The sequence below is a fragment of the Urocitellus parryii genome, chromosome 7 (assembly GCF_045843805.1).
Source record: "Urocitellus parryii isolate mUroPar1 chromosome 7, mUroPar1.hap1, whole genome shotgun sequence".
In the NCBI taxonomy this organism is placed as follows: Eukaryota; Metazoa; Chordata; class Mammalia; order Rodentia; family Sciuridae; genus Urocitellus; species Urocitellus parryii.
This window is the reverse complement of record NC_135537.1, coordinates 17,147,910-17,219,998: the sequence shown is the minus strand read 5'-3', so window position 1 is coordinate 17,219,998 and position 72,089 is coordinate 17,147,910. Positions and strand designations below refer to the sequence as shown.

General features: G+C 39.2%; 2 protein-coding genes across 6 annotated transcripts in view; one reads left to right on the top strand and one right to left on the bottom strand.

Annotated features, from left to right (window-relative positions):
• Positions 1 to 1,101, bottom strand: part of Derl1 (derlin 1) — a 24,318-nt gene extending 23,217 nt beyond the window's left edge. Inside the window, exon 1 of the mRNA XM_026406677.2 lies at positions 722 to 1,101. Within this exon, the coding sequence (XP_026262462.1) occupies positions 722 to 874 (153 nt within the window). The 5' untranslated portion in view covers positions 875 to 1,101. The remainder of the gene's footprint in view (positions 1 to 721) is intronic.
• A 26,807-nt stretch (positions 1,102 to 27,908) lies between these two features.
• On the top strand, positions 27,909 to 71,588 carry LOC144255674 (uncharacterized). Of its 5 annotated transcripts, XR_013343868.1 has the most exons (6): positions 27,909 to 28,172; positions 34,014 to 34,160; positions 40,315 to 40,430; positions 42,686 to 42,864; positions 46,268 to 46,392; positions 46,509 to 46,787. XR_013343868.1 is itself a non-coding variant. In XM_077800367.1 (4 exons), the coding sequence occupies exons 3-4, from the start codon at positions 36,008 to 36,010 to the stop codon at positions 71,586 to 71,588; spliced, it is 3,009 nt and encodes a 1,002-aa protein (XP_077656493.1). In that variant the 5' UTR covers positions 27,909 to 28,172; positions 34,014 to 34,160; positions 35,972 to 36,007. The 5 variants fall into 5 exon arrangements, 1 of the variants encoding a protein (XP_077656493.1); XR_013343869.1 differs by lacking the exons at positions 46,268 to 46,392; positions 46,509 to 46,787 and adding an exon at positions 50,418 to 50,824; XR_013343871.1 differs by lacking the exon at positions 40,315 to 40,430.
• Positions 71,589 to 72,089: the final 501 nt, after the last annotated feature.

Here is a 72,089-nt window from a genome sequence, read left to right as displayed (position 1 = left end):
TTTTCTCTGAATCACTTCTATAAAAGCTCCGTATTCCTGCGGATGGGCAGAATCAGTCTTTAGGGCAGGAGTCCCTCTGTTTCTCCTTTACTAGCAAAGCAATAAACCTTTTTCCTTTTTCTCAAAACCGTGATCTCGTTAGTGGACTGGCACTGGGGACAAGGACCGAGCTTTAGCAACACACTGATTTACTGCATGTAACATTCTAAGTTTGAACCAGGGGGAAATGCAGATAAATAAACTCATTGTCTCTAACCTTAGCTCATTTCTATGGAGAGGAAAGAAAATCAATGACAACAACTCAGCTAGAAGTTGGTCCAGAGAACACTACAGATTAAGTGACACCACGTGGGTGACAGAAGTAGGTCAGAGGGTACTGCACCAGGTGAACCCAGTCTGATAATCAGCCATCCAAGAGACTGACAACTATCATTGACTTGACTTTGCCTCCTTCACTGAACGCGGAGAGCGGGAAGCGCTAGCTTACTCAACAGGTGAAGGTAGTCCTTTTCCACCAGGTCAAACCCTGTCTCCAACTATCCAAGCCCTAGCTCTGGCCCCAGGGCCTCCCGGGGCCCACAAGACTCCACCCTAAACCGCTGGAGTCGGACGCACTACAAATCCCACCAGGCCCGGCGCGCGCACACACACGCCGCCGCCCGCCCCGCCACCGCGGGGCTGTCTGGGGCCTGTAGTCTCCATTCCCCAAGCCAGCCAGTACCTGGAAGCGATAGAGGAAAGCTTCGGGCCAGAGGAAGAAGTAGGCTGGGCTGATGAGGCCGAGTTTGCCGACCAAAGGGACCGCGACGGTGGCAGCGAACCAGTAGCGCGTGATGATCGGGATGCTCCTGAACCAGTCCCCGATGTCCGACATCTTGGCCTCTCAAGTCGCCAGGATGCGCACAGCCGCGGGTTTGTCCGTGCGGGCACCCTCACTACGAGGCCGGCTCAGCGAGTGGAAGGTGTCGAGGCGGAAGCCGCTGAAGCCGCGGTGCAGAAGGCGGAGACCGGCAGACGTGGCGCCACCGAATTCGGACGAGCGAGGCAGCGTTCTGAAACGAAACTTCCCCTTCCGGCGCCGCGAATCACGTGACCCGACGTCCCGCGGCTTAAAGGGCAAGCGCTGATATTACTGCAGGCCCGGGGCTCGGCGTTCCGGGGCGGAGCCAGACGACCACACGCCTGGGAGAAAACTAGTTGCCAGAAGCAACAGCAAATGCTCCAACCAATGGCGAGGCCGAAGGCTCTTAACCTAGTTCTTGCCCCCAGTAGTAATCCTAAATCGGTGCGCCTGGAGGATATTTAAAGGGGCAGGGGAAAAAAAACGTGACCAGGTCCTCATTTGTTCACTCACTGGACACTTATTTCAGGCAGGGTTCTAGACATTGGGGATGCTGTGGCTGTCAGCCCTGTCGTGGTGTCGTTTCTTCTGGAGCTTACATTTTTGTGAGCATAAATAATAAATGAATAATGGAATAAGATCATTTCACAGCAGAATAAGGAAAATAAAATAAGATGATGACGTAGAGTGACAGGGTGAGGTGGAGGCTTGTGAGGAGCGATGGCTACTTTATAGGAGAATGACCAGGTCCCAGGAGGTGGCCTTTAAGCAGCACCAACAAGGTAAAGATCTGAAGAAAGGGATTTACACGTATATACACACATATATACACTATATATATATATATATATATATATATATATATATATATATATATATATTCCACTCACTGAAATAATTTCAAACAGCAAAATTTCCAACATTCTGTTATTTTTTAAAAAATTAGCATCCTGGGGGCTGGGATTGTGGCTCAGCTGTAGAACACTCGCCTAGCACAGGCAGGACCGATCCTCAGCACCACATAAAAATAAAGGCATTGTGTTGTGTCCATCTACACCTAAAAAAATAAATATTTTTTTTAAAATTAACATCCTGTTTTTTATGCTAATTAGTAAACCTGTTTTTATAGAATAGAAAGAAACATTCCACAGTTTAATAAAAGCATACAACTTACGGGGACCTAAGGTTATCAAGCATATGAATATGTGAAAAATTTCTCATTCATGCACAGCTTCTGGGACTATAAATTGGTACAACTTTATACTACCTTTATTATTTGGTATAAAGTGAAAGCTAGAGAGTTGTATAAATAATAGATAATACTTGGAGATATTGCCTGAGGTTCCTTCTCTGCATCTCCCCATCACCACCTCAACTACCCATTTTACCTGACATATAATGAGAAAAATGGGTTAACTAGCTTAGGCTGAGAGCTAAGTAAAGTTCCTCTGATGAATTCATAAGTCCATGTGCATGAGAAAACGATGAGAACAAGAACAACATGCAGCCAGTGTCTGGTAGGTTCATTTCTAGGCTATGCTGTCGAATGCTCTGGAATTCAGCTTCAGAAACACTGAAATTTATGTTGCAGCACCACCATTTATTAGCAAAACATGCTGTAAATTTACTAAGCCTCTTGATCGTCAGTTTATTTATCTGTAAATGGTGGTAGGTAATACTAGCATGGGACTCATATAGCTATTATGATAATTTAAATGAGAAAACTTTATCCTCAGCACTTGAGGCAGTATTAATGTTATTATTATTCTCTTTTTTGCTTAGTTGTCTTTTTAAAATGTTTTACAATAAAAATGTATTATTTTGTACTTTTTAAAGTTAATTAGAAAGTGTATTTATCTGCTCACAAATTATCATACCCCAAGGATAGAGCATTGGTTGCCCAGTGAAGGGTCAAGGATGAGAACAGGCTTATCACTCAAGGACTTCAAGTTTTATAAATCTGGGATGGGCCTGATAATCTGCATTTTCAAAAGTCCTCCCTGTCCCTTCCCCATCATGTGATTCTGATGTAGGTAATCTGCAGGTGACACTTTAAGAAACCTCACACTAGATCTAATAACTATAACATCATTTTTCTCTTTATAAAATCACAATATATTGCAATGAACTATTCTGAGCATAAAACACAAAAAGTGGATCATTTTGATTTTTCTTAAATAGAGAACTTCCCCAATCTTCCCAGATAGTTTGACCTAATGTTGAGGGCTGCAATCAAGTCAAGATGGCACCTGGCAGTTTGCCAAGAGGAGTGGTTTGTGAGGCAACACCACACAGCCATTAAGATGGTGGAGATTCCTTATTGGCTGATTGCTGTATCTGGATGATGCTAATTGAGTCAAGCTATGTGTAGTCAGTTAGGTATATATACCGCTGTTGTTCTGAAATAAAGCAGTTCCCGCTTCAACCTTCAAGTTGCTTGACACCTCTCCGGTATTTGGCCCAGCCGGACTGTGGCACCTATAATTTAATCACCTTATAAGGAAGTTCCTTTGTTTCCTTCATCAATCCAAGCCATCATTTAAAAGCACATAGGTAAATGATACCAGACTAGATACTAGAAACAAAAAATGTGGAAAGGTAGGGCAAATGAGCAGTCTCATAAGTAATTGTTGAGACTCCATTGGTATGACCTCTACAGCAAATATTTAAACACGCATTTAAGAATTCAAACTTTAGATGCCAACGTTTTTTTACTGTACAAGGTTAGTCATTGCTGTACTTTCTTGAAAAGAGCGAAAGTTTGGAAACAACTGGATCTGCTAATAAGGAACTGATTAAATAAACTAAGAGTCATATAACCAAATACTATGCAACATTTACTAGAATAAAATAACTTTGTACAACCCAAAGTGGAATGATTTCAAAGACATAATATTAAGAGAAGGTTGTAGTACAAGGTATGTATGCAGTGTGCAATTTTCTGCTGCATAGCGCACTCACAAATATGCTTGCAGTATTTACTTAAATCGATGATTAGCTCTGGGAAGAACTCAGAAACAAAATGTTAAATTGCCCTAAAATTTAATCAATTACCTTATAAGAGGTATTATTGCATATCCTTTTGTACCTTTTAAATTTTGTTCCATATATACTGTGTTTTAAGAAATTAATTATAAAAAATATAGAAAAAAAATCATTCAGGAAGAAACATCTTTGATGTCAGAAACTCCAGAGAGGTGGAGATGTAGAAAGGCTGACCTTTACTATATCTTTCCCGCTACAGTTGAAATATATGTTTGTCTCCAAAATAGAGCTTAGAAAAAACTGGAGGAAGACCAGCAACTAAGAGCACAATATTTCCAATCTTCAAGAACTGGAGAGGCACTGCACAGTTCAGCGATGGCCACAGACTGAGGGCTGATGGCTCAAATATTCTGTCCCAACAGTTGTAATAGGAACACCTTCCCTGTGGGATACCTGCCACCTTCAAGAAGTTCAAAGCATATTGCAAATGTGTAATTAATCCTTATGCTAGGCCTCCGGTGGTTAGCTCCACCTTGCAGATGAGGGGCCTATAGCAAGACTAATAACTTATCACTAAGCTCCGGCAGCATCGCGCCCGCAGAAGACTTCACTGCTGGGGCCGCATTCTGGTGAGCTCAGCCCACTTCAGCCCACTTCAGTCCCCTTCAAGCCACAGCCGGGGCTTCTCCGAACCTGCGCTCCTCAACGCCGACGCACCCCGGGGACCCTATCGCGACTCCATCGCACCATATCGCGACACCATCGTGCCCTGTCAAGACTCCATTTTGTCACAGCCCTTTTCAATACATATCTTGTTTTAATTTTCCCCATCATCTTTGGGGGCTGTCCCCATATAAATAAATAAATAAATAACTTATTACTGTCATGCCCAGCAAAATCAGTCCTGTATTTTTAGTCACAACTTGAGAAATTTTTCATATATATTTAGATTTTTGTTTTCAAAATTTTCATTTACATGAAAAATTTCCCAAGCTGTGACTAAAAAATACTGCAGTGCTGGGGATCAAACCCATAGCCTTGTGTATTCTAGGCAAGCAATCTATCACTGAGCCACACCCCCAGCTCATTTTTTCCAATTTTGACACAGGCTTGGGAGACAACAGGGTTACTAAAAAGCATATAAAGAATTTGTCGTGTGTTATTCTTTTTTATTGATTAATTAATTGACTTTTAATTAGGTATATATGACAGCAGAATGCATTTTGATCCGTTATACACAATTGCAGCACAACTTGTCATTTCTCTGGTTGTACACGATGTATCATTGGACCATATGTGCAGTCACATGTGTACCTAGGGTAATGATGTCCATCTCATTCCATCATCTTTCCTTCCCCCACACCCCCCTCTCATTTGTTATTCTCGATGCCTCTGTGTGTGTGTGTGTGTGTGTGTGTGTGTGTGTGTGTCTATGTACTAAACACTCAATCTATAAAGGAATCAATCTGGATTCCAATTTTCCTCTGATCTTTCTTGATTGTGTGACCATGGACAATTCACTAATCTCTTAATTGGCTTGTCTAAATGGAAAAATAGTGTTATCTGCTGCCTATATCAAGGTTGCTTGTTTTAAATGAAAGCCTCCTGTTTCAAGCTTTGCACTCATACTTTGCATACCTCATCTCACTTAACATTCACATTAATCCCCATAGGTAGGTATTCTTATTAAGCAAGGTGAAGGACAGATTTATTTCTCCAAGATCACATAACTAGTAAGTTGCAATTCAAATCCAGATACATCTGACATTAGAGCCCATCTTTGAACTAATCTACCTCTGTAACAAATATAAAAGGTCTTTGTAAACTCCAAAAAATCCAGTAGGTACTACTTTTATTCAGGCAACCAACATCAGAACTGAAAACACGAGAGGCCCATAGTGTTTCAAAAATGAATGAAAAAGACCGACTGGACCAAAGAGTTTATATAAGAAAATAATTTAATATCCAACTTCTCTTAATTAGGAAATCTGTGAATCAAGATAATCATAATAACAAAAGTCTGAGCAATAATTATTGATATTCATAACATCTTCACCAACTCATAGTTAATACTCATAATCAGCATAATAGTTAATAATAGGGCTGGGGATGTGGCTCAAGCGGTATCGAGATCGCCTGGCATGCGTGCGGCCCGGGTTCGATCCTCAGCACCACATACAAACAAAGATGTTGCGTCCGCCGAGAACTAAAAAATAAATATTAAAAAATACTCTCTCTCTCTCTCTCTCTCTGTGTGTTTAAAAAAAATAGTTAATGATATTCACTCAAGGAAGGTATGCCTTGAGTAAGGCCTGTAAGTATCTAAAGAAAAATCAAAGGGAATTTGTTTAAGTTAATGTCAGTGTTTTAAGGTCAGGTGTATTTACATGCAGGACTCTTTTAAGAGTTGGACTTGGATCCAAATCATCACCCATGGGGTGGACATTCCTCTAAAATTAAGGTATAGGTAAAATTCTCAAAAGGTCTTCAGCTGCTGACACAGCTGAAGAAAAGCACATTAACCAGGCAGAACCCCACAAAGACATGAGGCCTATTTACATTGTCAGAAGACAGCTGCTAATCAAAATGTAAAAGTGAGTTTGGGGATTCAAAACTTTAGGGGCAGAGTATTAGAGGAGGATCTAGGGGCAAAGCGATACTTATCAAAAAAACAGAGTTTTTTTTTTTTTAATTTTGCTATCTCAAAATAGAGTTTTTTTTTTCATTGTGCTATCTCCTAGTGTTTGTCCCTATACATAACTATTGTCTGATCTTTTCATTTAACTTTACATAAAAAAGACATTCTCTGTTTCTACAACAAAGGTCATTATGCACACATGCTTTTGTTACTAATAAATCTTATTTTCCAAATAGCTAACATTTGTTGCGTGTTTACAGTTTGGCACTGAGCTATTCCATGGTTTTACAACAATGTGGTACTTTTATTTCATTCACAAAGGAAGATTCAACTTCAGGATAGTTAAGTCATTTACCACTTATTAGCCAGAACACATGAGACTTAAACCTAAGTCAATCTGTTGTGGTTCAGACAGGAGATGTACCCCAGAACCTCGTGTTTAAGACAATGCAAGCTAGTTCAGAGGTGATAGGATTAGATTATAGGAGCGGTAATCTAATCAGAGGACTAATCTACTTGAATGGATTAACTAGTGATAGCTGTAGGCAGGTAGCTTGTGGCTGGGAGAACTAGGTCACTGGGGGCATACCTTTAGGGGTCATATTTTAGCATTCTCTCTGCTTCCTGGTTGCCAAGTCCTGAGCTGCATTCTTTCTCCATGCCCTTCCGCCATGATATTCTGCCTCACCTTGGGCTCAGAGCTATGGAGTTGACCAAAAATGGACTGAACTTCTGAAACCTTGAGCCCCAACTTTTCCTGTTCTGAGTTGTTCTTGTTGGGTATATTGGACACAGAACACAAAGCTGACTAAAACACTAAAGCCAAAGTGATGCTCTTTCATTCAGTCAACAGAAAACACTGTAGCAGACACTCTGCTAGAAAGAAAATCAAATTAACTGTATTTTTGTCCTCTCTGTGCTCACCCTCTAGAAGAGGCAGAAAGAAATTGGAATAGGGTAAAAAGTAAGATGTATGGTGATAAACACTGAGCAAATAAGAGGATGTGGTTTGGGCTGTTAGGGAAGACCTCTGTGTGAATCCATTTTTTATCACTGTGACAAAATTCCTGAGAAAACAACTTAAAGGGTAATTTTGGCTCATGGTTTTAGTGGAGTCCAAGATCAGCTGGTTCCAAGGCAGAAACATCATGGAAGGATGTGATGGAGGAAAGCTTCTTTACTCGTGGGAGCCATGAAGCAGAGAGAGAAAGAGGAAAAGATTGGGGACAACATATAATCCCCAAGGGCATACTCCACCAAGAACCCCTTCATTCATAATTAATTCACTGATGAGATTAGCACCATCATGATCCAATCACTTCCCAAAGCCTCACCTGTGAACATGATTGCATTGGGGAGCAAGCTTTCAGCACCTGAGCCTTGGGGGACACTCCACATCCAAACCATAAGAGCCTCCCTACAATCTCAGGAGATACTGGAACCAAGACCTCAAGGGGGTGAAAAAGCAGGCAATGTGGCTTTCTGGGAGGAGAGCAGTTCAGCAAGACGGCAGAGAAAAAGCCATGAAGTGGCAGGGTGCTCACATGAAGGCCACCAGCATGAAGACCAGTGTGGCTAAGAAGAGAGTGGAGAAAAGGGTCAAGAGTGGGGACAAGGAGAAGGTGACCTGGAATCCTGGAGGACATCGCAGATGATTAAAAGGACCTCACATTTTATCTATGCCTGCCCTCTAGATCACACGGCCTCTTAATAATTCTGATTGAACTGATTTCTAGGAATCGGATTTAAAAATTAAGATATATGAACAGCCTAATGACTGATACTCCCAGACAGTTTCTTTGAACCCAATCCAATTTAGGTTATGGGGCCCCTAACCTAAATTCGAATAGGCACTGCCACGACTCTAGGCATTCCATGTATTCATGATTTTTTTCTTTTTATTATTACCAAATATTTATTATCTCACTAAGTACTGTAAATGCAAACTGCCTCATAACACAAGGAGATTAATGAAAAGTAAGAGGCGTTTTGTTGTCATGATTCAATAAAAACCCAAGAGAGTGAAGAAAACAAGCTACACCCAAATTAGGCATATGCCACAGTGAGATGTCAGTGTGGGATTGCCTTCCTTCCTGGAAAGGCCTTCTATTCACTTTAGGGCAGCTGGCCTGGGGTTCACAGAAAGAAGACCTCTACCCAGAGAACACAGAATTGAGTACAATTAGCTCCCTAGCTAGTCTAGTCACCCAGTCTCTACCTCATCCTCATAGATTGCATCTCCCTCTAGTCTTTTGCAAGATAATCCTAGCAACTGTGTCAATAAACAACATACATAGAGCATAGGTTTTGCAACACTGGAAGAAATAAAATGGGAAGCCTTCTTTCAACCAGCCTGCATTCATCCAATGATCATTCATCCATGATCATTTCTGTAATACTGTCATCCTTTACACATGGTAGGAAATTCAAGGTTTTTTGTTGCCTCAGGCTTCCCGGCCCCGGGCCGAGCGGGCTGGCTGAGCTCCGCTCCTGCCGCTGCGCTGCTGTCACCGAGCACTGCCTGCCGCACCCCTGCTGAGCGCTTCCCTGCTGGGCTGTCAGTGCACGCCGGCTTGCAATCTTGCAACCCGGTTGGGCACAAAAACACAAGCCAGTCAAACTGAGACAAAGTTTTATTTTGTGAGAGGCCGTGTGCGTCCCCTAACAAGTGGGTCCACCACGTGTGTTCTACCTGAGGGGGGGGGGGCTCCACTTCCCCCGGAACACCCTCCTACCATCCTTTCCCAACCAATGGGAACTCTCCCATTACAAGAGTGACATGAGTAACCTGAGTCCCGAAACGGGCCCAGGTAAACAGCAGGAGACAATTAGCATATGAATGTAACTTAACATAATCATAATTTGAATGGCTGGCTGGCAGTCACTAAACCCAAAGGTGCCTGTATCAATATTTTTGCTGTGGCTCCTAGCATTTGGTAACTCTTGATCTCCTGCATAGATGTGCCCATTCCCTAGGCAATCTTTTTGATTGACTTATCATCTCAACCCAAGTGGTTCCAGTTAAAATTCAACATGATTGCTGTATCCCAGAAGAGTGGTACTCAACTCTATCAAATATATATATATTTTTTTAAAGAGAGAGGTTTTTTTTTTTTTTTAGAGGGAGAGAGAGAGAATTTTTAACATTTATTCTTTAGTTATCGGCGGACACAACATCGTTGTTTGTATGTGGTGCTGAGGATTGAACCCGGGCCACACGCATGCCAGGCGAGCGCGCTACAGCTTGAGCAACATCCCCAGCCCCTCTATCAAATATTTTTAAAACAAATACTTGCTATTCCAAAATGGAAAACAGGTGATGAATCACAATTCCCCCCAAATAAATAGAATGCTCCTGTAAGGGGGGGTCCGGCGAAACGTCGGAGGGAGAGACCGCCCAAGAGACTGACTCCATGCAATTGGCAAAAGGGGATTTATTGAGGATCCATTCCAGTTCGCTGGGACTCTGTGCTCACTCAAGGAGGGAGAGCAGCCCAGAGCCCCGAACAGAGGTCAGGTGGAGCTTAAGCACACTTTGTGGAGAGGGCGATGGGCTTTGCATACATCAGAACAAATTATCAGGAGGCACGGGAAAATTGAACAACAACCCTGAGTCAGGATTAGTGCATACATTGGCGGGAACAGATTGGACAGGGGGGATTGGTGCTCCTAAGTGGGGTACACATTCAAACTGATTGGTTTAGGTCCTGCAATGCCTACGTGCCATGCTACCTAGAGCCCTTAGCTATTAAACAACCAGGGAATCAATGGAGATATTTACTAGGCAGTTCCAGCATTGTCCTAACAACTTTACAGAGATTACAGGTTCCGGGGGTAGCAGAGGAATTTTAACAATACCTAGTCTTTACTTTTTAGCCCAGGCCTTGCCATTTAGAAGCTTTACAATGCCCGGTCTTTTACACTTTAACTCAGACTTTTGCAGCTTAGAATCAGCTTAGAAATTTTACCTTTACACTCCAATTGCCATAGAAGCAGGAAATTACAGAATATTTATTTTTTACTATATGTTTTATGTTAATGCCCAGGCACAACTATTAGCTGATGTAGTGAAATAGTCTGAATGGTTCTTGCATTAAAAATAGAGTCACAATGAATAAAGAAGTACAGATGCAGACAGACACCTGTGTGTTGTAGCCATGATTCAAACAACACCACCAGTTACATTGTCTGATTATGTTATACTCAAATTCAGGACCCCCAAAAGACCACCAGAGACCAAGATCGATGTAAACAGCAAAGAGGTGTTTATTCCGAACTAGCTCGGTCCTCCGCGCACACACAGCAATTGGTGACGCTGAGAGGCCCCAAGCCCAGGGTTTGCAGCAGTTTTATACATTCTTTGGAGAAGTCAGGGACTTCACATACATCATAGTGAAGCCAGATTTAAAGTTAGGTAGTCAGTGTAGTTAGGTAAATCAGGTCTAATACCTAGTGAAATCTAAAATGGAGACCATGCTGAGAATGATTCCAGGAAACGCAGGACAACTCATGGAATGTTAATGAAGTCCTGAAAAGGCCCTAGGCCAAAGTCCATCCCAAAGGAATGTTAATGGAGCCCAGGAAACAGCCCCCAGCAGATTTGGAGATAGCCCATCGCAAAGAAGTGTTACTGAAGTCCTTCCTGCCCAGATTACTTCTTTTTTTTAACATCTTTTTTTAAAGAGAGAGATGAGAGAGAGAGAGACAGAGAGAGAGAGAGAGAGAGAGAGAGAGAGAGAGAGAGAGAGAATTTTTTAATATTTATTTATTTTAATTCTCGGCGGACACAACATCTTTGTTGGTATGTGGTGCTGAGGATCCAACCTGGGCCGCACGCATGCCAGGCAAGCGAGCTACCGCTTGAGCCACATCCGCAGCCTCCAGATTACTTCTTTGGCCCACCTGTGTCCCACCCCTCGGGCCTTCCAACCTACATTCCATCACCAAAACTATAAAAAGGGGAAACAACCGCACTTCCACGGATTCCACCTCTTGGGTCCCCTTCTTCCTCCTGGAGAAGTCTTTTCTGCTGTCCTTTAATAAACTTCTAATCTCTACTCTGACCTTGCCTCAGTGTGCTTCTTTGGTGTTATTCTTCAACATCTGGGAAGCAAGGACTCGTCACCCGCCAACAGCGGTAACAATAGCATCTCTTAGCAAATCATCACACACCTCGGGAAAATCAAATAACAACTCTAAAACATGATTAGCACTTTCACTGGCGGGAACAAGTTGGGTAGGGGTGATTGGTCAGTACAAAAGGGGTATTCATTCGAACTGATTGGTTTAAGCCAAGAGGGGTGTACGTGCTGAACTACATGGTTTCCCAACATGTTATCAACCACCATAAATTACTGGGGGGGTCATCTGGCATCCCAGGTATCTCCCTGTCTCATGCTGATTGGTGGCTGCTAGGGGGTTGCTATGGACCTCCACCTAGCCTGACTGAGTCAGGGACACCTGGCACAGCAGATCTCTCCTGTTATTTGTAGATAAACAACTTAGCAGGGTGGGAATGTGCCTAGGAGTGCTCTGTGGGTCTTTCCAAGGACAAAGGTCATGTCCCTTCCTTGGACAGGCTTTGCTCTGAGGTAGAGGCTGGTTTTTCAATTATATGATTCTCCAAATGGTGGACCACTCAGGAAAGTTCTCAATGTAACAGAGTGCATCACAATTCAAATATAATAAAAGAAAATAATAAAAAATATGTACGCATGACCAAAAAAATCCTACAGTCAGAAGATAAGTGAGAAAGTGGGGGAAAATGTTTTCAAAAGATATCACAGAGCCAGGCGGGGTGAGGCACGTATGTAATTCCAGTTACTCAGAAGGCTTAGGCAGGAGGATCACAAGTTCTAGGCCAGCCTCATCAAATTGGCAAGACTCAGCAAATTAGGGAGACCCTGTCACAAAAAAAAAAAAAAAAAAAAAAAAAAAATTCCCATGGGCACAATGTCTTTATTTTGTTTATTTATTTTTATGTTGTTGAGAGCCACAGTTTAGTTGGAATGACACCTGGCATTTTGCTAGAGGGAATGGTTGAAAGGTGACCCTGCTCCAGGGAATAGGGCAGCTCCAGGATTAGGGCAGATCCTGCTGGGAATAGGGCAGCTCCGAGATTAGGGCAGCTCCTGCTGCCTCGGGTGCCCACTACTTTGGAGTTCCCGTTGAGTTCTCGCGGGGTTCCCAGAGAATTGGCTCGCAGAGCCCGGTGGAGGGAGAGTATTCCCAGGAAGTGTGTGTAGAGTGCTGGTGAGAGTTCGGGAATAAAGAGTTGCTGTTTGAACCTACAAGGCTTTGTGGCGGCTCGGTTATTTTGTGCCCAGCCAGACTGCGGCATTACCTGGTGCTGAGGATCAAACTCAGGGTCTCACAACTTCGAGGTTAGCATTCTACCACTGAGCCACAACCCCAGCCCCCAAAATTTAAAAACCTGGTGATGTCATTCAGTTCAATCCCCAGTACCAAAAAGGAGGGAGGTGTGGGATTTTAGTGGTAAAGGACTCATGGGTTTGATCCCCAGTACCACAAAATACATCACAGAAAAAGGCTAATATCCCCCAAGTATATAAAGACCAGGAAAATGAGTGTATGGGGGGGGGAGGACAAAAATTCAATAAAAGTGAACAAAATCTTTGAATAGACAATTCAAAAAATAAGATATTGTTAACCTAGCCCATATTAAAATATTTTAAGCTTTTCTTATAATAAAAGAAATAATAATTAACATTATACTAGATTCTATTTCTCACCTCTCAGTTTGGCAAAAGATAACAAAACTAATCCCCAGATGGGGAATTTTTTTTTTTTAAAGAGAGAGTGGGAGAGAGAGAGATTTTTTTCAATATTTATTTTCTAGTTTTTCAGCGGACACAACATCTTTGTTTGTATGTGGTGCTGAGGATCGAACCTGGGCGGCACACATGCCAGGCGATCGAGATACCACTTGAGCCACATCCCCAGCCCCAGATGGGGAATTTATAACAATAAAACCAAGATAAACATTTATACTTTACCCCAAAGATAAACCTATGTAGAGAATAAAATATTATACAAAAAAGTCAGATACAGGGTTGTCTATTATTGCATTATTTATTTATTTTTATTTGTTCTGTAAGGATCCCGAGAATCGTTGGAAAAAGAGACCACAAGAGACCAGCTTTATGCAATAGGCAGGAGGGAGTTTATTGAAGAGGATCCTAATTCAGTGCGCTGAGGCTCAAGGCTCACTCAGGAAGGGAGAGCGGCCCAGAGCCCAGAGCAAAGGTCAAGCAGAGCTTAAGTACACTTTTTGGAGAGGATGGTGGGCTTTGCATACATCAGAACAAATCATCATGAGGCTCCGGGAAATTGAACAACAACTCTGAGATGTGATTGGCACATTCATTGGCAGGAACAGATCGGGCGGGGGTGATTGGTCATTCCTAAGCGGGGTACATATTCAAACTGATTGGTTCGGGCCCTGTGACAAACTGCACAGGGCCCTAGGCTAAATGGCCAGTAGTAAATGTCTTAACTGTCTCAGGAATTTGGGTGTAACAGAGGAACTTAATAATACCTAATCTTTTACATTCAAGCTTTCCAGCTTAGAAACTTTACCCTTTCAGTTCCTTTTAGATATACATGATAGTGGAGTGTATTTTGACATACATACAAATGTATAACTCATTCTAATTAGGATAATTTATTCTAATTAGAATGCCACTCTTACATGGTGTGGAGTTTTACTGCTCATGTATTCACATTTGAACACAGGAAAGTTACGAGGATTCGTTCTACTGTCTCCTGTTCCCATCCTCCCTCCCTTCCCTTCATCCACCTCTGTCTAATCCAATGAACTTCTAGTCTTTCCTCCCCTCTCCCCCAACCCTTATTGTATGTTGGCATCCACATGTCAAAGAGCATTTGGCCTTTGGTTTTTTGGAATTGGCTCATTTCACTAAGCATGATAGTCTCCAGTTTTATCCATTTACTGGCAAGTGCCATAATTTCATTCTTCTTTATGGCTGAGTAACATTCCATTATGTATATGTACTACATTTTCTTTTTTCTTTTTTAGAATTTTAATATTTATTTATTTTTTTTAGTTTTCGGCAGATACAACATCTTTGTTTTTATGTGGTGCTGAGGCAAGCGTGCTACCACTTGAGCCACATCTCCAGCCCTGTACTACATTTTCTTTATCCATTCATCTGTTGAAGGGCACCTAGGTTGATTCCATAGCTTAGCTATTTTGAGTTGAGCTACTATAAACAGTGATGTGACTGTGTCACTGTAGTATGCTGATTTAAAGTCCTTTGGGTATATATTAAGGAGTGAGATAACTGAGTCAAATGATGGTTCCATTCCAAGTTTTCTGAGGAATCTCCATACTGCTTTCCAGAGTGGGTGCACCAATTTGCAGTTCCACCAGCAATGTTATGAGTGTACCTTTTTCTCCATATCCTCACCAACAACTTATTGTTGCTTACATTCTTGATAATTGCCATTCTGACTGGAGTAAGATGGAATCTCAGTGTAGTTTTAATTTGCATTTCTCTAATTTCTAGAGATGTTGAACATTATTTTATATATTTGTTGATCATTCCTATTTCTTCTGTAGAGTGTTCAGTTCTTTAGCCCATTTATTGATTGGATTATTTTTCTGATGTTGAGTTTTTTTTTTTAGTTCTTTGTATATCCTGGAGATTAATGAATTATTCATCATTACAACATATTAGAAAGAACTGAAGTGACCATACTTAGGAGACTGGTTGAATAAACAGCAGCAGCTTTACATACTGGAATAACATGCAGCTGTAAACAAAGAATGAGGGATCTCACATACAGAGCTTTTTGTTACCTAACAGCATCTTTCACTTATTCTCTGATTTGCTTACTGTCTGTCTCTCTAACTAGAAAGGAAGCTCCATGCATGTACAGCATTGTTTTGTTCACCATTATAGCCCAGCACCCAGGACAGTTCTTGTCTACAAGTAGGTGCACAGTTAGAATTTATTGAACTGTTGAAAGAACATTCCCTTTGTAAAAAGAGCAAATGTAATCTTGGTATCATGAGGAATAGAACAATTTACCTGGAGAAGACATGCACAAAGAACACCTGAAAACCAGAAGGCTTAAGAGAAAGTAGTCTGAGATGTTTTAGTGGAAGTTGGATGTGCAACTTCTTTTAGCCATGGAATATTACCGCCGTTGCTGTAGACGTGATGTGCATATGTTTGACTGGCAAGGCATATGAGCCGGAGATGCTGCACCTGTCATATTCATCTGAAGCCAATCCAAGCAGTCACTGAGAGAGCTCTGAGAGAATTTTATATCTTGTACATTCTGTCAAAAGCAATAGGGGGAAAATGTGTTGGGAAGAGAGAAAACACATGCTAAACAACCAGAATGGTGCATGTGTGTGTGGATGCCTTCAGGGTTTCTCCACACAGATGCTGGGACACTTTGGGTTGGCTTGTTCTTTGCTTGTGAGGAGTGTTCTGTGCATCCTGGGTCACCACATGATTCCAGCACCCTAGTAATATCTGCAGATATTGTCAAATGGCCTTTGTGGGATGAAATCACCCCTAGTTGAGAACCACTGAGTTATATGACATCTATGATCAACCATTACCTGAGTAGCCTCTAATCTCTCTCAGGATTTATGCACTAATAAAGTTTCTTCCTACACTGAATCTGGTCTTGATCACATGACTTCTTCTGCCAATATGGCCTTAGCAGACCTGGCAATGCAAGCAGAGGCTTGGTAAACACAAACACACTCACGCATGTCCTATGATAGCATCTTTTCTTAGAAGCCAATGTCATATAAAGAAGCTCAGGCTAGGGCAGGGGCTGTAGTTCAGTGGTAGAGCGCTTGCCTATCACGTGTGAAGCACTGGGTTCGATCCTCAGCACCACATAAAAATAAATAAATAAAATAAAGGCATTGTATCCATCTACATTAAAAATTGTAAAAAAAAAAAAAAGAAGAAGAAGAAGAAGTAGAAGCAGCAGCAGCTCAGGCTAGACTACTGAATGATAAGAGGCACTGATGGAGGGGGCTGGGGATGTGGCTCAAGCGGTAGCACGCTCGCCTGGCATGTGTGCAGCCTGGGTTCGATCCTCAGCACCACATACAAACAAAGATGTTGTGTCCGCCAACAACTGAAAAATAAATATTGAAATTCTCTCTCTATCTCTCTCTTAAAAAAAAAAAAGAGGCAATGATGGATGAAGAGCCATTTCAGATGTCCTAGCTCCAGCTGAGCTTCTATTAAATGCAACCATGAGTGACCTAAGCTATACCATGTGGAGCAGAACTGCTCACCTGAGCCCAGAATCGAGAGAAACAGGAAATCATCACTGCTTTAAGTCAAAAGTTTTGAGGTGGTTTACTACACAGAGGTAGACAACAGAACATTATCAAATCATCAAATGTTTAAGTTGGTGAAAGCAAGTAAGAGATACAATGTAGGAACCAGCTCCTATTGGCTTATAGGAGCCAACCGCTAAATTTTCTGGAATTATCGAGTCAATTATTAAACACAGCTGTTATTTAAAATTAAATTATATAAACTTACATTAAAAATAAATTACGGGGCTGGGGATATGGCTCAAGCAGTAGCGTGCTCGCCTGGCATGCTTGCGGCCCGGGTTCGATCCTCAGCACCACATACAAACAAAGATGTTGTGTCCGCCGAAAACTAAAAATTATTGTAAAAAAATTTAAAAAAATAAAATAAAATAAAAATAAATTACGTGTGCTCCATTTGTGTACTATGAATGAATCTGGTGTCCTGTATAACAAATTAGAACAAATAAATTAATTTCAAAAATTAAAAAATAAATTACGGCTTAAAAAGGTAATAAATGCTTCTTAATTATCATACTGCATTTTATTTTTATCTGTACTCCTGAGGTTGTGTCTTGTATCTGTGCAATTATATGATGAAATTTGGCTGAGAAGGGGCCTGTTAGGTGCTGATTTCTTGCTGATCATCACCTTACATTGGTCTGTGGCCTCTCTCTCACGCACTCGTCAGGATGGCCACTCAAGGAAAGATGCTATGCTGCCCTGGAACATTTTACTGGACAATAAATGCTTAGTTCAATCGGTTTCTCTTCCTCCTTTAGAGCAAGTAGAGGCCTTTTATTCATGGTTTACTGGCATCATGTCACACTTGATTGATAGCCTGTCCTCTGAGCCCACAAATGTTATTAGAAGCCTATGAATCAAGGCTGATTACCAAGGCCGCAGGAGATATTCCCAGTGTTCTCTGACTCCACAGCCCTCTGCCCAGGAAAGTCCTCAGGGCAGGCGGGCACCTGCACAGTATAATACTACATGTTTAACTTAGCCAACAGAACCTTCCCAAACTGGGTATACTAATGCCTGCAATAACACAATCAGAAATTAATTTGTCTGGCACAAAGGTTGTAAATATTTTTTAATCTAATTGTCAACAAGTAGGGAATTATGAAATTATGCCTCCTCCATAAGATGGAGTATGCAGTAGCATACAAGCCCAAGTGTCCCTAGAGTGACCAGGCTCCTCAAGACAACTTTATTTATTTTTTTTATTTTTTAATATTTATTTTCTAGTTTTCGGTGGACACAACATCCTTGTTTGAATGTGATGCTGAGGATCGAACCTGGGCCGCACGCATGCCAGGCGAGCGCGCTACAGCTTGAGCCACATCCCCAGCCCCTCAAGACAACTTTAGATGTACACAGTCTGCTAACTCCACACCCTTTTCCTCTCTGGCCACCTGGAAGGGCTGTAAAGACTGGAAATAGCAGGCACAGCCCATTCTGTCATAGACTAGAGAGCCTCCTCCTTCCTATGGTGTGGAGAAGGCCTTTTAGAAACACTAGTCTATGTCAGCAGTTTTCGCATTGGATGTGGGCACGAACTTGCTGCCAGTCAAGATCAACATCACATTTTCCCTCTCTTCTGATATTGTACTATTTCAGCTGTAGGTGCCAAATCCTTTTGATTAAACATGAAAAACTGCCCTTGGTTGCTTTCATGTATGTTTTATGAGAACACCTGGGCATGAATATTTATTTAAGCAGCTTGGAACACATCCCTTTGATTTTTTTTCCCTAGTTCTGACTCATATTAAAGCTGGAGGGAGGTGCCCTATGTCATATTCACCTACAGTGGCTTCTGCCTCTGTCCTCCCTCTCGTAAGGCCAACTAGCTAAGTCATCTAGGAAATGGAAAACATTGCCTGGGCTTGCATCAGCTGGCAGCATGACACATATTTCTGCAGCACGGATGAAACAGAAGTTTCTTCTGCAGCGTCAGCTCTGCTTGTCATCCAGCTGTTGCCTTCTGTTGCCTTTCCTTCAACAGCTCTTTATGACTTTTTGTCTCAAACAACAGCTCCTTCCCCCAACCCCAACTCCTCACCCTCTTTCTGCCTCAAGCCTGGAACTAATTTTAACACCGCTGCAGTCTGAGGGATGTATCCAGAGTTTCCCTAGAACCTTTCAGGATAACACCCCAACTCCTTAGAATGGCAGTCTGAGTCATTTTATGTCCTGATGTTTGCCTGTCTCTTATTCTCTCGCCATTTACCCACACCCAACGATAATAGTCATTGTTATTGCCATTATTATTGTTGTCATTAGCGGTTTCCAAGTGCTAAGCACTTTGTGTGTACTTTGTATAATGCCTGTGCCTCCTGCTCTTGCGATGAACACAGTAACTCTGGTTTCTGGAAGGTACCACTTTGCTGCACAACCCCCTGCCTTTCTGCAGATGCCCTTTCCTCCTCTCACTTCTCCTCTCCCTTGCCAGCCCCTTTTCATCCTTCCAGCCTTGCCCCCTTGCATCATCATCTCCTGAAGCCATCGCTCGCTCTTTTTTCCCCTTTCCAGTTCCTACTTTAGAAATACAAGGCCAGTCCTAGCTCAGGTAACCAGAGTACAGCAAAGACAGGGGGTCAGGTGAGCTTCTGGGACAATCAGAACAAGGGACATAAATGCGGCCAAGATGACCACTTACCATGGCTTTTTTTTTCTTCTGCTTTCCCTTGAGCATCAGAAATTCTCTTAAATTGACTCTCACTACAAAATTGAAGTTATTCTGGGAACTCCTGGGCTGAGACTTGCATTCTTCCGTCTCACGCAAAAAAAAAAAAAAAAAATCTCAGGGAGGGTTCTGATTGGCTCATTCGAGTCAGGCTCCACCCCTAGACCAATCATATGACCAGTGAGGGGGAGGCTAAGGTGCCAGTTTCTGCAAGTGTTTGGGAGAAAGCGGTACATTTCTGGGGGATAGGCTGGAGGGTTGTGCAGGGAGTAGACTGTCATTATAATCCTCCCACACTCTTCCACAGCCCAACTTGCTTTGTGCTATGTTATTATTTTAAAATTGAAATCCTCTGTTTACCAACAAGATTCCTTTTAATATGCAAATAAATTATTTTTTAGCAGAGGATGAAACAAAATCTTCTTATAAAGATTCCCAGAGAGTTTTAACCCAGGCTAGTGATAAATTCTTTTCTGGTTTGGGCAATGGGTCTTTGGAAGACATAGAATCACACCAACGTGGCCCCCAAAAGGACAGAGAAGCATACAAGAGGCAGGGCGATATAAGGCAGCCAGCTAGGTCTAGATTTGAATCTTGGCTTTTTAGCTGTGTGACCTTGGCAAGGCTCAGCTTCCTCATTAGTAAAATGAGGACAAAATTATTGTATTATGAGGTGCCACAGTCTGGCTGGGCACAGAATCACGAGCCACCACACACCTTGTAGATTCAAACAGCAATTCTTTATTCCCGAACTCACACCGGCCCTCTACAAACACGTTCTGGGGAAATCCAAGTTCTGCCGCAAAATTCATGTACTCCACCAGGCTTTGAATCCCAAATACTTTTTGAATCCCACCAGAACTCAATGGGAACTCAGGCAGCAAACCCAGATTGTCCTAAACCGGGAACGCCCTAAACCCAAGGATCCGGATACTCCCTAAAACCTGATCGGCCCTAAACTCGGATCCACCCTAATCCAGTAGGATCCTCCTTAAACCCGGATCCACCCTGGTCCTTGAGCAGGGTCACCTTTCTCAAACATACATGCAATGTCACTGCAAAATGTCTCAGGCAAGTCCATTTCCAGGAGTCCTTCCGCTAAGCAACATGGGGTACGCTGGCAAGGAAATTTTGATGCGTCATTCCCACTTGGCAATGGCTCTCAGCAATGCGGGATAGGATATGTAGAGTGCAGAAAAAGTCGGGGGAAATCCTTTCCTGCTCAAAGCATTGCCAACACCCCTACAACAATGCTAGGCTTAGAAAGAGACAAGAATAATGTTAAACATATTTACATGCATATGTATACAGGAGCCATGCAAAATACAAAAACTAAAAAATGCTTCATAAGGGAGAAATGGGGAGGCAGGCATCAACAAGTTCTGGAAAAGGAAGGTGAGGAACTCCACAACAAACAAAATTTGTCTTATTTTGCAAATAAAGTCTCTCAGGTAAATTCTGGGAGCTGCCTTCAGAAGAACTGATGAAAAACTTGTTTGAAACAACCTAGATGCCCATCAATAGATGAATAGATAAAGAAACTGTGATACATATACACAGTAGACTATTACTCAGCATTAAAAGAGAATAAAATCTTTGGATCATATATTTTACCTTTGTACCCTAATAAAGAAACCTGACTTTAAATAAATAAATAAAGGAGAATAAAATTATGGCATTTGCAGGTATATGGATGGAGTCCGAGAACATCATGCTAAGCCAAGTAAGCTAATCCCAAAAAAACCAAAGGCCAAATGTTTTCTCTGATTACTGGATGCTGATCCATAATGGGGGGGGGCGCAAATGGGAAGAATGCAGGAAATTTGGATTGGGCAAAGGGAAGTGTGGGGAGGAGAGGAGGAATGGGGCAGGAAAGATGGTGGAATGAGATGGACATCATTATCCTAAGTACATATATGATTACACAAATAGTCCGAGTCTATATCGTGTACAACCAGAGAATTAAAATGTTGTGCTATATTTGTGTACAACAAATTGAAATGCATTCTGCTGTCATGTATAATTAAGTAAACAATTTTTTTAAAAAGCCTGTATGAATACAGAGACAATTTTGCAGTGCTGGGGATGGAACCCAGGGCGTTGCACAGGCTAGGCAAGTGCTCTACCATTGAGTTACACTCATCAGCCCATGGTGACAACTTTTAGTTTCCTCTGTTCCCAGGTGTCTAAGTCTTTCCTGGTTACAGTATTTAATGAGATTCCTAGGGTGGGACTTTAAGAAATTATATTTCTTTTGGAATTAATTTTCTCAGATAAGAGCACTTCTGAGAAAACCCCATGTGTGCTTAGGAGAGAAACAAGGGAACATTAGGGAGACCTGGATTCTGAGACAGTTTTTCAGCTCCACGTGTCAAGAAGTCACACTTTGGGCTGAGGTTGTGGTTCAGTGGTAGAGCACTTGCCTAGCATGTGTAAGGCACTGGGTTTGATCCTCAGCACCACATAAAAATAAAGAAATAAAATAGGGTATTTTGTCCATCTACAACTAAAAAAAAAAATTAAAACGAATGAGCAACAACAAACACCTCACACTTTGGGTTTTTATTTATATTGTGTAAATATTTATATTGTGGAAATAAGAAGCCTACAAAACTAAGTCTTCCTTTTGTGCAGAAAGCCTTTTTCACCTCATCCTTCCAGGCCCAACTTGAATGTCACCCCTCTTTTTCACAGCTCTCTTTTTTCCCAGAGAATTCATTGCTCCCTTCTCTCAAATGTACCCATACCTTAATTATAGCACTGATCACACGGCGTTACATTTACACATCTATTTCTCCATGTACCTCTTATTACATTGTAAGCTGTGAGCTTTCCAAGGACAAAGAACTCATCTTATTTGTCCACTGCAGCTCAGCTCCTTGTACAGTGTCTGACAAGTAATTGGCATTCAAAATAATAGATAAAGACCAGCTGATGATTGAATCAAAGATGAATGATAAGAGCAAGACATGGCCTGCCTGTGGACAGAAGGTCTAATCCAGGCTCTTTACCAAATGTGATGGGAAGAAATTTAAAGATACGTCATTTGTAAGCCTTAGGTCTTTAAAGAATAGTTCAAAAGCCAGTATTTGAAGAGTCATTGAGTTGCATAACTGTCCTCAAATTGTGATATCAAAAATTGGTTGTATTGGGGGAACACAAGAGTAGAGGTATAAAGAATAGGTGGTCAGGGTTTGTTTATGTTTGTTACAAAAGTCAAAATAAAGTGACAAGTCAGATGTGTGTTGTAAGAAATCGCAAAGGTGGGCTGGGGATGTGGCTCAAGCGGTAGGGAGCTCGCCTGGCATGCGTGCGCCCTGGGTTCGATCCTCAGCACCACATACAAAACAAAGATGTTGTGTCCGCCAATAACTAAAAAATAAATATTAAAAAATTCTCTCTCTCTCTCTCCCTCTCTCACTCTCTCTTAAAAAAAAAAAAAAGAAATCGCAAAGGAAATAGTGAAATAAGTAAGGAGAAGAGCCTGTCTCCCACAAAACAGAAATCTTATTCAGAAATCCTGAACTTGACATTGATTATAATGAAGTGCATCCAAGTTATTATGTGTGTCAGGAGGAAATAATATGTGTAAAGGTGTCTGGTTGTGGTCCTCTGGATGCCTATCTGAAAATATAAAAATGGTATTTTCTTTATAAGTGCACATAAGAATTTCAAGGAAGGCATAGATAAGCTTCCAAACTGTATATTATATAGAAATGGATGTAGAAGGGGGTTAACAAGGAACTATCCCATTCCTGCTATTTGCATATGAGAAAGCTGGAACTCAGGAAGTTTTGACTTACCTAAGATCATGCAATTATTTAGTGGCTGAGCAAGGATCATAAACTCAATCTTCTTATTGCTTTCCCCCCTTTTAACTGCTACTTGGCATTCTTTTATTTTAAAAACATAGTCTGGAGTAGTTTAAGTTTAAATCATAGCTCAAGTAAGTATTTTTAAAAAACTTGTTTTCCATGTTTACCATGTGTCTGGCACTGGGTCAGATGCCAGGAGTCATAAAACAAGTGAATGCCTCCCCTCAACAAATTTATTTTGTCCTCTTTTTTTGTGTCAGGCTCTATGCTACATTCTGGGAAGGTCCTTGCTTTTATGGAGTTAACAATCAAACACGGGCAGGTTACATTAATCAGTGAATCACACAACTAGTGAGTATGTGACAGCGATAGAAGAGAAAGATTAAATTCCGTGAGTCTATCATCTTTTCCACATTTTAAAGAGGAAAGATGATAGCTCTGGGTTAGCCTCTAGATTCTTTTGTCTGCAACTGCTGTTAATAGGGGTGGGGGGTTTAAAGAAAGACAAAGTTGAATCATATAACAAAAAAGTGAGAGATAGGAACCCTGGTGTTCTATGGGCTTTAAGGAAGCTTTTAGAAAAGAAGAGAAGGAGAGAAGCCCAGAGGTTTGTGGAGGTGTACTTTAGATACTGGGAAACAGGGATGATGTAAGAGTTGTCAATTCTGTTCACCAAATATTTGGGTTCTTCCTCTGTCTAAACACTTAGTAGTTATTGTAGGTTGCACGATGGTCCCCATTCTCCACTTCTGCCCAGATCCATGACCACTGTGAAACTTCTTAATGCTTTCCTGAAATGAGGAGAACATAGTACTCTGTCCCTGGACTCAGCCAGCCACTTACTTGGCCATTTGAAAGAGGTACAAGTGATAACATGCCAGCTCCAAGCCTATACATATTGCGTGCCTGTTTGCTCATCCACACCATTGTCACTGCCATGAAAACACACCTTGACTAGCCTGCACCAGGATGAGGCACCAGGTGAGAGACACTTGGGACAGAGTCAAGTTGCCCCAGTTTCCCTAAATGAGGCCAGATTATAAAACTATCAATCAGAAGCCCCCCAGACATGTGAGACCAGCCAAGATCAGGAGGGACAGCTGGGTGGTCCAGATACATGAGTAATAAATGTTTATCATTGAATGCTGCAGAGTTTTGGTGGTTTTTTTTTTTTTTTGCTGTTTTTTTGTTTGTTTGCTTTGTCTTGTTTTTTGTTTTTACAGCATTAATGTAACTGCACATAACTTATTTAGTGGGATTGCATTTCCTTGCCCTTTGTGTTTAGATGGGGCCATAGTTCTGGTAGTGAGTGCAAAAGTAATGATGTCATTTCTGTTCTAGAGCATTTCATTGCTTGTGTGAAACTCTCTAAAACCATTTTTTTTCCTCCTGGCATATAAACAAAAAACTCTGAAATAATGGCAACTCCATTAGCCTGGATCCACAAGAGACTAAGATGAGCTCAACACCCAGATATAAGGAGTTGTTTTAGGCCATTGAGAATTTGAGTTCTTAATTATTGTGGCATAACAGTTCAGCCTGCCTGAAGAAGGTGGGAAAGGGCATTTTAAGATGTTTGCTGAAAGGTTATTAATTACTTCCTCTTTGAGGTTCTCAGAGAGATTGCAGTAGAATTCTTTAATTATATTTTAATAGTTTTTGTTAGTGCACTACTTAATTTGCTTACTAACATTTGACTGGTCTTTGCTTTGGGGGAAGCATAGAAACGGTTGCCAAGGAATTGGGAAAGAGAATAAGCTGTCTTTCTTTACTTTCCAAATATCTTGGAACTTTCCCAAACAGAAAAGATGCTTAGATGTTGGGCAATCAAAATGTCAATTAAGCTTCAACAAATTGGCAATACCTCTCTCTCCCAACTATATATTATCACAACAAAAAAGAAAGCATCCTTCCACAGTCAAAGTATAGTTGGTGAGACGGCAAGGATAGAGGACTTTGCAAAGAAACAACTAAAAATCTCTTCTGTGTATAACTTTCCAACCCTCTAAGGATGTGTTTGAAATACATCCAAATAAGAAAACAGTTGAGGAAATCTTTGTGATCTTAATCTAGGTAATGATGTCTTAAATATGACACCCAAAAGCACAATCCATAAAAGGAAAGAAAGATTAATACTGATGAAGATCAGTTGATAAATATATTTTTTTGACAATCACTGCTAAGAGAAGGAAAAAAACAAGCCACAGACTGGGAAAAGATATTTACAAAGCACATGTATGATGAAGGGTTTGTATCTAGGATATATATAGAACCCTCAAAACTCAATAATAAGGAAACAAACATCGCAATTAAAAATTAGGCAAAAGACTCGACCAGATGTCTCACCAAGAACATATCAAAAGACAAATAATCACATGAAAAGATGCTGAACATCATTTATCAGTTCAGAAATGGAAATTAAAATCAGCACAGATACCACTATACTCCTAGAGTGGTCAAATGATAAAGGTTCATTATAGTTCATTTGACAGTTTCTTAAAATGTTAAATCTAGGCCTATGCATGACCCAACTATTCCACTTCTAGTAATTTGCCCAAGAGAAATGAAAGCATATATTCATACCAAGACTTACATAGAAATATTTATAGCAGCTTTATGTGGAATAGCCCCAAACAGGAAACAACTCCAAGGTTCATCAGTAGGTGAATGATAAACAAGTTATGGTATATCAGTACTATGAAATATTACTCAGCAATAAAAACATGAACTATTAGTACCCCAACAATACAAATGAATCTCAAAATAATGATCTCAAGTTCATAGTGAAGGAATGAAGCCAGAAGATTGACACAGAGAGAAGAGAGAAAGGGAGAGAGGAGAGAGACAGAGAAGGAAAGGTTTATGAACTCATATATATTTCTAGAAAATATTAACTAATTTAAGAGATGTATAACAAATCAGCAGTTGCTTGTGGGATAGGAGGGGTGGGAATAGAAACAGGTTACAAAGCTATGTTACTGTCTATAGAGGTGCTGGGTTTGTTGTCTCTGTTCAGCAAAAAAAAAAAAAAAAAATTGAAGAACAGGACACAGAGATAGCAAGTAAGAAGTAGGATTATCAAAAAAATGACAGAGATTGAGAGAGACTTGTCCAGAGTCTCTGGGGGACTTTTGACTTCTTCTTTTTATGGTCTTTTGACTTTCCATCTTTCTTTATCTCCTCCCATGTCCATGTGCTCCTCACTTGTTAGTGATTGGTACCCCCTCTGTCCACTCATCTCTTTTCTATTGAATCCCCCGCTTAGGAGCATGAGTATGGAAGTGTCTGTCTGATTGGGTCCCATGCTTGTGTACACAAGCACTTTCGTCAGCAGGAAATTGACCTTGTCAGAAGACCCTCTCTGTGCTCCTTTATTCTGGCCCTGACCCTGACCTCCTCACTTCCCATTTTACCCTGACTGCCCTTCTATATCTCCCTCAGATATATGAGGAAATTTTCAGGGGTGATGGCTGTCTTCATTATCTTGTTTTAGTGATTTTTTTTTGGGGGGGGACTTATGATAAAACTTATAAAACTGCACATTCCAAATATATGAAATTTACCAAGTGTCAGTTATATCTCAGTTAAGTGTGACGGTGAGCCATAGTTTGTGTTCCCAGGGATCCAGCAATGAGAGATACACAGACCTGTCTCTTAATGGCTTCTCCAGGCACCATGCTGAAAAGCTCTTTTAATGTTGCTTTCATCATGACTTTCCTTTTATTTTTACATAGATAAAAGCTGAAGGTGACGGAAAAGAAGATGCATATCCTGGAAGAGAAAGCTATGTGACCATGGAAGCAGACAATGGAGTGATGTGGTCACAAGCCAACTAAGCGAGCCTCCACATGAAGCTAAAATAGGCATGGGAGGAACCTTGCCTAGAGCCTCTTGGAGAGGCTGCTGAAACTGAGATTTTGGATTTAAGGTGCCTAGAATTCTAAGAAAATAAATTTCTATTGATTTATACCAGCAAGTGTGTGGTTATTTGTTGGGACAGCCTCAGGAAAACCTACATAAAAGTGGGATAATAGTGCTACCTAAATTGTAAGTTTGGTATGATAATTAAATGAGTCAATATATTGGTATAATACATAAAAGAATACCCCATACCTATTATGCACTACAGAAGGGCTAAGAAAACTTAACACAACAAAACAAAAAAAAAATAACTCTGACGTTAACACAACCGGCTGTTGATGACATTGCTTTGCGGGACTGCCAGGGGTGGACTGTACATCACCATATGGAAACCTCTTGTCAGATTGTGGAATTGAAAAAATAATACGGATGATGAAAAGGTGAAGAAGAATAAACTATTCATCTATAGGATGCTTTGGAGCCTCAAAGTCCTAGGAAATAAACTCTTCAATCCTCAATGCGTTTATCTCTGTACAATCCCTAAATGCAGTTTATAATGGAAGAGAGGGACCTTGCCTCTGTTGGCAGCCTAAAACCCCCTCAAGGGTCCCAAAAGACAAGCATTCCCACGCTTCATCTGCAGAAAACTACCATTCCCAGAAGGCTTTGGGGTCCTGGGGACCGACCTCTGTAGGGGGCGGAGCCTACGCGAGAAGGTCGTTGGGCCATCCCATTGTCTGGAGGGGTAGCCTGTGTGGAGTTTAGGAGGAATCCGCCTCCCGATTAGTTGTAAATAGAAAGGGGCGTCCCACACGCGGTTGGAACGGTCCACGGGGACCCGGAACGCCGCGGCGGGCGCTCGAATTTCCCGGGCCGGGAGCGCGGAGCCTGCCGGGAAGGTGCCGGGACAGTTACTGAGCCGATCGGCGGCGGCAGAGCACCGAGCTGGGCAACAAGGAGAGCGGCAAGATATGGCACCGCAAGCCATCGCCGCTCACTCGGGACGGGTAAAGGCGGGAGGGCGCGGGTCCGTGTCTGGAGGGGAGTGTGAGGAGCCGTCTTGGGAAGGGACACGAGGGCCGGGCAGGGGTTCGGGTTCGGACCCTGATCCTGACCCTGATTCTGCCCAGAATCCCTGGGTTGGGGGACCTCAGGAGGAGTGGTCCTCTCTGACACCCTTCCGGATTTGGTCCCGGCCACCGTGCAGCTGGAGCAGGAAGTTCTCAGATTTACCTAAGGGAATTTGCGCCGCTCACGAGAGAGCCAGCGCTGTCCCGCTTTAATTATCATAGTGTCCTGATGGCACTTCTGGCATGTAGTGCGTGCTCAGTAAATATTTGTCACCGCTGGAAAAGAACTCCAGGAGGGATGAGGGAAGGGGAACGTACCCTTTAGTACAGAAATTGAAGTTTATCCATCCTCAAATCATTGCATGTATTAGCTATTCATTAGCTATTTGTTGAGCACCTGCTGTGTGCCAGGTACACTTCTAAACACTCTAGGAGAGCAGTGGAGCAAAACAAACTAACAGTCGTCTGGAGTTTAGGTATAGATGTGTACATGAGGGGCAGAGGGTTGCTTCTATAATGCTGAGGGCCTTCTAGTACAGCCAGAGATACTTTTCATTCTTTTCCCAGTTTTCTGCGCTGTTTGAGGGCCCAGCTCTCTTGCATGACTTCAGTGGAAGTGGGACCATTTGGGTTCCCATTACTTCTTGCGTCAGGGAAATGTCCTAGGATTGTCGCAGACTTTGCAGTAACGCTTGGGTTCATGTTTCAGTGTTTCTTATTCTAGTAGGTTTTTTGTTGATTTTGGTTGCTCCTCAGCAGATCAACACGCTGGCTTACTTTGTATGTCCACTGCACAGTGCTGGAGCAGCCACTTGTTTGGTTTCCAGTTGCTGTCTATCCTTTTTATCAATTCCTCTGTCCTGGTCACTCCGTGGGATAAAAAATTTTGCTTAAAGTGGAGAGGTTTTTCCTTTCTAGTTTTGGAGTTTATATAAATAGTACCCCTGCCTCTGGTAGTTTCTAAGTGTTCCAAGAGTTAGAGCCAATCCACCTGTTCTTTTTCTTGCTGTTACCAAGTAGATATGCATGCAAGGTTTTCACACCTCCTTGTTGTTTATTCCATCAAAACATGGTTTTCTTTTTTTGTTGTTGTTGTTTATTAAAACCCATTGTTTATGGAGTTGAAAGAGGAAGAGAGCACTGAGTATGGAGGTAGAGGCATTTAGCTGAAGGAAGTGTTGATGTGCACCTTCTGTGATTTTAGACCAGTTATCACTGTAAGCCCAATCAGGCAGATTTACTAGACACTGTTGTCTTATAAGTTTGATGCTCAGTAAAAACTTGATGTTCTTATGTTCATGAACTGGGAAACTGTCAGGCAACCTATGAGCAATTGAAATTGCTTGAAAATGGATAGTGATGTGTGATTTTTTTTTTCTTTCCAGGAAAGAAAAATTGAACCTAGGGGCACTTAAACCAATGAGCTATGTCCCCAGCTCTTTTAAATTTTTATTTTGAAACAGTATTGCTGAGTTGCCCAAACTGGCCTGGTACTTGAGATCCTCCTGCCTCAGCCTCCTGAGTAGCTTTTGTGTATGATTTAAATGAAGAATCAGGGACAAAATGGTGCTATTAGTCCTGAGTTACATTTAGATGGTAGGATTTGTGGTGTTTTTTTTTTCCCATATTTTGAACAATGATCATTTAATTTTGTCATCAGAAGATGTAATGCTATAGAAAAAAGACTGGAGGAGAAAGTTGTCTGCTCTCTAAGTTTTTTTTAAATATTTTTTTTAGATGTATAGACCTTTATTTTATTTATTTACTTATATGTGGTACTGAGAATCGAACCCAGTGCCTCACACATGCTCTACCCAGTGCTCTACCACTGAGCCACAGCCTCAGCTCCTTCTCTCTGAATTTTGATGGTCAGGAAGTATTTTGAAGTTATTTTACTACACAATTTTATGTTTTTAATCCCTTGGGGAATATACAAAAATAAGCAGTGTAAGAAGTCTGCTGTTGCATCTTTAAGGAAGCCTAAAGAAAAGGATAGAAAGGGCCTCTTTCATTGCATGTCAATATACCTAGTATCTAAAAAGGCCCCAAAGGAGTCTCTATATACAGTTGATAGTGGGGAATTCACTTAAAGTTGATGGCAGTGTGATAATGATAAGGGAGAAGGTCAGTCTCAGAAAGATCCTGCACTCCAACCCCTTGAATGACTCTGGGGGAAAAAAGATTAAGGCACAGGATTTTTTGTTTGAGTGTTTTGTTTTTTGTTTTTCTTTGGTATTTGCTAGGTTGTCCATCCCTCTCCTGGGAAGAAATTTGTTGTGTGAATTAAATGCACAGATAATATTCATAAGGACTGTTTCATAATATAGATTTAAGAAAGGGTCCCAGACTAGAAAAAAACAGAAGAAAGTTATAGGTATGGAAATATATTTTAGTATAGAAAATTAGAAGGTTAAAGAAATGTTTCTGGAGGAGAAAGTATTTTATCTGGCAAAGTAATATTCTTGGGCTAGAGGCCAAGATGAAAGAGGACAAAACTAAGGATGTAAAGTTGTGAATGTTAAAATATATTACAGAAGGTAAATCTCAAAAAGTTTGTGTTTGTGATTAAATTGGCTATAATTAGCACAGTTAAAGTTATTTGAACTTTAATGTACTAATATGAAGCAAAGTCTGAAACAATGACCTGCTCTTATCTATTGAGATAATTTTCTTGTATTTGTTAGGTTTTTGTTACTTGGCAAAAGGAAATCTTAAAGGGTTTTTACCTGTTTTAAAGTCTTAAATGTTTGCTTTGTAACAAGTAAAAACAAACTAGTGTTATTTAGGTTATAATAATGGTTGATACCCAAAATATATGTAACTAGGTATATGTATGCATTTGATAACTATATCTGTCTTAGCCTTGTTTAAGTGCTAAGAAAAAGTATATAAAATGAAAGTTTATGTAAGTTTACTAGCAAGATAAATAATAAGTGCTCTCTTTTATACAATGTATCTGACATAGAAGGGCCACACTATCATTTGAAGACCTGTCTTATATCTGTTTGCTTTGTCTAAGTCAATTTCTGATCATTAACACTGTTTCCTAAGTGTATAAGAGATTTAAGGCTATCCTTTGATATTTTTTTTTTGTTCACCCATGCAGACCTGTGATTATTGTTACCGTACAATATGTATTCTAAATTGTACTTCAAAAGTTAAACTTAGTTACTTTGACAAGTTGGTGTTCTTTAAACCAAAATTATCTGTAGCAAAAGCCTCAGATTTGCATAGAAATAAAAAATTTGATCGGTATTTATTCATGTCATTTGATGTTTTATAACTGGATAAAGTAACCTATTGTCAGTTATATATACAACTTTGTGTTGCTCTTTACACTGAAACAGGAATTTAAATGTATTTTTGGAAGGTAATAAGGAGTGCCTGATCTGTTTAAAGGTGACATTGTAAAACATGGAAGCATTCTGCCACTTTTTCCACACAAAGAAAGTTTAAAAAGCTCTCTTAGCCTTTCTTTGATTCATGTTTCAGATGTAATATTGTATTGTGTTATTTGTGAAGAGCTATGTCTTACCTGAGGTAAGGCTCTGCCTCCCACCTTACTCCATGTTAGAATGGCTCCAAAATAGACTAGACTTCAGCTCATTTAAAGTTGTGTTAAAAAGATTGATTTTTGTTGGGGCTGGGGATGTGGCTCAAGCGGTAGCGAGATCGCCTGGCATGCGTGCGGCCCGGGTTCGATCCTCAGCACCACATACCAACAAAGATGTTGTGTCTGCCGAGAACTAAGAAATAAAATATTAAAATTCTCTCTCTCTCTCTCTCTCTCTCTCTCCTCACTCTCTCTTAAAAAAAAAAAAAGATTGATTTTTGTTGTAAAGACTACTGTGATCTCAACAGGGGATAAAACGTATAACTAAGTAAAGGTTCAAGATCATAAAAGTCATTTTTCTTGCTTTATAGCTATTACCAAAAAAAAAAAAAAAAGAATTTTGTTGTTGCTTCTAATGTGTTTTAAAAGCTGGTGTTTAGATAAACATGAAGAAAATATTTTCACATAATTCAATTTAGTATACTTTAATGAGGTTTATGAAGATAGATATTTCTAATTAAAATTAAAAATTTTGTAAAAATAAAATTACATGATTAAAAATTATTGTTGCAGTAAAGAATGTGTTTGTTTTGGTCTTCAGGATCAGAATTTGCACACATATATTGTCTTGAGTTATTTCATGATGGAAGTTTTATAAATGGCTTTCTTTCAGCAGATGTATTATACAGAATCCCCCTTTCAAAAAATAGTAACTTTAGATAATATAGCTGTACATTCTTAATAAGGTTTGTCCATGAACATAGCATGTGATCACTAACTAATATGTATAAAATATAGGAAAATAGAAAGAAGAGGGAAATCATTCATACTTCTGTTACCTGCAAATGACTGCTATTATTTGGATGTGTTCATCCTTTTTTCCTATATATAGGTTTTTCCTTTTCTTCCATTTTTTTCTTTTAATTGTGTTTACATGTATGCATATATCATCTGTTTAAAATCTAAGGTTAAAATGTTTTTCAATAACCTCTTAAGCATTTTGTATATTTTTATAGTATACTTTTTTTTTTAAAGAAAGAGTGAGAGAGCGGGAGAGGAAGAGAGAGAGAGAGAGAGAGAGAGAGAGAGAGAGAGAGAGAGAATTTTAATGTTTCTTTTTTTTAGTATTTGGCGGACACAACATCTTTGTTTGTATGTGGTGCTGAGGATCGAACCCGGGCCACACGCATGCCAGGCGAGCGCGATACCGCTTGAGTCACATCCCCAGCCCCTTTATAGTATACTTTTAAAAAAATAAATTTAATCTTTGGACTAAGAGTCTGATTAATGTGGGTTTTAAAAGAATGTCTTAAGCCTTCATTCATTTAGCAGTTATTTTCCCCAAACCCCACTCAGTGCCACTGAGCTTTGCCCCCAGTTGCCTCAGCAGGCATATATTGGGCGCTTGTTGTGTATTGTGGGCCAGGTATTCAGCGCCAGGTGCTGAGATGTAGTAATGAAGTAGCAGTGATCCATATCCTTTGGGAACACACCTGCTTAGGTATTATGGTAGATCTATTAGAAGTGAAAATAGAACTCATGTACGTTTAATTCACTTTGGACCGTTTTCTGTTACAAAAACAACAAAAAATATATCCTATTGTCTGTCATATTATCATAACTTATAAATACTGTTTATATGTATTTTTTAAATGCCTGTTTTTACTACTAAACTCAGTTCCATGATAACAGGAGTCATGTTATCAGATATTCTTAATTCCTGGCTTATTCAGTGTCTGTCATAGAGTAAGTTTTCAAGTGTTTGATGAATAAATGCATAGTAACTACTTTGATATTGAATAATTTTCTGAATTCTTTTCAAAAATCACTTTTAAGTAGCCAAGTGGCACACACCTGTAATCCTGGCAGCTTGGGAGGCTGAGGCATCTTAGCAAGTTCAAAGTCAGCCTTAGCATCTTAGCAAGGCCCTAAGCAGCTCAGTGAGACCCTGTCTCAAAAAATAAAAAGGGCTGGGATGTGGCTCAGTGGTTAAGCACCTCTGGGGTCAGTCACTGGTACCAAAAAAAGAAAAAAAAAATTGTAAGATTGGTTCTAGGGGAGAGAAGGAATTGCAACAGGAGAAGAGTAGGTAGGCAAAAAAACTTCAGTTTGTACATATATATATATATTACATTTTATATATAATATAATATATACTATAAATCTTTTTGATATGTCAGATAATATTTGGTGTAGAATTTAATATTGTTTTTTTGTTTTGACAGAATTATAGTGAACATCATTCATAACACTTCTGATTATCATCCAAAAACTTTAAGATTTCTGAATGTGGCTTTTGATGGCTCAGGCGATTGCTTAATTGCTGGGGACCATCAAGGAAATATCTATGTTTTTGACTTGCAGTCAAACAGGTAAGCAGATGTTTTTGACATCTACCTTATTTAACAAGTTATTAATTCACTCACTATTTTAGCAACTTCCATTCATTATTGGTTCAGAAAGCATTATTCTACTACATTTTAGGTACCTTATTTGTAAGTACTGAGAGGAGACAGTAGGAAAGGATAGATACTGTTCAATTTTTTTTTAGAGATTTACAGCTTTGGTTTTAACAATATCTCTAGTAGCTTATTCTTTTTAAAGTTAAGTTTTTGTTACTACCAGTTTGTCAGCTAATTTCTGGTACTCCAATAGTCAACTTAGAAAGAACATGATTTCCTTTGTACCTTATTATTATTATGAACTAGATGTGAAAATTTAAAGCATTAAAAATCTGTACTCTGGGCTGGGGTCATGGTCAGTGGTAAAGTGCTCGCCTAGCATAGGCGAGGTCCTGGGCTCTATCCTCAGCACCACATATAAGTAAAGGTATTGTGGGCAACTACAACTAAAAAATAAATAAATATTTTTTAAAAATGTACTCTTTTTCTTCTTAATTTTTCTCTTTCCTTATAGAACAGTTTAGTCCAGAAGCAGTTAGAAAGGATTGATTAAGGTGGGTTTCCATATCAGAGTGAGTAGTGGAGAGCTGTAGCCCAAATCAGAGGAAATCTGAGGGTGAAATGGGGCAGTGATGGCAAGTGGTTAATATGTAGGGATTTGATCAGTAAGTAAATATATTGGAGGTATGGGAGCCAGCTTTCTCACTGTTGGAAAAGGAACTTATAAATATGGGAAGGGGAGAAAACTAGGATGAACCTTGTGGTATTAGAGTTGGAAATATGAGTGTGAACCCCTGGTTTGGGTATAGATATAAATATATATGTGTGTATATGGAGCCGGGGGAGGGGAGAGAGAGCGAGATAGGAAGAAATAGAGTATATGTGTAAGAATCAGTAAATTTTATGTGCATATATTCCTGAGCTTTGGCCACTCAGAGGTCCTGGGAACACCATCACACTGGTAACAATGAATGTACCCTACTGCCTATTTCTTATTTTGCTTTTTGGTACCAGGGATTGAACCCCAAGGCACTTTACCACTGAGCCACATCCTCATCTTTTTTTGTTTTTTATTTTGAGACAGAGTCCCACTCTGTTGCTGAAGGCCTTGCTGAGTTACCTTGGCCGGCCTAAAACTTGTGATCCTTCTGCCTCAGCCTCCTGAGTCTCTGGGGTTACAGGTGTGTGCCACTATACCCAACCTATTTTTTGTTTTCTAAACACCATTGTTTACCAAAAGAAATCAGGGAGCCTTGAAGAAATGGACAGTTTCAGAACTGGGGCAGGGAAATACAGGATGAGCGTATAACATATATTGCCAGAAAGAGGAAATTTTTCAAAGAATGATGGGACTGTATAAGTAGGACATCGATGCCAGCTTGTAGGAGCTCCCTCTAGTCAAATTGGACATAATTTGAATGTCAAAATAATAGTGAACAAAAATGATTAAATAAATAATAATGGATGATAATCCATTAAGATAAAAATCCACAAATTCCTGTAACAATTTAATGAGGAATTAGATATTGTGTAGTCATAAAGTGCCTCCCCCCCAAATTATTATTAATTACAGAAGAAAAAATAATGATTTTACAGTAAAGAGGCATAGTAGACACTACCTTAATCAAATGATTGAAGTTGTCAGGCAGAGTGGCACACAGCTATAATACCAACAACTCAGGAGGCTGAAACAGGAGGATCACAAGTTCAAGGCCAGCCTTAGCAACTTAGTGAGACCCTGTCTAAACATAAAAATGGCATTTTTTAAAATCTTTTTGTAGGCTTCTGTCCTGATCCGGAGCCCAGGTGTCTGTGCTATGCAGAATCTGAAAACAAGCCACAGGGAGAACGCTGAGAACCCTGAGAGCCAGGAAATGGAACTGTTAACATTTATGGATATAGCCATTGATTTTACTGAAGAGGAGTGGGAATGCCTTCAGCCTGCTCAGAAAAATTTATATAGAGATGTGATGCTAGAGAACTATAGAAACTTGGCCTTCCTGGCCATGAATCCTAATCATATCCAAGAATATTCACTAGAAAAGGGAATACAACATATATTACATGAAGTGATAAGTGCAAAATATGGAAGTTGTGATCTTGACTATTTACCACAAAAGAAAACATGGAAAAATACAACTGAGAGTGAACACCAGGAATCATATAAAAAATCAGGCCTTGTTCATCACCAGAGAATTTATACTGGAGAGAAGCCCTACAAATATAAAGAATGTCGCAAAGCTTTTAGTAAAAAAAAAGGTCTTATTTACCACAGAGGAACCCACAATGGAGAGAAGCCCTACAAATGTAAAGATTGTGGCAAAGCTTTTGGTAAAAAATCAAACCTTATTTGCCACAGGATAACTCACACTGGAGAGAAGTCCTACAAATGTAAAGATTGTGGCAAAGCTTTTCGTCAAAAATCACTCCTAATTTGCCACAGCAGAACTCACACTGGAGAGAAGCCCTACAAATGTACAGAATGCGGCAAAGCTTTCGGTCAAAAATCATCCCTGATTTGCCACATCAGAACTCACACTGGAGAGAAGCCCTACAAATGTACAGAATGTGGCAAAGCTTTTCGTGACACATCAAACCTTATTCGCCACAGGAGAAATCACATTGGAGAGATGCCCTACAAATGTAAAGAATGTGGAAAAGCTTTGTGTCAAAAATCAGACCTTATTCACCACATGAGAACTCACACTGGAGAGAAGCCCTACAAATGTAAAGATTGTGGCAAAGCTTTTGGTAAAAAATCAAACCTTATTTCCCACAGGATAACTCACACTGGAGAGAAGCCCTACAAATGTAAAGATTGTGGCAAAGCTTTTGGTCGAAAATCAGAGCTTATTTGCCACATCAGAACTCACACTGGAGAGAAGCCCTACAAATGTACAGAATGTGGCAAAGCTTTTGGTAAAACATCATCCCTAATTTGCCACATCAGAACTCACACTGGAGAGAAACCGTACAAATGTAAAGATTGTGGCAAAGCTTTTGGTAAAAAATCAAACCTTATTTACCATAGCAGAACTCACACTGGAGAGAAGCCCTATAAATGTAAAGATTGTGGCAAAGCTTTTTGTCTAAAATCAGACCTTATTTGCCACATCAGAACTCACACTGGAGAGAAACCCTACAAATGTACAGAATGTGGCAAAGCTTTTGGTCGAAAATCAGACCTTACTTGCCACATCAGAACTCACACTGGAGAGAAGCCCTACAAATGTACAGAATGTGACAAAGCTTTTGGTCGAAAATCACACCTTACTTGCCACAGCAGAACTCACACTGGAGAGAAGCCCTACAAATGTACAGAATGTGGCAAGGCTTTTGGTCGAAAATCAGACCTTACTTGCCACAGGAGAACTCACACTGGTTAGAAGCCCTACAAATGTAAAGATTGTGGCAAAGCTTTTGTTCAAAAAATAGACGTTCTTCACCACAGCAGAACTCACTGGAGAGAAGCCCTACAAATGTAAAGAATGTGGCAAAGCTTTTACTCAAAAAACAGGCTTTATTTGCCACAGTAGAACTCACACTAAAGAGAAGCCTTACAAATGTAAAGAATCCAGCAAAGCATTCAGTCAAAAATCACACCTTATTTGCCACATCTGAACTCACACTGGAGAGAAGCCTCACAAATGAAAAGTATGTGACAAAGTTTTTATTCAAATATTACACCTTATTTGCCACAGAAGAATTTACGCTGGAGAGAAGCCTTACAAATATAAGGAATGTGGCAAAGCTTTTAGCAATAAAACAGGCCTTATTCACCACAACAGAACTCACACTGGAGAATAACCCTACAAAAGTGAATAATGTGGAAAAGTTCTAATAAAAAATAAAACTTTATTCACCACAGCAGAAGACATCCTGGTGAATGTGAAATGTGAATAAAGTAATAATACTTTTAAAGAAAGACTAAACCTTGGGGCTGGGGTTGTAGTTCCGTGGTAGAGTGCTAGCCTTGCATGTTTGAGATCCTGGGTTCGATCCTCAGCACCACATAAAAATAAATAAGTGAAATAAAGGTATTGTGTCCAACTACAACTAAAAAATAAACATTAAAAAAGAAAGACTAAACCTTATTAACAACAGAATTTATACAGAAAAGGACCCCTACAAATTGAAACAATGCAGCAAAGCTTTTAATAAGAAATCAATTCTTTTCACCACTAGGCTACTTATCCTGGAAAGAAGACATCTAAATGTAGAGAATGTAGAAACATTTTAATTATATATCATATATTACTAGACATCAGAGAAAACACCCTGGAGAGAAGCTCTACAAACAAGACCATTGTACCATTACTCTAAGAAAGGGACAACATTTAATCCTCACCACGATAACCATAGCATAGAGAAAATTTTGAAATGTGAAAATTGACAATGTGACAATGCCTCCAAAATTTATTCAGCAATACTCAGCACCTGTGGATGCATACTGGTTAGAGAAAATACAAATGGAAAAAAAAATTGTAGCTACATGTTTCTTAAACACTGCTTATTTTTGGAGAATTCATTGTGCCCAGAAACCCTAAAAAGTTAAATAATATATCCAAAATGTATTTAAGTTTTAAATTCATTAAACTTCTGAAAACTCATACTAGTAGTAAATATTGAACAGATTTTGTTCAAAATGTATGCCTCATATAACAATGAAACATTTATAATAAATGTGAGAGTATAGTAAAGTTATTATCTATATATTACACCTGGATGTATATGAGTATCAATAAAATACTTAACTCATTTAAGTTTAGAAAACAAGTAGTTGTCTTTAAATTTATTAAGCATTATCAAGTTATTTTGTAGAAATATCAGTCATAAATATCATATATGCATAGTAAAGAAACCTCATCTTTCAAAGAATATAATTGTTTTTCTAAATCAAAAATTACTATTTTCACTTTTGAATACTGAGAAAAGAATTATATGAAATCTATTTTTGATGTTTAACACTCAAGTGTAATATTTTAAACTTTATATTTTTTTTGTATTTCAGTTTAAGTTTAGGTATTTTTATACACTAAGCCACATTCCTAAGCCCTCTCTCCACTTTTTCAAATTTTGAGACTGTCTTGCTAAGTTGCTTGAAACCACACTAAGTTGCTGAGGCTGAATTTAAATTTCTGAAGTTACTCAGCTTCCCAGTTTGCTTGGATTACAAGCATGGACCATCATGCCAGGTTTACAGTGCATTTTTTTAACCTATATTTACCTTATGTATGCAATATGTCTTTATAACTGAATATTTGTTTATGTGTTAACACTCATGTATTGCATCCTGTTGTTAAATGACAGACATCATAGTAAAAAAGATAAAATAAAAATGGCAGAGGATGTAGCTCAGTGGTAGAGCACCCCTGGGTTTAATCCCTAGTACTGAAGGAAAACAACAACAAATGATGAAAGTTAATATAACCAGTATTCTTTGATTGAATCCAGAGGTGCTTTACCACTGAGCTCCTTTTCTTAATGAATTCCTTTTCTTCCTTGCCCCTCCCTCCATTCATTTGCCATTGCTGCCAGGAACATCTTCCTAAAAGACATGCCTGATCCTGATTTTGCTTTGCTAAAAACTAATGGTGGGTGCTGGGGTTGTGGCTCAGGGGTAGTGCGCTTACCTAGCACGCAAGAGGCACTGGATTCAATCTTCAGCACCACATAAAAATAAATAAAATAGGGGCTGGGGATGTGGCTCAAGCGGTAGCGCGCTCGCCTGCCATGCGTGCTGCCGGGGTTCGATCTCGGCACCACATACAAACAACAATGTTGTGTCCACCGAAGAAACTAAAAAATAGATATTAAAATTCTCTCTCTCTCTCTCTCTCTCAAAAAATAAATAAATAAGTAAATAAATAAAATAAAGGTATTGTGTCCATCTCCAACTAAAATAAAAATTTAAAAAACTAACTAATGGTGGCTTCCCATTTTGTGTAAGTGAAATTCAAACTCTTTAATATGACACGTAGCACTTTTCATAACCTACTTTTTGTCTATCAAAATGGCTTATTTTTCTGGGCCTCATTTTCCTCATTTCTAAAGACTCCTCCAGCATAAAATTTTTGGATTTATATATAGAATTTCTGATTCTAACTAAGTGATCTCTTCATAGGTTTAATCTTGTTCAGCGAACAACACAAGCTTGCACGGCTCTGGCCTTTAATCTTCATAGGAAATCTGAATTCCTTGTGGCATTGGCTGATTATTCTGTTAAATGCTTTGATATAGGTAAGAAGTCCTCTTCTTTGAGTTTTGAACCAGAGCAAATCATAGACTGAAGAACTGCAAAGAATTAACCCATAAGACTGCCTTCACTTCAGACACAGTGGCAAGCTGTGGGGTGAGAGTAGGGAACAGACCCAGGACCCTCTTCACTTCACATAGGCTGCTTCCCAACTCATGGTTCCCCAACTACCTTCAGATTCAGTGATTCATTAGAACAACTCACAGAATTTAGAAAAGCATTATACTTGTGATTATAGTCATAACGTAGCAAAAATTAGAGCCAGCCAAAGGAAGGAGGGGTATAATATAATCTGGGAATCTTCTAAAAGGGAAGCTTCCTTTGTCCTCAGGGACACGTTACCCTCCCAGCACTGACCTGTAGCAGTCAGCACCAATGTTGCTAACCCCGGAAGTTCACCAAGCCTGGTGTCAGGTTTTATCACTATAAAGGCATGATTGATTGAAATATCGCCCATGTGGTAGAATAAATTTCTAGTGCTCCTGCCCTCCCAAGAGGCTAGACTCATAGACCTTCTAATGATGTGACTGGTCTTTCTGTGCAGTCAGGCCCCACTGAGTTCTCTTCTTAACATAAACCATTTTTATGTTGCCTGAGGGACCACCATGAACAATGGGTTGGGAAATTACCTCCTAGGAGCCTAAACAAAAACCAGACTTCTCTTTGGAGGAAAAACTCCTTATTCTATAGGTATATATTAAAAAGAAAAAAAAAATATATGTCTAATTACCGGTATGTTTTATACCACATTATATATAATATATACATATATAAAATGTATTATATATACTATTTATGTTATATATATATAATATATATGTGTGTATATATATAATATGAAAAAGCATATTCACTGTAGAAAATTTGGAAACAACAGAAAAGTATGAGGATAAAATAAAAATTATAATTTTACTGTAATATGTATACATATACATATACATATTGGAGGGGTTACTGGAGATGGAATCCAGAGGTGCTTTACCACTGAGCTATATCTTCAGCCCTTTTAAATTTTTTTTTTTTACTTTAAGACAGGGTCTCACTAAGTTGCTTAGGACCTCTCTAAGTAGCTGAACCACTTAATGTATCAATTTTTAATTTTGCTAATTGAGATTGAAAAAACATAATTTCATTTAATAAAGCAAGGGACATTAAAGAATAATACTTTAACATTAGCTTTATGAAAAACGTACAGTATTATCCTTTTTTCATCTTACTGAAGACCAGTGAAAAATTAGTCATTAACTAATACCAGACTTTCCATTGGTGTTTGGAAGCCACAACTGTTTTCCTAAGAAATTTGTTCCTGTATCTTCAGTTTTGACCCAGTTTGAATGTTTCCATGTTGTTGTCTTGCTTTCTGACTATTCTCAGTTCCATCTTTATGGAGGAAGGATTCGGGTCATAAAAGTAAAGCTTGCCCCCTGTAGAAAATTTGGAAACATTACAGAGAAGTGTGAGGATAAAATAAAAATTATTATACTTTTACTACTTAGTGATAATTATCATGGATAGTTTTTGGTGTTTTCCTTACCATGGAGTTTCTCTGCTTACACAAATACACACACCTCAAAATCAGTTTTTAAAATCAAACTTTTCTCTTTCCCATGCTGCAAAATCTGTTCTTCTTCATGTTTTTCTTACATAATAGTATCAGTATCTTCTTCCATAACTAGAACCACTGGAGTCATAATTCCTCCTTTATCTCAATACATTAATTTGATCACTAAGTCCTTTGATATTTCACCTTCATAGCTTTTGAATTTATTTCATTTTTCCATTATCCTTTCTTAGTTTACCTCATCTCCTGCCTGGATTTTTATAGCAACACATAAAGGAGTCTTGTTCAATATCTTCCCTTCTTCCAGTACATACTCCATATGTGCTCAAAGTATTCTTTGTAAAATATGGACCATATATATGCTACTCTTCTACATAAAACTATTACCCACAAGAGAATTCCCAGACTCAGTGTCACATTTGAGGCTATTCTCAAACTCTTTGTAGGCCTCATCCTCTGATACTTCCATCAGACACGTTACTAACATGTCCCGTGGTACACTTTATCAGCCAGCCATGCGGGCTTCCCTTTTCATGGATATTGGTGGAGGTGCCTTATGTAATATGTAGTTATCAGTTAAATCAGTTCATGCATAGTGTTTACGTACAGTAGTATGTATAGGTGAACATGTAGAATGTATAGTGCTTCACTTGTGCAACAATTTTATTTTTACCATAGTCACCAAGGAGCTAGTTAGCTGGATGAGAGGACACGAATCATCAGTATTTTCAATCTCTGTGCATGCATCAGGGAGATATGCCATCACCACTTCTTCTGATACAGCACAACTGTGGGACTTGGATACCTTTCAGAGAAAAAGAAAACTGAATATTCGCCAGTCAGTGGGCATACAGAAGGTGAGTGATAGGCATCTTGGCATGTGCTTCTCAGACTAAGTTTTCTTTTTTAAAGTTTTGTTATAATTACAGCTGTGAAAACCCAACTCTCACAATGTGATGGTTTCAGTTTCTAGCTGCAGCCCCATAATTTTGTTATGAGCAACTTCAATCATATAGCAATTTGTCTGTATTATGGATTTATCCATCTTCCCGTCCTTCTGTTCATTAATTCTTTTTAGTGTGTTTTAAATCATAGACATCAGTGTACTTGAGCCTGTGTTTAATTGACTATAGTTCAATATTTATTAATGTAAGATTTTTATATGATGAAATACATAGGTCTTAAGTATTCATTTGTTAAGTTCAACAAATGCATACACCCATATAACCTATATAGCCCTATCATTACCATTATCCCAGAAATTTCCAGCATATCCTTCCTGGGTAAGCACTAGTATAATGTTTTCCACCATAGGTTGATTTTGCCTTTTCTAAAATTTCATACAAATTAGATTACTCAGTAATAGGTTATGTAAGGTTTTTTCACTCAGCATAATGTTTGAGATTTCATCTATATTTTAGGTATCAATAGCTTGTCCATTTTATTACTTATTAGTATTCCATTGTATAAATATACTACCTTTTTAAAAAATTTTCAATATCTTAACTGGGCATGGCGACAGATGCCTGTAATGCCAGTGACTTGGGAGACTGGGGTGGAAGGACCACAGTTCAAGTCCAAGCTCAGCAACTTAGCAAGACCCTATCTCAAAATAAAAACTATATGGTCTGGGGTTGTGGCTCAGTGGTAGAGCACTTGCCTGGAATGTGGGTGGCACTAGGTTTAATTCTCAGAAGTGCATATAAATAAATAAATGAATAAAATAAAGGTCCTTCGACAACTAAAAAAAAAATATTTTTAAAAAAACCTTATATATATGAAAAATTAAAAGTGCTCAGGGTGTAGCTCAGTTATAGAGTACCCTTGTGTTCCATCCCCAGAACTATACAGACAGACTCACAAATCCATTTATTTTGCTTTTAAGTTTAATTTTTTTCTTTTTTTGATTAGCTAAGTACTGTTTTCAGGAGTACCTAGGTCTCCCATGTGATAGTTTACTTTGCTTGAGGTTATATTGTATTTGCAGTATTGCTTTTAATTTCTTTGTTATTAACAGGAACAGCTAGTAATGCATGTCAAACTAAAAATTTGTTTTGTAGTCCCCCTGGAAATCCCAGAATTCCTTTGTGTGCCTTTAATAATTAAAAAGAGATAAAGTTATAGCCAGCTTATTCAGTAGGGCTTTAGACTAAATGTCTTAGTAGGTCTTTTATTCTTTAATTGCTTTAGTACTTCAATTGAATTTTAAATTCCAAAGAAAAGAGCATTGGGAATTGGAGCCCACAATGGAAATAGACTTATAAAACAACAACACAAAAAACATCTGTTCCTTTTACCATGAAATTAAAATTATACGCACTGGATAGTTGCCAATGCTAACCTTGCTTGGTAATTTAGACATTTTAGTTTAAAAAAGTATGATTCCAAATATTAGTGGTATAAGAATAAAATTAAATTTGGGGAAAAATAGTATATGTATGATATATGCATATAAGTGTACTATTTTAAGAATAGAACGCCATAGTCTATAAGTTACCAGCAAACTCTTTCTTAAAGAACTAGATTGTAAATGTTTTTGTCTTTTCAGGCCAAGAGTAAAATCATGTAGCCCCTTAAAAATGTAAAAGATTCTTAGTTCCTAGGCTATACAAAAATTAGACGTGGGCTAGACAGTTCTACCACTGGCTTACACTGTTGAAAATAGGAAATAAATATCTTACTCTTAAAGTAAAATTTAAATCTTTTTAAATTTTTACTAATCCTGAATTTTTATTCTAGGTTCTGATTTCTAAATTTTAAGTAGAACTTTGAAATATTTATTTATTTTGCTGATGCATGAAATCCTTGAAGTAACTTTCTTTGGGTCTTTTGCTATGAAGTTCATTTTTTTTTTTTTTTGGTCTTCTGAGTTTGGTTTATTTTGCTTATTAACATAGGTGTCAAGATCCATCCATTTTCATTTAAATGACATAATTTTTTCCAGATTCTTTTTTTAAATTTGTTTTAATTAGTTACGCATGACAGTACAATGATCTTGACATATCCTACCTTTGAATCAAATGGGGTATAATTTCTCATTATTCTGAGTATATAGGTTGCAGAATCACATTGATCATACAGTCACGTATATACATACAGCAATACTATGTCTATTTTATTCTGCTGTCCTTCCTATTCCCCCTTCCCTCCCCTACCCTCCCATATGAAGTTCATTTTATGATGGCACTTTTAGTGTCATCATAAAAAATTCCACTTTTTAGTCTAAAAATGTTCCATTTTTTTTCTCCATGACATTAACTGTTTGGAAATATCAGGCCAGTTGTTTTGGAAAATGCCCCACATTCTGTATTTGTCTTAGTGTTTCATCATTGTTGTTTAACTTGTTTTTTGCTACTGTGCATTTCTTATGAACTAGAAGTTAAATCTAAAGACTTTGCAATAGAGTCATGTTAAACTTTTCAACAAAATATTTACCAATGCAAAGCACTTAGCACAGTGCTAGTTGCCCAGAAGTGTTTAACTCGGTGGCAAAATATGTTTTGACCTTGGTTAATAGGGCAGCAAAAATTTGAACTGAATTGATGTGAGGTTGTAATAACATATTTGAATATAAGCTGTTGGCATAGGTCATATGATGCTATGGAATATGTGTTACATTGCAGTACTTAAGTTGAAAATAATTCTGAAATACATCTGGCCTCAAAGGTTTCAGACAAAGAACTATGGATCTTTGTTTCAAAGTGTTTTTATTTATTTATTTGCTACTGGGGATTGAACCCAGGGGTGCTTTTCCATTGAGATATATCCCCAGTCCTTTTTGTTTCTTATTTTGAGACAGAGTCTCACTAAGTTGCCTAGGTGGCCATGAACTTGAGATCTTCCTGCCTCAGCCTACCAAATCGCTGGGATTATAGATGTGAGCCACTATGTCTGACTTTCAAAGTGTTTTTTTTTAATTTTTTTTAGTTGTAGATGGACACAGTATCTTTATTTTATTTATTTATTTTTTAATGTGGTGCTGAGTATTGAACCCAGTGCCTCACACACATGAGGCAAGTGCTCACTGAGCTACAAACCTAGCCTTCCAAGTATTTTTAAAAGGACTCTAACCCCTTTCCACTGATTTTTTTTCTTTTTTCTTTTTTGGTATGTATTAGGAGCAGAAAGACTAATAGCAATAGATGCCAGTTGCTTACGTACAATGTAACTGGCACTTTGTAGTTATTTTTAACTAGATATTGTTTTTATAAAAGGATAAACTGAAGTTCAGAAACATGAAGTAACTTGTTTTTATAAAAGGATAAACTGAAGTTCAGAAACATCAAGTAACTTGTCCTGTGTTGCATTATTTGCAAAAAGAGTTGCAGTTTGAATTCAAACCTGTCTTTCCGAAAAGCTTTCCATCACACCATATTGCTTCTCAGGTAAACCAGTTACACCTCTTCAAATTATTACATTGTGATTCCTTTTTTTTTTTTTTTTTTTTTTGAGAGAGTGAGAGAGGAGAGAGAGAGAGAGATTTTTAATATTTATTTTTTAGTTCTCGGCGGACACTACATCTTTGTTGGTATGTGGTGCTGAGGGGCCGCACGCACGCCAGGCGAGCGCGCTACCACTTGAGCCACATCCCCAGCCCCCAGATTACTTCTTTGGCCCACCTGTGTCCCACCCCTCGGGCCTTCCAACCTACATTACATCACCAAACCTATAAGAAGGGGAAACAACCGCACTTCCACGGATCCCACCTCTTGGGTCCCCTTCTTCCTCCGGGAGAAGTCTTTTCTGCTGTCCTTTAATAAACTTCCAATTTCTACTCTGACCTTGCCTCGGTGTGCTTCTTTGGTGTTACTCTTCAACATCGGGGAAGCAAGGACTGGTCACTTGCCAACAGCGTTAACAATAGCATCTCTTAGCAAATCATCACACACCGCGGGAAAATCAAATAACAACTCTAAAACATGATTAGCACTTTCACTGGCGGGAACAAGTTGGGTAGGGGTGATTGGTCAGTACAAAAAGGGTATTCATTTGAACTGATTGTTTTGAGCCAAGAGGGGTGTACATGCTGAACTACATGGTTTCCCAACATGTTATCAACCACCATAAATTACTGGGAGGGTCATCTGGCATCCCAGGTATCTCCCTGTCTCATGCTGATTGGTGGTTGCTAGGGGGTTGCTATGGACCTCCACCTAACCTGACTGAGTCAGGGACACCTGGCGCAGCAGATCTCTCCTGTTATTTGTAGATAAACAACTTAGCAGGGTGGGAATGTGCCTAGGAGTGCTCTGTGGGTCTTTCCAAGGACAAAGGTCATGTCCCTTCCTTGGACAGGCTTTGCTCTGAGGTAGAGGCTGGTTTTTCAATTATATGATTCTCCAAATGGTGGACCACTCAGGAAAGTTCTCAATGTAACAGAGTGCATCACAATTCAAATATAATAAAAGAAAATAATAAAAAATATGTACGCATGACCAAAAAAATCCTACAGTCAGAAGATAAGTGAGAAAGTGGGGGAAAATGTTTTCAAAAGATATCACAGAGCCAGGCGGGGTGAGGCACGTATGTAATTCCAGTTACTCAGAAGGCTTAGGCAGGAGGATCACAAGTTCTAGGCCAGCCTCATCAAATTGGCAAGACTCAGCAAATTAGGGAGACCCTGTCACAAAAAAAAAAAAAAAAAAAAAAAAAAAATTCCCATGGGCACAATGTCTTTATTTTGTTTATTTATTTTTATGTTGTTGAGAGCCACAGTTTAGTTGGAATGACACCTGGCATTTTGCTAGAGGGAATGGTTGAAAGGTGACCCTGCTCCAGGGAATAGGGCAGCTCCAGGATTAGGGCAGATCCTGCTGGGAATAGGGCAGCTCCTGCTGCCTCGGGTGCCCACTACTTTGGAGTTCCCGTTGAGTTTTCTCGGGGTTCCCAGAGAATTGGGTCGCAGAGCCCGGTGGAGGGAGAGTATTCCCAGGAAGTGTGTGTAGAGTGCTGGTGAGAGTTCGGGAATAAAGAGTTGCTGTTTGTACCTACAAGGCTTTGTGGCGGCTCGGTTATTTTGTGCCCAGCCAGACTGCGGCATTATGTGGTGCTGAGGATCAAACTCAGGGTCTCACAACTGTGAGGTGAGCACTCTACCACTGAGCCACAACCCCAGCCCCCAAAATTTAAAAACCTGCTGATGTCATTCAGTTCAATCCCCAGTACCAAAATGGAGGGAGGTGTGGGATTTTAGTGGTAAAGGACTCATGGGTTTGATCCCTAGTACCACAAAATACATCACAGAAAAAGGCTAATATCCCCCAAGTATATAAAGACCAGGAAAATGAGTGTGTGGGGGGGGAGGACAAAAATTCAATAAAAATGAACAAAATCTTTGAATAGACAATTCAAAAAATAAGATATTGTTAACCTAGCCCATATTAAAATATTTTAAGCTTTTCTTGTAATAAAAGAAATAATAATTAACATTATACTAGATTCTATTTCTCACCTCTCAGTTTGGCAAAAGATAACAAAACTAATCCCCAGATGGGGATTTTTTTTTTTTTAAAGAGAGAGTGGGAGAGAGAGAGAGAGAGAGAGAGAGAGAGAGAGAGAGAGAGAGAGAGAGATTTTTTTCAATATTTATTTTCTACTTTTTCAGCGGACACATCTTTGTTTGTATGTGGTGCTGAGGATCGAACCCGGGCGGCACACATGCCAGGCGATCGCCATACCGCTTGAACCACATCCCCAGCCCCAGATGGGGAATTTATAACAATAAAACCAAGATAAACATTTATACTTTACCCCAAAGATAAACCTATGTAGAGAATAAAATATTATACAAAAAAGTCAGATACAGGGTTGTCTATTATTGCATTATTTATTTATTTTTATTTGTTCCTTTTAGATATACATGATAGTGGAGTGTATTTTGACATACATACAAATGTATAACTCATTCTAATTAGGATAATTTATTCTAATTAGAATGCCACTCTTACATGGTGTGGAGTTTTACTGCTCATGTATTCACATTTGAACACAGGAAAGTTACGCGGATTCGTTCTACTGTCTCCTGTTCCCATCCTCCCTCCCTTCCCTTCATCCACCTCTGTCTAATCCAATGAACTTCTAGTCTTTCCTCCCCTCTCCCCCCAACCCTTATTGTATGTTGGCATCCACATGTCAAAGAGCATTTGGCCTTTGGTTTTTTGGAATTGGCTCATTTCACTAAGCATGATAGTCTCCAGTTTTATCCATTTACTGGCAAGTGCCATAATTTCATTCTTCTTTATGGCTGAGTAACATTCCATTATGTATATGTACTACATTTTCTTTTTTTTTTTTTAGAATTTTAATATTTATTTATTTTTTTTAGTTTTCGGCAGACACAACATCTTTGTTTTTATGTGGTGCTGAGGCAAGCGTGCTACCACTTGAGCCACATCTCCAGCCCTGTACTACATTTTCTTTATCCATTCATCTGTTGAAGGGCACCTAGGTTGATTCCATAGCTTAGCTATTTTGAGTTGAGCTACTATAAACAGTGATGTGACTGTGTCACTGTAGTATGCTGATTTAAAGTCCTTTGGGTATATATTAAGGAGTGAGATAACTGAGTCAAATGATGGTTCCATTCCAAGTTTTCTGAGGAATCTCCATACTGCTTTCCAGAGTGGGTGCACCAATTTGCAGTTCCACCAGCAATGTTATGAGTGTACCTTTTTCTCCATATCCTCACCAACAACTTATTGTTGCTTATACTCTTGATAATTGCCATTCTGACTGGAGTAAGATGGAATCTCAGTGTAGTTTTAATTTGCATTTCTCTAATTTCTAGAGATGTTGAACATTTTTTTATATATTTGTTGATCATTCCTATTTCTTCTGTAGAGTGTTCAGTTCTTTAGCCCATTTATTGATTGGATTATTTTTCTGATGTTGAGTTTTTTTTTTTTTAGTTCTTTGTATATCCTGGAGATTAATGCATTATTTATCATTACAACATATTAGAAAGAACTGAAGTAACCATACTTAGGAGACTGGTTGAATAAACAGCAGCAGCTTTACATACTGGAATAACATGCAGCTGTTAACAAAGAATGAGGGATCTCACATACAGAGCTTTTTGTTACCTAACAGCATCTTTCACTTATTCTCTGATTTGCTTACTGTCTGTCTCTCTAACTAGAAAGGAAGCTCCATGCATGTACAGCATTGTTTTGTTCATCATTATAGCCCAGCACCCAGGACAGTTCTTGTCTACAAGTAGGTGCACAGTTAGAATTTATTGAACTGTTGAAAGAACATTCCCTTTGTAAAAAGAGCAAATGTAATCTTGGTATCATGAGGAATAGAACAATTTACCTGGAGAAGACATGCAAACAAAGATGTTGTGTCCGCCAACAACTGAAAAATAAATATTGAAATTCTCTCTCTATCTCTCTCTTAAAAAAAAAAAAAGAGGCAATGATGGATGAAGAGCCATTTCAGATGTCCTAGCTCCAGCTGAGCTTCTATTAAATGCAACCATGAGTGACCTAAGCTATACCATGTGGAGCAGAACTGCTCACCTGAGCCCAGAATCGAGACAAACAGGAAATCATCACTGCTTTAAGTCAAAAGTTTTGAGGTGGTTTACTACACAGAGGTAGACAACAGAACATTATCAAATCATCAAATGTTTAAGTTGGTGAAAGCAAGTAAGAGATACAATGTAGGAACCAGCTCCTATTGGCTTATAGGAGCCAACCGCTAAATTTTCTGGAATTATCGAGTCAATTATTAAACACAGCTGTTATTTAAAATTAAATTATATAAACTTACATTAAAAATAAATTACGTGTGCTCCATTTGTGTACTATGAATGAATCTGGTGTCCTGTATAACAAATTAGAACAAATAAATTAATTTCAAAAATTAAAAAATAAATTACGGCTTAAAAAGGTAATAAATACTTCTTAATTATCATACTGCATTTTATTTTTATCTGTACTCCTGAGGTTGTGTCTTGTATCTGTGCAATTATATCATGAAATTTGACTGAGAAGGGGCCTGTTAGGTGCTGATTTCTTGCTGATCATCACCTTACATTGGTCTGTGGCCTCTCTCTCACGCACTCTTCAGGATGGCCACTCAAGGAAAGATGCTATGCTGCCCTGGAACATTTTACTGGACAATAAATGCTTAGTTCAATCAGTTTCTCTTCCTCCTTTAGAGCAAGTAGAGGCCTTTTATTCATGGTTTACTGGCATCATGTCACACTTGATTGATAGCCTGTCCTCTGAGCCCACAAATGTTATTAGAAGCCTATGAATCAAGGCTGATTACCAAGGCCGCATGAGATATTCCCAGTGTTCTCTGACTCCACAGCCCTCTGCCCAGGGCAGGCGGGCACCTGCACAGTATAATACTACATGTTTAACTTAGCCAACAGAACCTTCCCAAACTGGGTATACTAATGCCTGCAATAACACAATCAGAAATTAATTTGTCTGGCACAGAGGTTGTAAATATTTTTTAATCTAATTGTCAACAAGTAGGGAATTATGAAATTATGCCTCCTCCATAAGATGGAGTATGCAGTAGCATACAAGCCCAAGTGTCCCTAGAGTGACCAGGCTCCTCAAGACAACTTTATTTATTTTTTTTATTTTTTAATATTTATTTTCTAGTTTTCGGTGGACACAACATCTCTGTTTGAATGTGATGCTGAGGATCGAACCTGGGCCGCACGCATGCCAGGCGAGCGCGCTACCGCTTGAGCCACATCCCCAGCCCCTCAAGACAACTTTAGATGTACACAGTCTGCTAACTCCACACCCTTTTCCTCTCTGGCCACCTGGAAGGGCTGTAAAGACTGGAAATTGCAGGCACAGCCCATTCTGTCATAGACCAGAGAGCCTCCTCCTTCCTATGGTGTGGAGAAGGCCTTTTAGAAACACTAGTCTATGTCAGCAGTTTTCTCATTGGATGTGGGCACCAACTTGCTGCCAGTCAAGATCAACATCACATTTTCCCTCTCTTCTGATATTGTACTATTTCAGCTGTAGGTGCCAAATCCTTTTGATTAAACATGAAAAACTGCCCTTGGTTGCTTTCATGTATGTTTTATGAGAACACCTGGGCATGAATATTTATTTAAGCAGCTTGGAACACATCCCTTTGATTTTTTTTTTCCCAGTTCTGACTCATATTAAAGCTGGAGGGAGGTGCCCTATGTCATATTCACCTACAGTGGCTTCTGCCTCTGTCCTCCCTCTCGTAAGGCCAACTAGCTAAGTCATCTAGGAAATGGAAAACATTGCCTGGGCTTGCATCAGCTGGCAGCATGACACATATTTCTGCAGCACGGATGAAACAGAAGTTTCTTCTGCAGCGTCAGCTCTGCTTGTCATCCAGCTGTTGCCTTCTGTTGCCTTTCCTTCAACAGCTCTTTATGACTTTTTGTCTCAAACAACAGCTCCTTCCCCCAACCCCAACTCCTCACCCTCTTTCTGCCTCAAGCCTGGAACTAATTTTAACACCGCTGCAGTCTGAGGGATGTATCCAGAGTTTCCCTAGAACCTTTCAGGATAACACCCCAACTCCTTAGAATGGCAGTCTGAGTGGTTTTATGTCCTGATGTTTGCCTGTCTCTTACTCTTATTCTCTCGCCATTTACCCACACCCAACGATAATAGTCATTGTTATTGCCATTATTATTGTTGTCATTAGCGGTCTCCAAGTGCTAAGCACTTTGTGTGTACTTTGTATAATGCCTGTGCCTCCTGCTCTTGCGATGAACACAGTAACTCTGGTTTCTGGAAGGTACCACTTTGCTGCACAACCCCCTGCCTTTCTGCAGATGCCCTTTCCTCCTCTCACTTCTCCTCTCCCTTGCCAGCCCCTTTTCATCCTTCCAGCCTTGCCCCCTTGCATCATCATCTCCTGAAGCCATCTCTCGTTGTTTTTTCCCCTTTCCAGTTCCTACTTTAGAAATACAAGGCCAGTCCTAGCTCAGGTAACCAGAGTACAGCAAAGACAGGGGGTCAGGTGAGCTTCTGGGACAGTCAGAACAAGGGACATAAATGCGGCCAAGATGACCACTTACCATGGCTTTTTTTTTTTTTTCCTGCTTTCCCTTGAGCATCAGAAATTCTCTTAAATTGACTCTCACTACAAAATTGAAGTTATTCTGGGAGCTCCTGGGCTGAGACTTGCATTCTTCCGTCTCATGCAAAAAAAAAAAAAAATCTCAGGGAGGGTTCTGATTGGCTCATTCGAGTCAGGCTCCACCCCTAGACCAATCATATGACCAGTGAGGGGGAGGCTAAGGTGTCAGTTTCTGCAAGTGTTTGGGAGAAAGCGGTACATTTCTGGGGGATAGGCTGGAGGGTTGTGCAGGGAGTAGACTGTCATTATAATCCTCCCACACTCTTCCACAGCCCAACTTGCTTTGTGCTATGTTATTATTTTAAAATTGAAATCCTCTGTTTACCAACAAGATTCCTTTTAATATGCAAATAAATTATTTTTTAGCAGAGGATGAAACAAAATCTTCTTATAAAGATTCCCAGAGAGTTTTAACCCAGGCTAGTGATAAATTCTTTTCTGGTTTGGGCAATGGGTCTTTGGAAGACATAGAATCACACCAACGTGGCCCCTAAAAGGACAGAGAAGCATACAAGAGGCAGGGCGATATAAGGCAGCCAGCTAGGTCTAGATTTGAATCTTGGCTTTTTAGCTCTGTGACCTTGGCAAGGCTCAGCTTCCTCATTAGTAAAATGAGGACAAAATTATTGTATTATGTGGTGCCACAGTCTGGCTGGGCACAGAATCAGGAGCCACCACACACCTTGTAGATTCAAACAGCAATTCTTTATTCCCGAACTCACACCGGCCCTCTACAAACACGTTCTGGGGAAATCCAAGTTCTGCCGCAAAATTCACATACTCCACCAGGCTTTGAATCCCAAATACTTTTTGAATCCCAGGAGAACTCAAGGGGAACTCAGGCTGCAGGATACGCCCTATTCCCAGCAGGAATAACCTTAAACCTGGAACCGCCCTAAACCCAGATTGTCCTAAACTGGGAATGCCCTAAACCCAAGGAGCGGGATACTCCCTAAAACCTGATCCACCCTAAACCCGGATCCACCCTAATCCAGTAGGATCCTCCTTAAACCCGGATCCACCCTGGTCCTTGAGCAGGGTCACCTTTCTCAAACATACATGCAATGTCACTGCAAAGTGTCCGAGGCAAGTCCATTTCCACGAGTCCTTCCTCTAAGCAACATGGGGTACGCTGGCAAGGAAATTTTGATGCGTCATTCCTACTTGGCAATGGCTCTCAGCAATGCGGGATAGGATATGTAGAGTGCAGAAAAAGTCGGGGGAAATCCTTTCCTGCTCAAAGCATTGCCAACACCCCTACAACAATGCTAGGCTTAGAAAGAGACAAGAATAATGTTAAACATATTTACATGCATATGTATACAGGAGCCATGCAAAATACAAAAACTAAAAAATGCTTCATAAGGGAGAAATGGGGAGGCAGGCATCAACAAGATCTGGAAAAGGAAGGTGAGGAACTCCACAACAAACAAAATTTGTCTTATTTTGCAAATAAAGTCTCTCAGGTAAATTCTGGGAGCTGCCTTCAGAAGAACTGATGAAAAACTTGTTTGAAACAACCTAGATGCCCATCAATAGATGAATAGATAAAGAAACTGTGATACATATACACAGTAGAATATTACTCAACATTAAAAGAGAATAAAATCTTTGGATCATATATTTTACCTTTGTACCCTAATAAAGAAACCTGACTTTAAATAAATAAATAAATAAAAGAGAATAAAATTATGGCATTTGCAGGTATCTGGATGGAGTCGGAGAACATCATGCTAAGCCAAGTAAGCTAATCCCAAAAAAAACCAAAGGCCAAATGTTTTCTCTGATTACTGGATGCTGATCCATAATGGGGGGGGGCCCAATTGGGAAGAATGGAGGAAATTTGGATTGGGCAAAGGGAAGTGTGGGGAGGAGAGGAGGAATGGGGCAGGAAAGATGGTGGAATGAGATGGACATCATTATCCTAAGTACATATATGATTACACAAATAGTCCGAGTCTATATCGTGTACAACCAGAGAATTAAAATGTTGTGCTATATTTGTGTACAACAAATTGAAATGCATTCTGCTGTCATGTATAATTAAGTAAACAAATTTTTTAAAAAGCCTGTATGAATACAGAGACAATTTTGCAGTGCTGGGGATGGAACCCAGGGTTTTGCACATGCTAGGCAAGTGCTCTACCATTGAGTTACACTCTGTTACACTCCTCAGCCCATGGTGACAACTTTCAGTTTCCTCTGTTCCCAGGTGTCTAAATCTTTCCTGGTTACAGTATTTAATGAGATTCCTAGGGTGGGACTTTAAGAAATTATATTTCTTTTGGAATTAATTTTCTCAGATAAGAGCACTTCAGAGAAAACCCCACCTGTGCTTAGGAGAGAAACAAGGGAACATTAGAGAGACCTGGATTCTGAGACAGTTTTTCAGCTCCACGTGTCAAGAAGTCACACTTTGGGCTGAGGTTGTGGTTCAGTGGTAGAGCACTTGCCTAGCATGTGTAAGGCACTGGGTTTGATCCTCAGCACCACATAAAAATAAATAAATAAAATAGGGTATTTTGTCCATCTACAACTAAAAAAAAAAAATTAAAACTAATGAGCAACAACAAACATGTCACACTTTGGGTTTTTATTTATATTGTGTAAATATTTATATTGTGGAAATAAGAAGCCTACAAAACTAAGTCTTCCTTTTGTGCAGAAAGCCTTTTTCACCTCATCCTTCCAGGCCCAACTTGAATGTCACCCCTCTTTTTCACAGCTCTCTTTTTCCCCAGAGAATTCATTGCTCCCTTCTCTCAAATGTACCCATACCTTAATTATAGCACTGATCACACGGTGTTACATTAACACATCCATTTCTCCATGTACCTCTTATTACATTGTAAGCTGTGAGCTTTCCAAGGACAAAGAACTCATCTTATTTGTCCACTGCAGCTCAGCTCCTTGTACAGTGTCTGACAAGTAATTGGCATTCAAAATAATAGATAAAGACCAGCTGATGATTGAATCAAAGATGAATGATAAGAGCAAGACATGGCCTACCTGTGGACGGAAGGTCTAATCCAGGCTCTTTACCAAATGTGATGGGAAGAAATTTAAAGACACGTCATTTGTAAGCCTTAGGTCTTTAAAGAATAGTTCAAAAGCCAGTATTTGAAGAGTCATTGAGTTGCATAACTGTCCCCAAATTGTGATATCAAAAATTGTTTGTATTGGGGGAACACAAGAGTAGAGGTGTAAAGAATAGGTGGTCAGGGTTTGTTTAGGTTTGTTACAAAAGTCAAAATAAAGTGACATGTCAGATGTGTGTTGTAAGATATCGCAAAGGAAATAGTGAAATAAGGAGAAGAGCCTGTCTCCAACAAAACAGAAATCTCATTCAGAAATCCTGAACTTGACATTGATTATAATGAAGTGCATCCAAGTTATTATGTGTGTCAGGAGGAAATAATATGTGTAAACATGTGTCTGGTTGTGGTCCTCTGGATGCCTATCTGAAAATATAAAATGGTATTTTCTTTATAAGTGCACATAAGAATTTCAAGGAAGGCATAGATAAGCTTCCAAACTGTATATTATATAGAAATGGATGTGGAAGGGGGTTAACAAGGAACTATCCCATTCCTGCTATTTGCATATGAGAAAGTTGGAACTCAGGAAGTTTTGACTTACCTAAAATCATGCAACTATTTAGTGGCTGAGCGAGGATCATAAACTCAATCTTCTTATTGCTTTCCCCTTTTTAACTGCTACTTGGCATTCTTTTAATTTTAAAAACATAGTCTGGAGTAGTTTAAGTTTAAATCATAGCTCAAGTAAGTATTTTTAAAAAACATGTTTTCAGTGTTTACCATGTGTCTGGCACTGTGTCAGATGCCAGGAGGCATAAAACAAGTGAATGCCTCCCCTCAACAAATTTATTTTGTCCTCTTTTTTTGTGTCAGGCTCTATGCTACATTCTGGGGAGGTCCTTGCTTTTATGGAGTTAACAATCAAACACGGGCAGGTTACATTAATCAGTGAATCACACAACTAGTGAGTATGTGACAGGGATAGAAGGGAAAGATTAAATTCCGTGAGTCTATCATCTTTTCCACATTTTAAAGAGGAAAGATGATAGCTCTGGGTTAGCCTCTAGATTCTTTTGTCTGCAACTGCTGTTAATAGGGGTGGGGGGTTTAAAGAAAGACAAAGTTGAATCATATAACAAAAAAGTGAGAGATAGGAACCCTGGTGTTCTATGGGCTTTAAGGAAGCTTTTAGAAAAGAAGAGAAGGAGAGAAGCCCAGAGGTTTGTGGAGGTGTACTTTAGATACTGGGAAACAGGGATGATGTAAGAGTTGTCAATTCTGTTCACCAAATATTTGGGTTCTTCCTCTGTCTAAACACTTAGTAGTTATTGTAGGTTGCACGATGGTCCCCATTCTCCACTTCTGCCCAGATCCATGACCACTGTGAAACTTCTTAATGCTTTCCTGAAATGAGGAGAACATAGTACTCTGTCCCTGGACTCAGCCAGCCACTTACTTGGCCATTTGAAAGAGGTACAAGTGATAACATGCCAGCTCCAAGCCTATACATATTGCGTGCCTGTTTGCTCATCCACACCATTGTCACTGCCATGAAAACACACCTTGACTAGCCTGCACCAGGATGAGGCACCAGGTGAGAGACACTTGGGACAGAGTCAAGTTGCCCCAGTTTCCCTAAATGAGGCCAGATTATAAAACTATCAATCAGAAGCCCCCCAGACATGTGAGACCAGCCAAGATCAGGAGGGACAGCTGGCTGGTCCAGATACATGAGTAATAAATGTTTATCATTGAATGCTGCAGAGTTTTGGTGGTTTTTTTTATTTGCTGTTTTTTTGTTTGTTTGCTTTGTCTTGTTTTTTGTTTTTACAGCATTAATGTAACTGCACATAACTTATTTAGTGGGATTGCACTTCCTTGCCCTTTGTGTTTAGATGGGGCCATAGTTCTGGTAGTGAGTGCAAAAGTAATGATGTCATTTCTGTTCTAGAGCATTTCATTGCTTGTGTGAAACTCTCTAAAACCATTTTTTTCCTCCTGGCATATAAACAAAAAACTCTGAAATAATGGCAACTCCATTAGCCTGCATCCACAAGAGACTAAGATGAGCTCAACACCCAGATATAAGGAGTTGTTTTAGGCCATTGAGAATTTGAGTTCTTAATTATTGTGGCATAACAGTTCAGCCTGCCTGAAGAAGGTGGGAAAGGGCATTTTAAGACGTTTGCTGAAAGGTTATTAATTACTTCCTCTTTGATGTTCGCAGAGAGACTGCAGTAAAGTTCTTTAATTATATTTTAATAGTTTTTGTTAGTGTGCTACTTAATTTGCTTACTAACATTTGACTGGCCTTTGCTTTGGGGGAAGCATAGAAACGGTTGCCAAGGAATTGGGAAAGAGAATAAGCTGTCTTTCTTTACTTTCCAAATATCTTGGAACTTTCCCAAACAGAAAAGATGCTTAGATGTTGGGCAATCAAAATGTCAATTAAGCTTCAACAAATTGGCAATACTTCTCTCTCCCAACTATATATTATCACAACAAAAAAGAAAGCATCCTTCCACAGTCAAAGTATAGTTGGTGAGACGGCAAGGATAGAGGACTCTGCAAAGAAACAACTAAAAATCTCTTCTGTGTACAACTTTCCAACCCTCTAAGGGTGTGTTTGAAATACATCCCAATAAGAAAACAGTTGAGGAAATCTTTGTGATCTTAATCCAGGTAATGATGTCTTAAATATGACACCAAAAAGCACAGTCCATAAAAGGAAAGAAAGATTAATACTGATGAAGATCAGTTGATAAATATTTTTTTTGGACAATCACTGCTAAGAGAAGGAAAAAAACAAGCCACAGACTGGGAAAAGATATTTATAAAGCACATGTATGATGAAGGGTTTGTATCTAGGATATATATAGAACCCTCAAAACTCAATAATAAGGAAACAAACATCGCAATTAAAAATTAGGCAAAAGACTCGACCAGATGTCTCACCAAGGATATATCAAAAGACAAATAATCACATGAAAAGATGCTGAACATCATTTATCAGTTCAGAAATGGAAATTAAAATCAGCACAGATACCACTATACTCCTAGAGTGGTCAAATGATAAAGGTTCATTATAGTTCATTTGACAGTTTCTTAAAATGTTAAATCTAGGCCTATGCATGACCCAACTATTCCACTTCTAGTAATTTGCCCAAGAGAAATGAAAGCATATATTCATACCAAGACTTACATAGAAATATTTATAGCAGCTTTATGTGGAATAGCCCCAAACAGGAAACAACTCCAAGGTTCATCAGTAGGTGAATGATAAACAAGTTATGGTATATCAGTACTATGAAATATTACTCAGCAATAAAAACATGAACTATTAGTACCCCAACAATACAAATGAATCTCAAAATAATGATCTCAAGTTCATAGTGAAGGAATGAAGCCAGAAGATTGACACAGAGAGAAGAGAGAAAGGGAGAGAGGAGAGAGACCGAGAAGGAAAGGTTTATGAACTCATATATATATCTAGAAAATATTAACTAATTTAAGAGATGTATAACAAATCAGCAGTTGCTTGTGGGATAGGAGGGGTGGGAATAGAAACAGGTTACAAAGCTATGTTACTGTCTATAGAGGTGCTGGGTTTGTTGTCTCTGTTCAGCAAAAAAAAAAAAAAATTGAAGAACAGGACACAGAGATAGCAAGTAAGAAGTAGAATTATCAAAAAAATGACAGAGATTGAGAGAGACTTGTCCAGAGTCTCTGGGGGACTTTTGACTTCTTCTTTTTATGGTCTTTTGACTTTCCATCTTTCTTTATCTCCTCCCATGTCCATGTGCTCCTCACTTGTTAGTGATTGGTACCCCCTCTGTCCACTCATCTCTTTTCTATTGAATCCCCCGCTTAGGAGCATGAGTATGGAAGTGTCTGTCTGATTGGGTCCCATGCTTGTGTACACAAGCACTTTCGTCAGCAGGAAATTGACCTTGTCAGAAGACCCTCTCTGTGCTCCTTTATTCTGGCCCTGACCCTGACCTCCTCACTTCCCATTTTACCCTGACTGCCCTTCTATATCTCCCTCAGATATATGAGGAAATTTTCAGGGGTGATGGCTGTCTTCATTATCTTGTTTTAGTGATTTTTTTTGGGGGGGGGACTTATGTTAAAACTTATAAAACTGCACATTCCAAATATATGAAATTTACCAAGTGTCAGTTATATCTCAGTTAAGTGTGACGGTGAGCCATAGTTTGTGTTCCCAGGGATCCAGCAATGAGAGATACACAGACCTGTCTCTTAATGGCTTCTCCAGGCACCATGCTGAAAAGCTCTTTTAATGTTGCTTTCATCATGACTTTCCTTTTATTTTTACATAGATAAAAGCTGAAGGTGACGGAAAAGAAGATGCATATCCTGGAAGAGAAAGCTATGTGACCATGGAAGCAGACAATGGAGTGATGTGGTCACAAGCCAACTAAGCGAGCCTCCACATGAAGCTAAAATAGGCATGGGAGGAACCTTGCCTAGAGCCTCTTGGAGAGGCTGCTGAAACTGAGATTTTGGATTTAAGGTGCCTAGAATTCTAAGAAAATAAATTTCTATTGATTTATACCAGCAAGTGTGTGGTTATTTGTTGGGACAGCCTCAGGAAAACCTACATAAAAGTGGGATAATAGTGCTACCTAAATTGTAAGTTTGGTATGATAATTAAATGAGTCAATATATTGGTATAATACATAAAAGAATACCCCATACCTATTATGCACTACAGAAGGGCTAAGAAAACTTAACACAACAAAACAAAAAAAAAATAACTCTGACGTTAACACAACCGGCTGTTGATGACATTGCTTTGCGGGACTGCCAGGGGTGGACTGTACATCACCATATGGAAACCTCTTGTCAGATTGTGGAATTGAAAAAATAATACGGATGATGAAAAGGTGAAGAAGAATAAACTATTCATCTATAGGATGCTTTGGAGCCTCAAAGTCCTAGGAAATAAACTCTTCAATCCTCAATGCGTTTATCTCTGTACAATCCCTAAATGCAGTTTATAATGGAAGAGAGGGACCTTGCCTCTGTTGGCAGCCTAAAACCCCCTCAAGGGTCCCAAAAGACAAGCATTCCCACGCTTCATCTGCAGAAAACTACCATTCCCAGAAGGCTTTGGGGTCCTGGGGACCGACCTCTGTAGGGGGCGGAGCCTACGCGAGAAGGTCGTTGGGCCATCCCATTGTCTGGAGGGGTAGCCTGTGTGGAGTTTAGGAGGAATCCGCCTCCCGATTAGTTGTAAATAGAAAGGGGCGTCCCACACGCGGTTGGAACGGTCCACGGGGACCCGGAACGCCGCGGCGGGCGCTCGAATTTCCCGGGCCGGGAGCGCGGAGCCTGCCGGGAAGGTGCCGGGACAGTTACTGAGCCGATCGGCGGCGGCCGAAAGTAGGCTTGGACATGCAGAGCACCGAGCTGGGCAACAAGGAGAGCGGCAAGATATGGCACCGCAAGCCATCGCCGCTCACTCGGGACGGGTAAAGGCGGGAGGGCGCGGGTCCGTGTCTGGAGGGGAGTGTGAGGAGCCGTCTTGGGAAGGGACACGAGGGCCGGGCAGGGGTTCGGGTTCGGACCCTGATCCTGACCCTGATTCTGCCCAGAATCCCTGGGTTGGGGGACCTCAGGAGGAGTGGTCCTCTCTGACACCCTTCCGGATTTGGTCCCGGCCACCGTGCAGCTGGAGCAGGAAGTTCTCAGATTTACCTAAGGGAATTTGCGCCGCTCACGAGAGAGCCAGCGCTGTCCCGCTTTAATTATCATAGTGTCCTGATGGCACTTCTGGCATGTAGTGCGTGCTCAGTAAATATTTGTCACCGCTGGAAAAGAACTCCAGGAGGGATGAGGGAAGGGGAACGTACCCTTTAGTACAGAAATTGAAGTTTATCCATCCTCAAATCATTGCATGTATTAGCTATTCATTAGCTATTTGTTGAGCACCTGCTGTGTGCCAGGTACACTTCTAAACACTCTAGGAGAGCAGTGGAGCAAAACAAACTAACAGTCGTCTGGAGTTTAGGTGTAGATGTGTACATGAGGGGCAGAGGGTTGCTTCTATAATGCTGAGGGCCTTCTAGTACAGCCAGAGATACTTTTCATTCTTTTCCCAGTTTTCTGCGCTGTTTGAGGGCCCAGCTCTCTTGCATGACTTCAGTGGAAGTGGGACCATTTGGGTTCCCATTACTTCTTGCGTCAGGGAAATGTCCTAGGATTGTCGCAGACTTTGCAGTAACGCTTGGGTTCATGTTTCAGTGTTTCTTATTCTAGTAGGTTTTTTGTTGATTTTGGTTGCTCCTCAGCAGATCAACACGCTGGCTTACTTTGTATGTCCACTGCACAGTGCTGGAGCAGCCACTTGTTTGGTTTCCAGTTGCTGTCTATCCTTTTTATCAATTCCTCTGTCCTGTTCACTCCGTGGGATAAAAAATTTTGCTTAAAGTGGAGAGGTTTTTCCTTTCTAGTTTTGGAGTTTATATAAATAGTACCCCTGCCTCTGGTAGTTTCTAAGTGTTCCAAGAGTTAGAGCCAATCCACCTGTTCTTTTTCTTGCTGTTACCAAGTAGATATGCATGCAAGGTTTTCACACCTCCTTGTTGTTTATTCCATCAAAACATGGTTTTCTTTTTTTGTTGTTGTTGTTTATTAAAACCCATTGTTTATGGAGTTGAAAGAGGAAGAGAGCACTGAGTATGGAGGTAGAGGCATTTAGCTGAAGGAAGTGTTGATGTGCACCTTCTGTGATTTTAGACCAGTTATCACTGTAAGCCCAATCAGGCAGATTTACTAGACACTGTTGTCTTATAAGTTTGATGCTCAGTAAAAACTTGATGTTCTTATGTTCATGAACTGGGAAACTGTCAGGCAACCTATGAGCAATTGAAATTGCTTGAAAATGGATAGTGATGTGTGATTTTTTTTTTCTTTCCAGGAAAGAAAAATTGAACCTAGGGGCACTTAAACCAATGAGCTATGTCCCCAGCTCTTTTAAATTTTTATTTTGAAACAGTATTGCTGAGTTGCCCAAACTGGCCTGGTACTTGAGATCCTCCTGCCTCAGCCTCCTGAGTAGCTTTTGTGTATGATTTAAATGAAGAATCAGGGACAAAATGGTGCTATTAGTCCTGAGTTACATTTAGATGGTAGGATTTGTGGTGTTTTTTTTTTTCCCATATTTTGAACAATGATCATTTAATTTTGTCATCAGAAGATGTAATGCTATAGAAAAAAGACTGGAGGAGAAAGTTGTCTGCTCTCTAAGTTTTTTTTAAATATTTTTTTTAGATGTATAGACCTTTATTTTATTTATTTACTTATATGTGGTACTGAGAATCGAACCCAGTGCCTCACACATGCTCTACCCAGTGCTCTACCACTGAGCCACAGCCTCAGCTCCTTCTCTCTGAATTTTGATGGTCAGGAAGTATTTTGAAGTTATTTTACTACACAATTTTGTGTTTTTAATCCCTTGGGGAATATACAAAAATAAGCAGTGTAAGAAGTCTGCTGTTGCATCTTTAAGGAAGCCTAAAGAAAAGGATAGAAAGGGCCTCTTTCATTGCATGTCAATATACCTAGTATCTAAAAAGGCCCCAAAGGAGTCTCTATATACAGTTGATAGTGGGGAATTCACTTAAAGTTGATGGCAGTGTGATAATGATAAGGGAGAAGGTCAGTCTCAGAAAGATCCTGCACTCCAACCCCTTGAATGACTCTGGGGGAAAAAAGATTAAGGCACAGGATTTTTTGTTTGTTTGTTTTGTTTTTTGTTTTTCTTTGGTATTTGCTAGGTTGTCCATCCCTCTCCTGGGAAGAAATTTGTTGTGTGAATTAAATGCACAAATAATATTCATAAGGACTGTTTCATAATATAGATTTAAGAAAGGGTCCCAGACTAGAAAAAAACAGAAGAAAGTTATAGGTATGGAAATATATTTTAGTATAGAAAATTAGAAGGTTAAAGAAATGTTTCTGGAGGAGAAAGTATTTTATCTGGCAAAGTAATATTCTTGGGCTAGAGGCCAAGATGAAAGAGGACAAAACTAAGGATGTAAAGTTGTGAATGTTAAAATATATTACAGAAGGTAAATCTCAAAAAGTTTGTGTTTGTGATTAAATTGGCTATAATTAGCACAGTTAAAGTTATTTGAACTTTAATGTACTAATATGAAGCAAAGTCTGAAACAATGACCTGCTCTTATCTATTGAGATAATTTTCTTGTATTTGTTAGGTTTTTGTTACTTGGCGAAAGGAAATCTTAAAGGGTTTTTACCTGTTTTAAAGTCTTAAATGTTTGCTTTGTAACAAGTAAAAACAAACTAGTGTTATTTAGGTTATAATAATGGTTGATACCCAAAATATATGTAACTAGGTATATGTATGCATTTGATAACTATATCTGTCTTAGCCTTGTTTAAGTGCTAAGAAAAAGTATATAAAATGAAAGTTTAGGGCTGGGGATGTGGCTCAAGCGGTAGCGCGCTCGCCTGCCATGCGTGCGGCCCGGGTTCGATCCTCAGCACCACATACCAACAAAGATGTTGAGTCCGCCAAGAACTAAAAAATAAATATTAAAAATTATCTCTCTCTCTCTCTCTCTCTCTCTCTCTACTCTCTCACTCTCTCTTTGAAAAAAAAAGAAATACAAAAAAAATAAAATGAAAGTTTATGTAAGTTTACTAGCAAGATAAATAATAAGTGCTCTCTTTTATACAATGTATCTGACATAGAAGGGCCACACTATCATTTGAAGACCTGTCTTATATCTGTTTGCTTTGTCTAAGTCAATTTCTGATCATTAACACTGTTTCCTAAGTGTATAAGAGATTTAAGGCTATCCTTTGATTTTTTTTTTGTTCACCCATGCAGACCTGTGATTATTGTTACCGTACAATATGTATTCTAAATTGTACTTCAGAAGTTAAACTTAGTTACTTTGACAAGTTGGTGTTCTTTAAACCAAAATTATCTGTAGCAAAAGCTTCAGATTTGCATAGAAATAAAAAATTTGATTGGTATTTATTCATGTCATTTGATGTTTTATAACTGGATAAAGTAACCTATTGTCAGTTATATATACAACTTTGTGTTGCTCTTTACACTGAAACAGGAATTTAAATGTATTTTTGGAAGGTAATAAGGAGTGCCTGATCTGTTTAAAGGTGACATTGTAAAACATGGAAGCATTCTGCCACTTTTTCCACACAAAGAAAGTTTAAAAAGCTCTCTTAGCCTTTCTTTGATTCATGTTTCAGATGTAATATTGTATTGTGTTATTTGTGAAGAGCTATGTCTTACCTGAGGTAAGGCTCTGCCTCCCACCTTACTCCATGTTAGAATGGCTCCAAAATAGACTAGACTTCAGCTCATTTAAAGTTGTGTTAAAAAGATTGATTTTTGTTGGGGCTGGGGATGTGGCTCAAGCGGTAGCGCACTCGCCTGGCATGCGTGCGGCCCGGGTTCGATCCTCAGCACCACATACCAACAAAGATGTTGTGTCTGCCGAGAACTAAGAAATAAAATATTAAAATTCTCTCTCTCTCTCTCTCCTCACTCTCTCTTAAAAAAAAAAAAAAGATTGATTTTTGTTGTAAAGACTACTGTGATCTCAACAGGGGATAAAACGTATAACTAAGTAAAGGTTCAAGATTATAAAAGTCATTTTTCTTGCTTTATAGCTATTACCAAAAAAAAAAAAAAAAGAATTTTGTTGTTGCTTCTAATGTGTTTTAAAAGCTGGTGTTTAGATAAACATGAAGAAAATATTTTCACATAATTCAATTTAGTATACTTTAATGAGTTTTATGAAGATAGATATTTCTAATTAAAATTAAAAATTTTGTAAAAATAAAATTACATGATTAAAAATTATTGTTGCAGTAAAGAATGTGTTTGTTTTGGTCTTCAGGATCAGAATTTGCACACATATATTGTCTTGAGTTATTTCATGATGGACGTTTTATAAATGGCTTTCTTTCAGCAGATGTATTATACAGAATCCCCCTTTCAAAAAATAGTAACTTTAGATAATATAGCTGTACATTCTTAATAAGGTTTGTCCATGAAAATAGCATGTGATCACTAACTAATATGTATAAAATATAGGAAAATAGAAAGAAGAGGGAAATCATTCATACTTCTGTTACCTGCAAATGACTGCTATTATTTGGATGTGTTCATCCTTTTTTCCTATATATAGGTTTTTCCTTTTCTTCCATTTTTTTCTTTTAATTGTGTTTACATGTATGCATATATCATCTGTTTAAAATCTAAGGTTAAAATGTTTTTCAATAACCTCTTAAGCATTTTGTATATTTTTATAGTATACTTTTTTTTTTTAAAGAAAGAGTGAGAGAGCGGGAGAGGAAGAGAGAGAGAGAGAGAGAGAGAGAGAGAGAGAGAGAATTTTAATGTTTCTTTTTTTTAGTATTTGGCGGACACAACATCTTTGTTTGTATGTGGTGCTGAGGATCGAACCCGGGCCACACGCATGCCAGGCGAGCGCGATACCGCTTGAGTCACATCCCCAGCCCCTTTATAGTATACTTTTTAAAAAATAAATTTAATCTTTGGACTAAGAGTCTGATTAATGTGGGTTTTAAAAGAATGTCTTAAGCCTTCATTCATTTAGCAGTTATTTTCCCCAAACCCCACTCAGTGCCACTGAGCTTTGCCCCCAGTTGCCTCAGCAGGCATATATTGGGCGCTTGTTGTGTATTGTGGGCCAGGTATTCAGCGCCAGGTGCTGAGATATAGTAATGAAGTAGCAGTGATCCATATCCTTTGGGAACACACCTGCTTAGGTATTATGGTAGATCTATTAGAAGTGAAAATAGAACTCATGTACGTTTAATTCACTTTGGACCCTTTTCTGTTACAAAAACAACAAAAAATATATCCTATTGTCTGTCATATTATCATAACTTATAAATACTGTTTATATGTATTTTTTAAACGCCTGTTTTTACTACTAAACTCAGTTCCATGATAACAGGAGTCATGTTATCAGATATTCTTAATTCCTGGCTTATTCAGTGTCTGTCATAGAGTAAGTTTTCAAGTGTTTGATGAATAAATGCATAGTAACTACTTTGATATTGAATAATTTTCTGAATTCTTTTCAAAAATCACTTTTAAGTAGCCAAGTGGCACTCACCTGTAATCCTGGCAGCTTGGGAGGCTGAGGCATCTTAGCAAGTTCAAAGTCAGCCTTAGCATCTTAGCAAGGCCCTAAGCAGCTCAGTGAGACCCTGTCTCAAAAAGTAAAAAGGGCTGGGATGTGGCTCAGTGGTTAAGCACCTCTGGGGTCAGTCACTGGTACCAAAAACAGAAAAAAAAAATTGTAAGATTGGTTATAGGCGAGAGAAGGAATTGCAACAGGAGAAGAGTAGGTAGGCAAAAAAACTTCAAAGTTTGTACATATATATATATTACATTTTATATATAATATAATATATACTATAAATCTTTTTGATATGTCAGATAATATTTGGTGTAGAATTTAATATTGTTTTTTTGTTTTGTTTTGACAGAATTATAGTGAACATCATTCATAACACTTCTGATTATCATCCAAAAACTTTAAGATTTCTGAATGTGGCTTTTGATGGCTCAGGCGATTGCTTAATTGCTGGGGACCATCAAGGAAATATCTATGTTTTTGACTTGCAGTCAAACAGGTAAGCAGATGTTTTTGACATCTACCTTATTTAACAAGTTATTAATTCACTCACTATTTTAGCAACTTCCATTCATTATTGGTTCAGAAAGCATTATTCTACTACATTTTAGGTACCTTATTTGTAAGTACTGAGAGGAGACAGTAGGAAAGGATAGATACTGTTCATTTTTTTTTTAGAGATTTACAGCTTTGGTTTTAACAATATCTCTAGTAGCTTATTCTTTTTTAAAGTTAAGTTTTTGTTACTACCAGTTTGTCAGCTAATTTCTGGTACTCCAATAGTCAACTTAGAAAGAACATAATTTCCTTTGTACCTTATTATTATTATGAACTAGATGTGAAAATTTAAAGCATTAAAAATCTGTACTCTGGGCTGGGGTCATGGTCAGTGGTAAAGTGCTCGCCTAGCATAGGCGAGGTCCTGGGTTCTATCCTCAGCACCACATATAAGTAAAGGTATTGTGGGCAACTACAACTAAAAAATAAATAAATATTTTTTAAAAATGTACTCTTTTTCTTCTTAATTTTTCTCTTTCCTTATAGAACAGTTTAGTCCAGAAGCAGTTAGAAAGGATTGATTAAGGTGGGTTTCCATATCAGAGTGAGTAGTGGAGAGCTGTAGCCCAAATCAGAGGAAATCTGAGGGTGAAATGGGGCAGTGATGGCAAGTGGTTAATATGTAGGGATTTGATCAGTAAGTAAATATATTGGAGGTATGGGAGCCAGCTTTCTCACTGTTGGAAAAGGAACTTATAAATATGGGAAGGGGAGAAAACTAGGATGAACCTTGTGGTATTAGAGTTGGAAATATGAGTGTGAACCCCTGGTTTGGGTATAGATATAAATATATATGTGTGTATATGGAGCCGGGGGAGGGGAGAGAGAGCGAGATAGGAAGAAATAGAGTATATGTGTAAGAATCAGTAAATTTTATGTGCATATATTCCTGAGCTTTGGCCACTCAGAGGTCCTGGGAACACCATCACACTGGTAACAATGAATGTACCCTACTGCCTATTTCTTATTTTGCTTTTTGGTACCAAGGATTGAACCCCAAGGCACTTTACCACTGAGCCACATCCTCATCTTTTTTTGTTTTTTATTTTGAGACAGAGTCCCACTCTGTTGCTGAAGGCCTTGCTGAGTTACCTTGGCAGGCCTAAAACTTGTGATCCTTCTGCCTCAGCCTCCTGAGTCTCTGGGGTTACAGGTGTGTGCCACTATACCCAACCTATTTTTTGTTTTCTAAACACCATTGTTTACCAAAAGAAATCAGGGAGCCTTGAAGAAATGGACAGTTTCAGAACTGGGGCAGGGAAATACAGGATGAGCGTATAACATATATTGCCAGAAAGAGGAAATTTTTCAAAGAATGATGGGACTGTATAAGTAGGACATCGATGCCAGCTTGTAGGAGCTCCCTCTAATCAAATTGGACATAATTTGAATGTCAAAATAATAGTGAACAAAAATGATTAAATAAATAATAATGGATGATAATCCATTAAGATAAAAATCCACAAATTCCTGTAACAATTTAATGAGGAATTAGATATTGTGTAGTCATAAAGTGCCTCCCCCCAAATCATTATTAATTACAGAAGAAAAAATAATGATTTTACAGTAAAGAGGCATAGTAGACACTACCTTAATCAAATGATTGAAGTTGTCAGGCAGAGTGGCACACAGCTATAATACCAACAACTCAGGAGGCTGAAACAGGAGGATCACAAGTTCAAGGCCAGCCTTAGCAACTTAGTGAGACCCTGTCTAAACATAAAAATGGCATTTTTTAAAATCTTTTTGTAGGCTTCTGTCCTGATCCGGAGTCCAGGTGTCTGTGCTATGCAGAATCTGAAAACAAGCCACAGGGAGAACGCTGAGAACCCTGAGAGCCAGGAAATGGAACTGTTAACATTTATGGATATAGCCATTGATTTTACTGAAGAGGAGTGGGAATGCCTTCAGCCTGCTCAGAAAAATTTATATAGAGATGTGATGCTAGAGAACTATAGAAACTTGGCCTTCCTGGCCATGAATCCTAATCATATCCAAGAATATTCACTAGAAAAGGGAATACAACATATATTACATGAAGTGATAAGTGCAAAATATGGAAGTTGTGATCTTGACTATTTACCACAAAAGAAAACATGGAAAAATACAACTGAGAGTGAACACCAGAAATCATATAAAAAATCAGGCCTTGTTCATCACCAGAGAATTTATACTGGAGAGAAGCCCTACAAATATAAAGAATGTCGCAAAGCTTTTAGTAAAAAAAAAGGTCTTATTTACCACAGAGGAACCCACAATGGAGAGAAGCCCTACAAATGTAAAGATTGTGGCAAAGCTTTTGGTAAAAAATCAAACCTTATTTGCCACAGGATAACTCACACTGGAGAGAAGTCCTACAAATGTAAAGATTGTGGCAAAGCTTTTGGTAAAAAATCAAACCTTATTTGCCACAGCAGAACTCACACTGGAGAGAAGCCCTACAAATGTAAAGATTGTGGCAAAGCTTTTGGTAAAAAATCAAACCTTATTTGCCACAGAAGAACTCACACTGGAGAGAAGCCCTACAAATGTAAAGATTGTGGCAAAGCTTTTGGTAAAAAATCATACCTTATTTGCCACAGGAGAACTCACACTGGAGAGAAACCCTACAAATGTAAAAATTGTGGCAAAGCTTTTGGTCAAAAATCATACCTTATTTGCCACAGCAGAACTCACACTGGAGAGAAACCCTACAAATGTAAAGATTGTGGCAAAGCTTTTGGTCAAAAATCACACCTTATTTACCACAGCAGAACTCACACTGGAGAGAAACCCTACAAATGTAAAGATTGTGGCAAAGCTTTTGGTCTAAAATCACACCTTACTTGCCACATCAGAACTCACAATGGAGAGAAGCCCTACAAATGTACAGAATGTGGCAAAGCTTTTGGTGACACATCAAACCTTATTCGCCACAGGAGGAATCACATTGGAGAGCTGCCCTACAAATGTAAAGAATGTGGAAAAGCTTTATGTCAAAAATCAGACCTTATTCACCACATGAGAACTCACACTGGAGAGAAGCCCTACAAATGTAAAGATTGTGGCAAAGCTTTTGGTAAAAAATCAAACCTTATTTCCCACAGGATAACTCACACTGGAGAGAAGCCCTACAAATGTAAAGATTGTGGCAAAGCTTTTGGTCGAAAATCAGAGCTTATTTGCCACATCAGAACTCACACTGGAGAGAAGCCCTACAAATGTACAGAATGTGGCAAAGCTTTCGTTCAAAAATCATCCCTAATTTGCCACAGTAGAACTCACACTGGAGAGAAACCCTACAAATGTAACGATTGTGGCAAAGCTTTTGGTCGAAAACCAAACCTTATTTACCATAGCAGAACTCACACTGGAGAGAAGCCCTACAAATGTAAAGATTGTGGCAAAGCTTTTGGTCTAAAATCAGACCTTATTTACCACATCAGAACTCACACTGGAGAGAAACCCTACAAATGTACAGAATGTGGCAAAGCTTTTGGTCGAAAATCAGACCTTACTTGCCACATCAGAACTCACACTGGAGAGAAGCCCTACAAATGTACAGAATGTGGCAAAGCTTTTGGTCGAAAATCACAACTTACTTGCCACAGGAGAACTCACACTGGAGAGAAGCCCTACAAATGTACAGAATGTGGCAAAGCTTTTGGTCGAAAATCAGACCTTACTTGCCACAGAAAAACTCACACTGGATAGAAGCCCTACAAATGTAAAGATTGTGGCAAAGCTTTTGGTCGAAAATCAGACCTTATTCGCCACAGTAGAACTCACATTGGAGAGAAACCCTACAAATGTAAAGAATGTATCAAATCTTTTGGTAAAAAATCAAACCTTATTTGCCACAGAAAAACTCATACTGGAGAGAAGCCCTACAAATGTACAAAAGGTGGCAGAGCTTTTGGTGACACATCAAACCTTATTCACCACAGAAGAAATCACATTGGAGAGATGCCCTACAAATGTAAAGATTGTGGCAAACCTTTTGTTCAAAAAATAGACCTTCTTCACCACAGCAGAACTCACTGGAGAGAAGCCCTACAAATGTAAAGAATGTGGCAAAGCTTTTACTCAAAAAACATGCTTTATTTGCCACAGGAGAACTCACACTAAAGAGAAGCCTTACAAATGTAAAGAATCTGGCAAAGCGTTCAGTCAAAAATTATACCTTATTTGCCACAACTGAACTCACACTGGAGA

Excerpts from the sequence above, each read along its gene's own strand:
- LOC144255674 (XM_077800367.1), top strand. The coding sequence starts at position 36,008 with ATGCAGAATCTGAAAACAAGCCACAGGGAGAACGCTGAGAACCCTGAG. Across the intron at positions 37,572-70,143 it reads CCACAGGAGAACTCACACTG|GAACCCACAATGGAGAGAAG; the intron begins GTTAGAAGCCCT and ends TTTACCACAGAG.